Raw genomic sequence first — 72,089 nt, forward strand, 5'->3', positions numbered from 1 at the left:
GTTCCTTCAGAGTGCTTCAGGTCCAAGCTTTCCTTGTGCCTGCAGATGAGCCACAAAAAACGGAGCCTTTTAAGAGCTACACCAAAAACACGGAACTTCAGACTCCTACTGTAACCACTATGGTACTGCATATTTTCCCTATAAATCCAGATATGCTCAGATGCAGTCACCTCTTGATAGAGCTCGGCAGATGCTTAAGTGTCCCTATGCTCTTACTGTGATTTTCTACTTCTGTCTCTTGTGAAGGGCTTAATCAAGCCAGTAATGAGCAACTATGAGAGCAGACCTCCAGGATTAGGTTTAGCACAAAGCACTGATGTCACACTGATACTTTAGGCAGTTTCTCACCCAGTACTAGCTGTTTCATACCTCCCATGCACTCCTTCAACTGACCGAAAACAAGGCTGTAAATTCCTCTAGGCGTGAAGTTAAAAATGCTGCAGCGCCCATCCTCCATACAGCTAAGCCCTTTTGCTCAGCTATGTTAGTGGGTCCTCAGCAAGTGGGCACATCGGGTCCATAGTCCAAGGACACAGCAATTCCTGAATTATGTGAGAAAAGAGGAAAGAAACAACCAGAAAGTCCCTTCCCATGCTGGCACATAGGTAGGTCTAGTACTAGGCAGCAGCAACCATTACACTCCGTTACACTCCTCATACTTGCTCACTGCTGACCTTAGTTTGCTTCCATGCTGCACAAGGGAGTTGGAGCCAACGTCCTGCTCCTTCAAGAAGGCCACTCTGTCCTCTTTGAGAAGGTGACAGTTTTGTATCTTCCGTAGCACGTGGCCCTTGGCAGATGATAGATAACATGCCGAGTAGTAGTGTTACAAGTGTAGGGTAGGCAGGGGAAGCAACAGTTCCATGTGCTAACAGGTTGTGGCTGTTCTCTCTTCTGCAGGGTAGACATGGATCAGTAGCACAGATAAAATTATACTGTCTACATCAAGTCACAGATACAGATAAACTAACAGTTGTTCCTGTCGCCTTTCACCCTAGAAAAAACAGTGTTCTACAAATAGAAACTGAAAAAAGTCCACTTATTAATAAAATTTTCTTCTACCAAGGATCTTGAAAAAGGAAATTTACATTAAAAATTCAGTCTCATCTGTAATTTCAAACAGAATGGCAATTAATACATGCTGCACGTAAAGATTATAAAATGTGATTTTTAGACTATTTCAATGACACCTTTATGTTAATAGAGATTAAACCGAAATCAAAATCTGATATTTTACAACTTTCAATGGAATGAAAACATTGTTTAAAAGACAAGATGTTTTTTAAAAAGTAGTTATCTTTGAATCAGTCAGAATATTTTGTTCTGAATTTGACTTCATATCTTATGACAATGTATTTATTTTACAAAATAATACCATAAGAAAAACCTTACGCCAAAATTCCCAAAATGCTTTTATTTTCCAAAGGGAATAAAAAATTAGACTAAGATGCCCCAATGGAAATTCTTTTTTCAGGATTATCAAATTTATGGCTGAAAATTTTGCAAAATTAATCTCTACCGGTTTTTCCTCTCTACATTTTGAAACCTATTATGCTCACTGCATCTGTCAGAAAGATCACCTGGGTTTTCACAGAGGGCCATCAGACAAATTGTTGTTATAAGGTAGTGGCGGGGAAGCTCAAACTGGACTGCTAAAGCTACTGTCATAACTCTTTACTCTTCTGCCATATTAACAAAAATTCTGGGTTTATTTTGTAAAGAATGACACTCTACTTACTGGATAAGTATTAGGTTTTGTAAAGTCTGCTGTTTTATAGGATTTTGTAATATCTGATTATAAGAGATGTTAATTAATAATTAGAGGAAATGTAAATTGGTGAAATTTGAATTGCACAACTAGAATGGCATAGTTGGAAGAAACTCAACTCCAGGAGTAGCATAAAGTAAAACGCCTTGCATAATCTCAACACTTTGTACTGTCAGTCCAACACAAATATCGCACAGTTAAGCAGCAATAAAAACTATATAACTTATATCTTGGCTAATACAGCTTCTGAAAAGATGATTCTTATATTGTCTGACTTGACGTGATGACAGCTGTAGTACTGTATCCCATGGATTTACACATAGTTGTCTAGAACACTTTGTTTTAAGGAAAAAGAGTGGGTGGTGAAATTACCTTTGTTTAGTCATGTTGATTTTCACATGATCTTCAAGATACTCACACCTCATTAAGTAGACAGACAACAAGAAGTCTCATTATGTGGCGAAACCTTAATTTAGGCAGTTTAGGGTCTTTTCCTTCACATTTTCAACTCATAAGAATGTGATATGCTCTCTCCATTAAAAATCCCACAGGTGGACTCATGTTAGGAACAGATCATGAGACCACAGCCAGAACACACAAAATCAGCTTGAATAACCTTTCAAATTTAAGCCATGTACTAAATAGCTCTTTTGTTTAAAAGCAGGATATGTATGAAAAATTAAGATATTATCATGAGCCACATAGAGTTTAATGACACTTGCTTCAAATGTGTCTGTATCCCCTTAACCAACATTGTGGCTCTCTTTCCCATCCCTGCAGTTCCCCAAAATATTTGAATCTGGTGTTTTTTTTTTTAACTGACTGAATTCAGATTATAGTGGTCTGCAGCAATGCAAGGTGTCCAACATCCTTACCGGAGGAAGGAGAAGCCATGCCTTTTGCCCCTCTGGGGGACACATTTCAGCCTAATACTGGCTTCATTTTTACCCTTAGGTATTTTATTTACTTGCCCACAGTCAGAACAGCTATCATACAATAGAAGTTAGAGCTGGAAAAGACCCATGAGATCATTAAACTGTCTTCCAGCCAAGGCAGGACTGGTCTTAACAATATATCACTTTTTTCTTTTGTTCAGTACTGTCTTGTTCTTCATGTGACTGACTTATCTGGTACCTTCACTGCGTTTGGAAAAAATGGTGTGTATTGGAAATTCTCTGCTGCACTTTTCTTCTGTAAATTTTGGCTTCTAAGATCATTTTCTTTTAAAAAAAGTGATAAAATAAATCTTCTGTCCCTGACTGGCTATTAGAGGGCTGAATGTTTTTCAAAATGAAAAGTTGAAATAACAATCCTAATGATAGAGTGATACAGTATGTGGGAGAAAGTTTATTTTGGTATGTAAAAGTGGGCCATAGAATTACAAGTTACGGGGAATAAAAATTATTTTACCAAAAAAGGTTTATCTTTGCCAGCAGATAATCTAAGCTAGAGGTTTCTTTTAACTGTCACTTCAGTTAAATCTAATGGACATGTTTCTATCATCTTTATGTTTATTCTGCCTCCTACCTTTTATGCAATTACTCTTTCTCTCACTTTCTCTGATGTCTGCCTTTCTTGGCTTCAAGGCTATATGTCTGCTTCATTCTCATCCTGCTTTGTTGATCAAATCCTGCAGCTGTGTCCTTCTTACTCCTCCTTACTCTTATTGATCTACCAGATTTGTTTTTTATGCAAAGTCTATCAGAAATTTTGTCTATGTGCAAATGGTTCCCCAACTGTATTGTTTTATTTCTTCCTCAAGTTCTAATGCCTATATTCAGTCAGATTTTTATCTTTCCTTTGTCTTTAAAATCACCTTCTGGTTCAGGGGGTGAATGAGAGAAGCCGCAGAAAAAAATCAGTAGGATCTTACTTTCCTCTTTTTAGAATATGTAGACTTTATGTGCATGGTTCAGATGTATGCTAATCTTAAACTTCTGAAATATAAGGGGAAGCTACTTGCGGAAGGAAGTGACAGGTGGGGTTTTTTTAAACATATCTGAGCCTGCGCATGTGGAGTCTCAGAACTGATTAAAAAAATATGAACAATAAGATTCCCTCTAATAACTGGTTTCTCTTCTCAAAAAAATGTACATCTCAAAAAGACATTTCTATCTTGCTGAAGGAGCAGGAAACTCTTCAGGGGAAAAAAAAGGGATCTGAAGGTTATTTGGTATAGATTTGTCTATTTAATTTTCAGTGGACCGTGTCAAGAATGAGACTGGCCAGATGGTAGGATCTGTAATCTCTTTCCTCTTTATCTACGTAAGCTATTTATCCAGCTGTATTTAAGCAAGCTTTTTCTGACACTTTCTTTATGAATGTGCATCTTTGCTAAGTATTTCAGCTGCTAATACTGCCATTATGCCTTTGTAATCACAGTCAGCTTACCTCCTATTTCAAAGTGAAATGACTGCTACAGGCTTGATTTTGAAGTGGAACAGATTTACCATCCCATGACTATGTCTAGAAGGAAGAGAGAAAGGACAAGACAGAGAACTTAGTCTGGATCCCAACTCTTCTAGCACGACCCTGCCTCGCACAGTTCAGACAGACAGCAACTGTTTCTTTCTTCACTACCCCCTTAATAAAATTCTTTCCTCAGGGTTTAGACTCCCTGACTTTTTGTACAATATAGTTTTTAAAAACCTTTGATTCTGCCTAGTGATTAATTTTGGTGGCCAGCAGTTGGTTTTGTTGCTGGAGATAAACTGGCAAAGTTTTTTATCTTCTTCACAAAGTCAGGAAAAGCCAGATTGGTGGATGTCTTAGACGTGAATGCTTTTCATTTCTGTAGGAACATTTTAAGTCATTCCAAGTGGCAGCTTGTACAGAAAAATAAAAGACCCAAGTACCAGGAGCAAAAGAGTACTGGGATCTTGCTAGTGGATCTTAAACCTAAAGAAGCACAAGGCCTAAGTGTGTTGCCTTGTGAGTTCCCTAATCCACTACCTTTTCTATAGAAGAAGATGGAAGGAGAGCCAGGATGTCAGAGAATGTGGAAAAGCTACTTTGTGATTACACAGTAGAAGCACTGTAGTCTTGCTCTGGACCTCCTCAGATATCACAAGTGTTTTGTTAGTGAAGTTGTGGCCTTCTCCACCTGTGTTACTCCTAATCAGCTCTCACAGACCCTGGCCATGGTGGCATGGCATGACAGAAAAGAGAGAAACCTGCAGTGCTGCTCCCACAGCGCACACAGCTGGGCAGAGCTGAACCAGCTTCCGCTGGAATCACTGGCAAAGTTTGCTGTCTGGGCTAGGGCCAGATCAGATCAATGGAGTTGTGCCTAACTGAAAGCCTTTTAATTTAAGGGATGGGACAAGAAAAAACACCTCTGGTTATTAAAACATCTGCACAAACAGGAGAAATCTTAGCTGGTGTTATAAATCAAGTGGCAGATAATGAGACTTGTCTTTAGAAAGAAAGAAAAATCAGTGTTTTAACTGCAGGAAAACTAAATTCATCCTGTTGCAATAGTTGCTTTAACAACCACATTGATAGCACTTGCACTTAGATTTTCTGATGGCAGGTTCTTTTCACTCTAAACTCTCTTCATGGACCTACAGCTTTCACAAACCTAGGTGGCAAGAGTAGCAGTGGAACAAGCATCAGTGCTTTCATTGCACTGGTTATGGGTAGGTAGAGACAGACAGAAACATTTTCTTTGGTTTTATCAGACCATGCTTTCATTTGGCATCTTTTACAGAAACAGTTGTCAAAGTATAGCTTGCAGAGCACTCACTGGTGGTCCATGAAGAATTAGCTCATCACATAGTGCATATTTTGCTGCCTTTCTCCTCTTCTCTAAAAGGACAGCTAAAACTGCATTCAGTGCTTTCCTAGTGCTCTTCCTCAAGGCAAGCAAATGCTCTACTACTTGCAGGAATGTTATAGGTTTCTGAACACATTGGTTAAAAAAAGTCTATCAGTCCTTCCACTGGCATCTCCTGAAGGCTAACAGCTGTCCCTCCTTAACTATCTGGCAAGCACCTGGTGCACAGCAATAAGAAATTATACTACTTGTATTCTTTTTTTAAAACATGACAAAGAGGTAATACAAAAACAAATCACAGCAATGCATGATTATTCCAGCCTTGGTTTGTGCACAGTCAGCATGCTGAGATATTCCAAGCCAAGAGGATTTTTTCCTTGCTTTTAAAGAAAGATTTATTCATAAGGGTGAAGAGGGCAAATTCCCAACATTTTAGCCCTCAGCTGGCTTTTGTCAAGGGTTTCTAATGCACACACATGGTGAGGCTTGGCTAAGGCACAGGGGAAAAAAGTTATGAAGTAAATTCTATGGATTGATATATCCTTTTTGTAGTAATGTTAAGATTTGCCAAACTTCTCATGGATGAGGAATGCGAAAGCTTAGGAATATATGCAGATCTGCATATACTTTTACACGAACAGATAAATAGCACAGTCTTTGTTTTGCCACTACGACTTTACCATTGCATTATCTTATTTTGCCATTAATTCTATTAAATGCAGTCAGTAACCCTTTCAACTACACAGCTGGAATAAAAGTAACAAAATCTGGCCTTCAGTAACCCTAGCACTAGAAAGCTCACTTCCTTTCCACCCCCCCCCCCTCCTTATATGTAGGGTAAGACCCATGCTTATCTGATGAGGCATTCCTTCATTTTAAATTTACAAAACACCCAAGAGAGCATACTCATTATAATGTTTAACAAGCATTTGGGTTTATTTCTACTTCCTTTTTAAAATTTTTCTGTACGAGTTAATGAGGCAAACACACACTTCAGAGCTAGCTCCTACCTAGCTCTTCTAGGGGCTTGCCCAACCTAGGTAAGGGTTAGGGAGAAAGACACATACCATTTCATAGCAGGTGGTGGGTTCTACTCTGGGTTCCTAGGAATGTTGCATTTTACCTTCTACGCTTAAAAGTAAATGCATAATGTTATATATTTTGCATGCCAAAATCACTTTCTACAGCAGCCACAGTCCTGAGAGCAGAGACTGGGATTTGTAGCTCTTCTAGTTAGATGTCCAAACCACCACTTTCATTTTCCCTTGGGCCTCTTGCATGACTCTTGCATACTTGGCTGTACGGTAGTGGCTTCTTATTGCTTGCCTACCTGCCTTTTAAAAAAGCTTTTCTGTACACATAAACGGTTTTATTTGGGAGTCTAATCAAAGTGTGAGAGAGGGGTTGAATTCCCTCAGGATGTGGAAGAAACTAACTCTAAAGCTCCTGCTTCACGTATGGGTTATCTAACAGAAGGTATAGAAAAAACCTTAACATTTCTAGAATAAAAGCTGCCACAACTTTAGCCTTTTTTCTTCTTCCCAGCCAGCAGAAGGGGCAAACTCCATGCTCTGTAGCTCTTCTGAGCCCCCTGTCTCTTCCTGGAAAGAAAGCTCCAGCCCTTCATGCTTGGAATGTCAAAATTCAGTTTTGCTTTCACCATTGAAAAGAGGTGAACAGACTGCTTCTACACAGACATTGCATTTGCAGACATTGTCGGTAAGAAGAACACATTATTTATCACTTCCTTGCACTTAGGAACTTATATTCTGTCTGAGTAGCTTTTTAAATAAATAAGTGACTTTTGGGGATCTTGGTGTTTTTTACCCAGGAGCTCTACTATGTGGCACACGGACTATGATTTTAATACCTCTCACTCTTTGTGAGGAGGAATAAGATTTTCATTAATATAAAGGTGACAAATTTTGAAAATACATATCATATAAAAACATTTTGAACTACCAGTTAAAACTAATTTAATTCACATTTCTTTGAAAACACATAATTTATATGACAATAAATAGTAAAATGTGTGTTGCAGTTTTAAGAATGAGTATTCCTCTGATTGGTGAAGACTCCAAAAGACTCCAAAAGACTGTTTTAGCATTGACAAGGATACCATTAACAGGGGTATACCGTAACAGTAGTTGAAGTGGAAGAAAATATTTTGAAAGTGGTAAAAGTTAAAATGTGCTTGGAGAAAATATGTTGAACAAATATAATGTGATTGTAGGAATTTAGAGTAGAAACTCATTTCTGAGACCACCAGTCAGGAGCAAAATGTTTTCAGTACACAAACAGCATTGTTTATCTTTAGAGAATAAGGACCCTTAATTCAGTTAATTTTTTACACAAAGCAGATATTCTACTTACGTTGTTATTTTCAGTTTAAAGACTTTTATTGGCTCTGTATCGTTGGTAAATGCAGCTGTCAGAAATAAAAGTCTTTACATTTAAATTGAGCTCCACATTATGATGTCTTCCGTGCACAAAAACTTGAATAAACAGCACGTGCTAAAGTAGAAATTTTCAAAGGCTCAGAGTTAAAATTATATTTTCCACTTGCTTAGTTTCATTTAGCTGGCATTTTGCGCCTTCTAAAGTATTTCCTCCATTTTGTAACCCTTCTCTCTCTATGCTTACACACCTTTTGGAGAAGTGGATAGAGCTTGCAAGCATCCATCTCTCTTTAGCTGAAGTGATACTTTTTAAAAAGGTCTGGAAAAGCAGAGTCCCGAACTTAGTGGAGGAGAAATTTGAGCTCCAATGCAATGAACAAAACTTTCATTGTCTTCAAAGGGTTTCTGTTTGGTTCCATAGCTATATGTCTACATAGTAGTACATGCACCTGAATGGCAGTATTTAAGAGGAGAGTTTACTGGAAAGTACCACTACATGGGGCTCTGTGAAGCTGTTATTAGCATCCACAGACACTAGGATATGAACTCAGGAGAAGAAGAAAAAGAAAAAGAAAAAAAGAAAAAGAAATTGATCCCTTGCAAGAAACAAGGGCAAAGTTGTCAAATGCAGGGATGATCCAATGACAGCAGCAACCATAGTGCATGAGTGACAGGCTGCAATGATGACACAAAAAAGAGATGACATCTGAGGGCAAGTAGGTAACCTGGTTGGGAGAGAGGGGAATTATCTGCACCAAAAGCTGTGTTGACCACCATAAGCCTTTGGGAAACACCTGAAGAAAAGAGTAGCATAAAGGTAAAAAGAAATTAAAATATCTTATATGGAGGAATAAAAATCTATGTATATATCAAAGATTGCAGACTGTAGTTAAAATTTTTTTTGACATAGAAAGTTAATAAATGGATACAAATAGAAGGAAATATAGTCAAAAAAGTTAGCTTCAATGTTTTCTGAAACACTCCTCACAACTTTGTCAGAGAAGCTATGAGAAGATAAGTGGGTACAATTCAGGTTGAGCTTATTCCCACAGAAGAGTATATGAATTACATGCCCGGGTGAATAAATAATGGAAATTATAGAAACTTTAATTGAACCTGGGTAAAGAGTGTCTTTTTATTATTATTATTAACAGCATGTGACTCCATTGGTCTTATGAAGAAAGTTCATGCTTTAGAAAGAAAAGAAGCCAAAGAGGTGAGGAATTTGACACTGTTTTCAAGGAGTGGATGGTCTTCCACTTCTGTGCATCATCCAGCCAGCCAGGCTGTGCCACAATCTGGGTACCCATGACATGTACCTTCACCAGAAACTGAGTTTCCAAAGGTACTAGATAGGATCCCAGCAATGAAACACATAGCTCTTGAGTTGCAATACATTTTGAAAGGTATTACATTCGTACTTTTTGCTGTAGCTTGGTCATACAACCATCAAGGCTGCTTTGCTGTGAAGATTTCATGATATGCCTGCGGAAAACTGTGAAACAGACTCTGGAGATGTAAACATCACAATGTTATCATCAGCTGCATGTGGCCTTGTTCAGCAAGAAAATGAAACTATTCCGGGACTGCCAAAGATATATTCTATTTTTGAGCCACTCTTGGAGCATCCCTTGCCCCAGGCTCACTGAGCTATACTGTCCCCAGGCATTGCATTTTGGTATACAGCTCCAGGTGACTACACTGGGGTTAGAAGAATGGATAAAATAGATACGCTCACTAAAAACCAATGTGCTTATTTTTGCTTATGGACATACCCAAAATAATCAAACAGATATGTAGAAGAGGAATATTTTCCACTACCTGTGAGAGGAAAAATCCTTCAGGAGAAGGCTAATGCCAAATATTTTTCCATGTCTGATATATCAGCAGGATTCTGGCATTGCCCATAGGAAAAAAGACCACATGTCTGTACACATTCAACACACCCATAGGGAGACACTGGTTTTTTTGCAGACTGCCATCTCAGTTATGTTTGGCACATATATTTTGTACTGGAAAACAGAAAACGTTGGTGGCATACAGCATACTAAACAGAAATTACTGCTGGGGAGCAGTGAAGAAGAGGATGACTAGAATTCAGCTATGGGAAGAGCTGGAGATTTTGAGAAAAGTTTAAAAAGTAAAACCACCAATTCTGTGTGCTGAAAATAGCAAACATGGGGAGAAATTTATATGGCAGGTTCTGCAGGTAGATGGCAGTAAGTATGAACAATTTATAAACACATCTGATCCAGCAAACAAGGAGATAGAAAGACCCTTTGAAGAATGATGCAGAAAAAAAATGGTGCCAAAATTAAATCCAACTTAAAATAGCAAGGCAAGGGGCCTACAGTGCCTAAATGGACACAGGGTTATTAAAAGTTTAGAAAAGACAAAATGGTACTTAAATAATGCAAATACACTCACCTCCTATATGGATGTTAGTACATCCCTCTCTGTGCTGTTCTACACTCTAGTACAACTGTATGGTCAAGTGTAGACTCATCTGCCACAGCTGCTAATAAAAGTGAATTTCAATACATTCAGTTACAGAGGAGACTTTGGATGTGATCTGGGTGGAAAAATCTTCCATCATTATGCAAGGTCCTTTTTGGTTGAAACTACCATCACCTCACTGTTGCCAATGTCTACAAAAGACTGCAAAACAGCACTCTAAGGCAGTAGCTGCAGATGTATGGCTGCAAATTGAGCAAGACCTCAGAGAGTTTTGGACTTACAGACATACTTTCAATCTTTTTTGACAAAAAATGCAGTGGAACAAGTCAAATGCTAGATTTCACAGACAAAATCAAATAAACCTGTCTTGCTTCAGATGAAAGGGGGATTCAAAACGATGGAGCTAGAGCTCAGGATGAAATCATACAGAAAGTAAAAAAAGCTATAAGCACAGCCAAGTTGAGAAAATATATTCTCAATCATTATCTATTAAGGAGAAATCTTTATGTTATTTTCCATTACATATTTTCATGATGTTGCTGTAAAGGCCTGTCATGTGTAAGGAATGCAACTACTACAACGGTCCCCCAGTCAAACATAAGGGACTATGTTAAAGACACAGGAAAAATTTGCCTGGTTGGCCAAGTAATTTTCGGGTCCCTGTTTTACTAACATGAAAGAAAGCAAACAGTAAAAAAAAAGTCAAAGAATATCAAATTAATGTCTCTGATGTCAAAGTCACTGGGGACTTGGAGAATTAGAGGCTAAGAAACATCCAAAAGCTTGGTATCACTGGGCTTTCAGGCACTGTTATTTCATGAGAAGGGAGCTGTCTGCCTCTCTCCTAGGTTGTAAATGGCTAGGATTCCATACTGACTACCTGTGGATATCTTAGATTATCACTCTGTGGACATCTGAGATTATCACTCTGTGGACAGACACCCTGTTGGTGTGGCAGATATTTTCTTGGAAAGACAAAGAGAACTGAAGATGCTAGTTTACATGAGAGGTTCCCAGGCTGATTGTAAACACTGTGCAATAACATAAAGGCACTCCAAACCATGGTACTACTATAATGTGTAGACTTGCTGCCTCTTGACAACAGTTCAGTCAGTTTAGAGCACCTCATACTATGTCTGAACTGTAGACTGTGCCACTGATTCCAAATTCCCACACCTGAGATCACACCCCAACTACATTCACTGTCCATATCAGGGTGAGAGTTACATACACATCAGCTCTTCCATGTCCTGATTTTTGTAGGTGAAAAATCAAGGTGTGAAGGCCCGATGGAAACCATGACTGGAAAACTAGGAGACTGAGACAGGGCACCAGTGGTCTGTTTCAGTCTCAGATCCAGATAAAAGGACAACAGAAAGAAAATAAAATATAATATAGTGGAATGATGTGCCTTAGCATTGTCTTTCAAAAAACTGCAGACCAATTCATAGGTCAAGAGCAAGACGAGAGAAAAGTAAGACAGGAAGAGACAAAAAGAAACCAAATCAAGTCCATCCAGAACTAAGAAATTAGGCAAAACAACTGTTTCTTTTTGCCCAAACGGTACTGGGCTCAGATCAGAGAGACAAGCCACAACAGTATTGTTGGTCAGCTACTGACATTTGACATAACCTTATTACAATTTCCCAGAGAGTGCCAACATCTTGGGCTGTATCTATTCATAATTGCGTATAATTTTACTCCCAAATTTCAGTTAACTTTTACATCACAAACAGGTGTGATGCAAAGCATACAATGTCCTTAAACAAAAAAGAGCATACTAGAGAAAATGCATTGTGGCATTCCGGAAGAACCTCTTCTTCCTTCTCATTGGGAATTGGGAAATTCTTTCCCATTTTCTGTGAGATTATGTCCTCTCAGCTGAATTTTTAACTTAATGAATTATAAAATAAATTTTATTTTCTTCCTCCAGGCCCAGGAGGCTTCGTGCTTGCAGGCTTTTGTCCTACTAGGGTTTTTCAACCACCCTGACATCTGCTGCAAAAGTAGCACCATGAGCTGTAGGCAATCCGGGAGATTCCCAGAATGCATTGAGAACAACTTCTTGAGCCACGTAATAGACAGCCCTACCTGAGGGGATGCAATACTGGATCTGATGGCCACCAATGCAAATGAGTTTATCAGTGATATCAAGATTGGAGGCAGTCTGGGCTGCAGTGATCATGCATTGGTGGAGTTCTCAATCCTGAGGGATATAGGACAAACAAGGGGTATAGTCAGGATCCTAAACTGTAGAAAAGCAAACTTCCAGCTCCTCAAGGAGTTAGTCAGCAGGATCCCCTGGGAAACGGTCCTCAGGGGCAAGGGAACAGAAGAGAGCTGGCAATCTTAAGGGTAGCTACAAAGAAGATGGAGACTCCCTTTTTACAAGGAGTCACATGGAGAGGACAAGGGGGAATGGACACAAGTTGCTCTTGGGGAGATTCCGACTGGACACCAGAGGGAAATTTTTCACAGTGAGGACAGTCAATCATTGGAATAATCTCCCCAGGGAAGTGGTTGACTCGGCCACACTGGACACTTTGAATAGTCGGCTGGACAGGGTGCTAGGCCATCTTGTCTAACCTGTGCTCTTCCTAGAAAGGTTGAACTAGATGATCCCTGAGGTCCCTCCCAACCTGTGATTCTGTGATTCTGTGTGATTCTGTGATCTTTAAGGATGGTTTCCATAGAGCACAAAAGCTCTCAGTTCCCAGGTGTAAGAAATCAGGCAAGGAAGGGAAAAGACAAACATGGATGAGTCAAGACATGCTCATGCTGGTCAAACTAAAGAGCAGCAGGGAACTGCACAGGCAGTGGAAGCAGGGACAGGTATCCTGGGAAGAGCATAGGGACGCTGCCCGGTTGTGTAGGGATGGAGTCAGGAGGGCCAAGGTGCGGCTGGAGCTGAATTTGGCAAGGTATGCAAACAACAAGAAGGACTTCTAGAGGTATGTCAACCAAACAAGGAAAGTTAAAGAAAGCATACCCACCCTGATGAACAAGAATGGTGACCTACTATCAACAGGCGAGGAGAAGGCTGAGGTACTCAACAACATTTTTGCCTCAGTCTTCACTGGTAACCTTTCTCCTCACCCTTCCCGAGTCGACGGACTGCAGGATGGAGACCAGCGGAGTAAAGCCCCTCCCACTGTAAGGGAAGATCATGTTCATGACCACCTGAGGAACGTGGACATGCACAAGCCTATGAGACCTGATGAGATGTATCCCAGAGTCCCGAGGGAATTGGCTGATGTGGTTGCCAAGACACTCTCCATGATATTTGAAAAGTCATGTCAGTCAGGTGAAGTCCCTGGGGACTGGAAGAAGGCAAACATTGTGTCCATCTTTAAAAAGGGTAGAAAGGAGGGACCAGGAAACTGCTGACATGTCAGCCTCGCCTCTGTGCAGGGGAAGATCATGGAACAGATCCTTCTACAAGCTACGCTAAAGCAAATGGAGGACAGAGAGATGATTCAAAGCAGCCAGAAAGGCTTCACCAAGGGCAAGACCTGCCTGACCAACATAGTGGCCTTCTATGGTGGAGTGACTACATGAGTGGACAAGGGAAAAGCTATGGATGTCACCTATCTGGAATTCTGTAAGGCCTTTGACATGGTCACCCACAGCATCCTTCTCTCTAAATTTGAGAGATACAGATTTGATGGGTGGACTGTTCGGTGGATAAGGGATTGGTTGGATGGTCACATCCAGAGGTTTAGTGGTCAATGGCTCAGTGTCTAGATGGAGACCGGTGATGAGTGGTGCCCCTCAAGGGTCCATACTGGGACCAGTACTGTTTAATATCTTAATCAATGACACAGGCAGTGGAATCAAGTGCACCCGCAGCAAGTTTACAGACAACACTAAGCTGAGTGGTGCAGCTGACATGCCAGAAGGACTGGATGTCATCCAAAGAGACCTGGACAACTTGCAGAGGTGGGCCTGTGAGAACCTCATGAGGTTCAACAAGGCCAAGTGCAAGGTCCTGCACCTGGGTCAGGGCAACCCCCAGTATCAATACAGGCTGGGGGATGAAGAGGTTGAGAGCAGCCCTGCAAAGAAAGACTTGGGAGTAGCGGTGGATGAAAAGCTGGACATGAGCCAACAATGCGCACTTGCAGCCCAGAAAGCCAATTGTATCCTGGGCTGCACCCAAAGAAGCCTGGCCAGGAGATTGAGGGAGGTGATTCTGCCCCTCTGCTCTGCTCTGGTGAGACCCCACCTGCAGTACTGCATCCAGCAGTGGAGCCCTCAACACAAGACATGGAACTGTTGGATCGGGTCCAGAGTAGGGCCACAAAAATGATCCGAGGGCTGGAGCACCTCTCCTGTGAGGACAGGCTGAGGCAGTTGGGGTTGTTCAGCCTGGAGAAGAGAAGGCTGCAGGGAAGACCTTACTGAGGCCTTTCAGTACTTAAAGGGGGACTATAGCAAGGATGGGGGCAACCTCTCTAGCAAGGCCTGTTGTGACAGGACAAGGTGTAATGGATTTAAACTAAAGTAAGGTAGATTTAGACTGGATATAAGGAAGAAATTTTTTATGATGAGGTTGGTCAAACACTGGAAAAGGTTGCCCAGAGAAGTTGTGGAGGCCCCATGCCCGGAAACATTCAAGATCAGGTTGGACGGCATTCTGGAACATCCCCCCACCACCGGATTCGGAGATACATCAGAACCACGGACAACACCGACCAGCCGGCGGACCGTACAGAGGGATGGACCACACAGACGGAAGGACAGATGGACCAACTGAGCACACGGACAGACCGAGCGAGCACACAGACAGCTGCAGATCCGTGGTGGTAGCTATTGCAAAAGTCTCACACTTGCTCGCTCTCTTTTAACCTTTCTCACATTTTTTTCCTGTCTCTCTTTCTCTGCTTTTCTCTCACGGTTTTATTGTTGGTCAAATAAAGTGACTTGGCACTTGACTCCATTTTGAGTCTTAATTCTGTTCTCGAGAATGTAAAAGGAACCTAGTCATGACAAAACATTGGAGTCAATCAGAAGTTAAGCCCAGCCACCCTCAACCTCCCAGAATTATCTGAGGTCAGTTGGAAAGCAAGGGGGTTTAACCTCTGCCAAATTGTTCAACCCAACAGTGGATCATGACAGACCCAGGGTGTGAAAGTCAGCTACAGGGGAGACCACAGGTCTGGGCCAGCTACAGGAGAGGTATGGGTGGATGGATGTGGTGGTGTTCATCTAGAAGGGGGCAGTGGGTGCAGGTTTGAGTACCAGAACTTGTGGGACTCATTTGCCTGGTGTCAGCAAAGGGTCATAGTAAATGGGGTTATATTGGGCTGATGGCCAGTCACTTGTGGGGTTCCACAGGGATCCATCTTAAGGCCAGTACTCTTTAATGTCATCATAAATAACTTGGATGCAGGACTTGAAGAAATACTAATTATGTTTGCTGATGACACAAAATTGGGAGAAGCTGACTTTCCTGAGGGTAGAGAGGCCCTGAAGAGAGATCTAGACAAATTAGAAAGCTGGGCAATCACCAACCATATGAAGTTTAACAACTTGTTAAAACCATCCAGCAGCCCTGGATGTACATACAGACTGGGGAATGAGAGGCTGGAGAGCAGTCCTGCGGAGAGACATCTGGGGGTTCTGACTGACAGCAAGTCGAACATGAGCCAACTCTGTGCCCTGGCAGCCAAGAGGGCTAACCCTGTCCTGGGGTGCATCAAGCCCTGCATTGCAGCCAATCGAGGGGGGTGATTGTCTTGCTCTGCTCTGCGCTGGTGCAGCCTCACCTCAAGTGCTGTGTGCAGTTTGGGGCACTACAGTGTATTAAGAAAACAAAGCAACTAGAGAGTGTCCTGAGTAGGGCCACACTGTTGGTGAAGGTTTTGGAAGGGAAGCTGTATGAGGAGTGGCTAAAGTAATTTGGTTTGTTGAACCTGGAGAGGAGGACACTGAGGGCAAACCTTGCCTCAGTCTACAGCTTCCTCACAAGGGGAGGAGGAGGGGCAGGAACTGATCTCTTCTCTCTGGTGACCAATGACAGGACCTGAGGAAAATGTTCTTCACCCAGAGGGTGGTGGAGCACTGGAACAGGCTCCCCAGGGAGGCAGTCATGGCACCAAGTCTGAAAATATTCAAGAAGAACTTGGATGCTCCCTTGTCCTCATGATATAGCTTCCTTTTTCCTTTTAAATATATATTTCTGGCTTTTTGTTTTCATATATAGCTTTTACAGCTTTGGTACCACCTTGGGAGGAAAAAATAATTACTCGAGTTCTGAAGAATTACTCTTGTTCTGACTGCAGCATTGTTGCTTCCATGGAAGAGAGCTTGGCCAAATTGACAATGGTACCTCTCTGATTTTCTGTGGATTTCTCCTTTGGTCACAGTTCTGATTTTTCTTCTTTGCCAGAGGCACATAAGAGAACATCCCCTGACCACTAATCCTGATGAAGAGCTCAGGCTCTCAATACCAAAAGATAGGCTCCTATCCATATAGTGGATACATAATGACAGATTTCAAATATATAATGGATCTCAGGTGTAAAGCATACACACTTATATAAATATATTCAACCTGAATTTAAATTCATTTTAGATATGTCCTTAACTATCTCCCTGAAAACTTGTCTTCTTCAGGGAACAAATCAACGAAAGAAACAATAAAATATGCCTCAAAAGAAAATAAATTGTAAATATGACAATTTTACTTATTTATTTAAATGCATAGATGTTACAAAATAGATCAAAATGATGTACATTTCTGTATAGTTTCATAGCATTAGAAGTTGAAACAGGGATACAAATTTCTATCTCAAGTATAACATATATATAGGATCATAGACAATATGAAAGAAATGTTATATTGATAAGTTCACTGCAAGACGTGTTACACAACAAGCTTTCTTCTCTGAAAAACCAGGTACAACCCCACCCATACAATTATCAAAAAAATCTGAACAAGAAATTACGAAAATATATAATGAGAAGGGGGAAAGGGCATTATACTGTATAAACACTGAACATTTTTTTTGGCTTGGGTTCAGATAGAAAGCACAGAAATGTCATCATTTTCCAATCCTTAACATCTTCAGTCTTCAGAAAAAACTTTCCTTATCGCATATGGAAAAAAGCAACTGTAGATAGTTTGCTTCTTAAATGAACCCTGCCTTTAAGCACCGTTTTAATTATGTAAGAGCACCCTACATGAAACAAAGTCCTTTAACTCCTCAGAGCTATTAGATTCCAATATTACCATTCACTCTTCAGGAACAAGTTTATCACCTCAAATATTGTATCTAAGATACTTCCTGACTAGATGATGATGTATTGAAACCGTAGCAAGTTTGCAGCATGATGAATGGCCCAGTGATTTGAATAATGATTGCCGTTTGAGCTAAACATATAACCTGAGGGATATTCCCTCTCTTCTGCTGGCCAAAAAAAACCCCAAGCATAATTTATATGGATTGTCAGTATAAGGGATTTTTAAAGAATTTACAACCTGATTGCCAAATGATAAGGTGCCAAATGCTGGAGGAATCATAAAATCTTTTTCCATTCTGAATTTTGTTTTTTGGCAGAAGACAAGGAGATAATACTGAATTGCAACCATTTCAGTCTGGTTTTCTCACACTTCAGTCAGGGGAGCTCAGCAGAGCGGAGTTAACTATCAAAAGTTTGTATCTGTTTCATTAATTTGTGTGAATTTAAAAATGCATTGCCTTGCAATATGAGGAGCTTTTCTAACAGAAAATAACTATAACCTGAGGGAAATTCGGTAAATGAAGGTTAAGCAGCAGGAAAATCTTGAAATTATCATTAGTAATTCTTTTTTTTTTCCCCTTGAATTAACCAGATGGGCTGTTGCCCATCTGTTGAATTAACCAGATGGATGGTTGCTATCTTTTTTTCTTGATTTCCACTTTATTTTCTATTGAAAGAAAGCAGTTTAAGAAAACTGTGGTTATTTCAGGTTACTACTGACAGAAGTTTACTGTTCTCCTTATGAATCCAAAGGGGAAAGTTTATGCACTTTGAGACTATCAGACCAATTATGATCTGGCAACCAGAGCATACAAATTGTCTATTTTGCACGGTTTTAAAAAGCACTATAAAAATGCTGTGTGCTTGGATTCTATGAGATCATTTCATTCTAGATGAGGAAATCAACAGTTTTTTCTTGAAAACTTAGCAATAATGGGCAAATTTCAACAATTATTTGGGGCTTTAAAACTCTTATTTTATTAGGAATCATTAGAATTTAGTATCTGCGTATTGAGGCTACCCACCCCTGCTTTTTAATAACTATATCTGATTTAACACCTCTAAAAATTCTCCCAACATCTGAATAGCTCTGTTTTACCTCATACTCATAAAACTTTGTATGACAGGTAACCAACAGCCAATACAATTGTGATTGAGTTCTGTACTTACAAATTATATAAAACCAGGAAATGGTGGAGTTATGCAATGGACCTCATTGCTTGAACAAAACAGACAAAGTCATGTGTCTTTAAAATCAAAGCCAAAAATTTTAAAGGAAACAAACTAAATTTGCATGTGCTTGTTTTTAAAAATATCCTAAACCCTTTTGAATTCCTATGAAATCAAACCAATATATTAGCATTCACAACCACAAGAGGGCATCCATGCTTGCAACCTGATCCTTGAAGATTATATAGAAATAGATATATCTATCTACTTATCTATCCATCTATCTATAGACATAGATATGGATATGGATATAGATACAGATATATTTCTTTTGGTTAGGTCCAAGCTGTGGTATAGAAGACATTTGCTCTGGGAAGTTTCCTCTTTCAGAGTCCCATGGTATTTCCCAGTGTTGGTAGGGGAAAGCACATGAAGTTTAATTTTGCTGTTCGTAAAGCTCTCATTCTCAGTCCTGCAAAAGTTATGTTAAACCTCCCATGGTTTTCACTGAGGCCTGATCCAACTCATCTTGAATTAAAAGGGGAACAAACTGATCTCAGAGAAATGGAACACACAGCTTCCCAAGGATAAGTGTGCAAGGTCAAGTCTAGATTTTCTGAAGTCATTTATTACCCCAGAGAGAGGATTTGGGATCACTAAACCTGCTCAGCATCAGTTCAGTCTGAAGTCTTGACTGCCAGAGGTCTGACTCTCCCCATAACTTGTTCCACCGGCATTTCACTGTTGTGATGAGGGGAGGGTGCTGTTTGTTTTGGTTTTGAACAGGAATACATTTTCCTCTCTGATGCACATAAAACTCTCATTAGAGCCTGAAACAACCATAAAAAGGAACTTTGAAAGCAATTCTGGCCTAGTGGTAGTAAATTATATGCTTAGCTGAAAAAGATCTCACAAACACTGGAGTGTATATGGTAATATTGGAAGTAAAAATCAGTTCTACAAAAATAATGTATAACTTCAGCACCAGAACATATAGGTTAGCACCAAAAGGTATCAATTGCTACCCATCATCTTAGATGTTCAAATGAGTCAAAAAATCACAAGCAGATATTATAAAGGGCTGCACTCAATAATTAATGATCTAAATTACTTCATTTTTACTCTTGTGCCTCTCAGAGTATTTTGAACAAAAAAAAATTTAGCCTTATTTTAATGTGTGTATGCTTTCATAATTTTATATTTAGAACAGAAAAAAAGCTGAGCTAATTTCTCTATCTTTAAAGGCACACCCCTCTGCTTGGAAGGAATTAGCACAAATCTTCAAGGCTAGCAGAACAGCAGCTGGGGGTAGTCTGCCTTAGCATAACCTTGAACTCATCAAGAATTTTTGTCAGCATGTATCAAAGCAGATGTATTGCCAAAGACATCTGAAGTCTTCTGCACATTTCAGTACTTTTGTTCTAGCAGCACTTGGTGTCAGGTAATCAATCAGGCAGCACTGACACTGGCAATCAAAGCAGAGCTTTAATGACATTGTCATTACCCAACCCAAGAGAGGAAAGATGATAGAAATTGGGGCAATTCAAATAGGTAGTACAGAAAGACTTTCAGTAAACTACTTATTAAATAAAATGGAAAGGCAAATTTCATGTGGTAACCAAGTACCTCATGAGCTGTAATCCTCCCTGTTCAATCAGAAATATACAGCTAATGCTTGAGTGCTTGTGGCTGGTTTTATCAGGAGCTGCTCGTATGAAATAGCTTATACCCAGATCATTTTTTGCTGCTGTCAATATCAGTGTGATTACAATAGTTAATCCCTAGCACCATTATGGGATGTGAAAAAAACCTGCATACCTGTTTGTTAAAAGCAAAGTTTTCTATATGCACAGAAAACAAAATATTCCACAAAATCAAGGGATTTGTAGCAACTTAAAAAGTAACAGATACGATAACATATATACCCGTTATAATAATTTCAGCTGAATTACAGAATTATAAATTAATTTACAATGTCTAGTCCTGTTTGGATAGTGTACCATACAACATACAAGTTGCAAGTTCCAAAGTGCATAGTCATTTATTGTTAGACCTACTACTGTAGGCTCCACGGCTAAACCTGAACTTTTGCTTATGCTCTGCTTCCTATCTTATATTGAAAAAAAAAATACTGAAAATGGCTAGAAACACTGTTATAACTGTGCTGTCTTTACCTCTAGAAAAGATTTCTTATGCAGAACAAAAACATATTTGTTTCATGCATCTTTGTCAAAAACCTTGCTGGCTGAGGGCTAGTGACCCACCTAGTAGCTTTGTCTCACTGAATTTTTTCAATGTGTACTTGAAAAGTCTCACTCCCAAAACAGGACTGGATTTTACTCAGCCAAAGTGTTTGACTGATTGTGCACTGTCCAAGCCCACGCCCTTTTGAAACCAAAAGCAAAACTGTTCATATGGTAACTGTTAGAATAAAAGTTAGTAGAATATTACAAGTGTTGTTCTTTTAAAACGTACACATTTTAGGACAATATACTTGTCTTATTATTGTCCTGTCAGATACAGAAGTGTCGCTAACCAGAAATGCCTGAAGAGCCACAGATCAGCTGCTGACATTCTCTGAGGGATCATATTATGGATAGGTGGAGAGGGGTTGTTACGTTTCATACTCTGTAGAGCCCATTCCCCCTCCACAGCTATCTTGCTGGAGAAAAAGAATAACTAACATGAAGAATTCAAACTCTGATCTTGCTTTTTATATCACCAATGTGATACTTCATATTCTGGTGACAGACTGTCTCAAACACCCTCAAAAGGACTGAATTAGTGACTTAAAGACACATACATATGTAGCACTAGAGAAACTACTCTCTGTTGTTCTGCTTGCTCTACTCAGTATTGCTTTTCAAAGTTCATACATTTCAGAGGTCTAAATGTAGCAGTGCAAGCAGACTAAACACGTATGTTTAAAGTGGAGTACATTCTGCCCTGCAATATAAAGCCAAAAATCAAAGCTATTTCAATGACATAGTAGTTGTGGCAGACATTCGATTTCTTCCTTTCTGTAATCTGTTTTTCAAGAAAACTACTTGTATAATATTCTAGATTGAAGTGTATGTCCTCTTTATAAATGTTCTAGTAAGCACCCATAAGGTGTTCAGTTTTGGCAGGAAAGGTGTGAATAAACAGGCTTGGTTTTTATTAATTCAAACAGATATTTTCAGAAAATAGCTCAATATATTTCAAAGGACACTGCCAATTGCTTTAGAAATTTGAAATTTTTGTCATAAATCTTTATGAAGTTTTAAAGTTGCCTGATGTCTTTTATTTGGAAATCCTCTTACCTACTTTTACATCTGATCTCTCCTTGAAAGTTTCACCTGGCTGAGTTTCAATCAGGGATACCACATATACTGGCAAACTTATAGTGCAAAAGAGTCTGGATGTCTCGTATTGATATATGTTGCTTTGTAGCAATATATTTCTTTACCTTCCTGTACAAGAATAAATATACTGCTGCAAAGCACCATTATACCATTATGATTGTGTTCAGAAACACAGTAAGGTAGAGTCAGGCTGTGTTATTATACCAGTATATTTAAAGTGATGTAGCTCTCTATCTATCTAAGACTTCAGGCATGTGAGTTAACAGCCACTGCATCTTGGCGAGTGCGGTTCCTCATTCTCTAATTTTCCTGTCTGCACACAGGCATCATTGATGATAGCAGCAGCCGTGTGCTGAACTCTTGGAACGCCATAAAGGAATTGATGTTGTGCATGAGGTAGGTAATATCCTGAAGTTTCTCTTGCACATATTTTTCCTCTGCTCAGAGTCCCATTGACATTGCAGGTGAAAGAACAGGTGTAAATGGGAGGAACCATTGGGAGCATGAGGACAATTTGTTGCTTTCCTTATCACACTCCATTTTAAAGCACAGTATTAAATAATGACCCTTCTCTTTCTGGGGCAACTGTTTTTAAAAGGAAGTAATATTCTGTCTTTTAATGTGCTTTCAATAGAACCTAATCTTCAGGAAGCTACACTTGCTAAGATGAAAATTAGTTTGCTCTCCTTTAACAAAATGTTAATCTAAAAGGGTTAAGATGAATCTTAAATCCCAAAGTGTTGAAACCAAATTATACTATACTTTGAAAGCTAATTATACAAAAGCATACAAAAAGAAAACATCAGAGTATTAATACAATATCTCTCTATATATAATATGTGCAAAATTCAATATACAAGCTTCTTGTTACTCATCCATGTTGTTTTTTTTTTAAAATAATGTAAACCTTAACTTATTTAAACCAGTATAAGTAGTTTGATGTTACTCCTGGGAAACAAAGATTGTCAGTACAAGAACCTCCATAGCTTGGAGGACAAGCTGAACATGGGACTCCTACTTTATATGGTGCTTCTCCAATCCAATTCCCCCTGAAAATACAAAAGGAAAAAAACATGCTTAGTAATTTCAGAGAAGAAGAAAAAAATTTCATCAACCACACTTTTTTTTTGAGTGATTAATGTCTTCAGTGATCTCTTATAAATGCCTTGCTACTGAAAACATACATTAATATATTTTTGTAGGTTACTGACAAACATTGATATACCAATTCCCAAAAACCAGCAGGAGCATGACCATGTTACCCCAGGCCAGTCATCCATTCCACATCCTTTAGTCTGTGTGGTGAAGTCCCAGTCCTCTTGCTTTTGCTACAGCCAAGTGATTTTTGACTCTTCAAACCTGGGACAGAGCATTTTTTACCAGAGGGCTATATTTATGAGAAATTAGCAACATAAGCATTGATGCAAGGTTTTCTTTGAGCACTTTTTTGTCTGGCCGTTATATTAAAGCCTTGGTTTTGGAAGGTGGAAAAACAAACTGAGTGAAATCCTATTCTTAGGTTGCACTACCCTAGGTCCGCATTGTGAAGCTCAGGCTGAATTCATGGTTAGAGAAAAGGGATGAAAAGTATTTGCACCAGTAATGTATTAAAAAGAACTGTATTTGGGCATTTGTAGGGGTCTCATAGGTGTTAATGGGAGGAGGAGGAGGAGGCCTCCCATCTGGTGAATAAAGCTGTGTAACAGGGCCTGGGAGGAAAGGGGTAAAAGTCTGGAGAGTGATCAAGTGAAAAGAGGTAGCTCTGAAAGGTCGAGGAACATCTGAAAAATGCATCCAGACTTTTAGGTGCTTATATAAGCCTGAGGCTTTTAGAGATTCATGTAACACTCGTGATGTAGGCAGAAAGTAAGTTAAAATTAGTATTTGAATGTTATGTCTTGGTGAGCAGAGAACTTTCCTCTAGTTTGCATGTGACGTGGTATAGCAGTGAGTAATGCAATTATTTATGAAACATTTTCTCATCCCCCACCTCCCAGCCAATAACATTGGATCAAAAGCCCTGGTCTGGGTTGTGCCTTGGAAGAAAGTAGGAATCTCTCAAATAATTTGCTCATTCCTACTTCTCTTCCAAATGGGTACAGCAGACTGAGTGCTCCGGAAATATATTTAGTTTGATAACAGATATAGAAATCCAGAAAGACTTTGCTGAAAGCTGATTTCTGCTTCATTTTCTATGCAATGCGTGGCTGATTTGTGTGAGTCCGTTAGATAACCAGGTGCAGGGGCCTTTCTAAACTCTGTAATTATCCTCCTTAAATTCTTTCCTGATTTCAGCACTATATTTCAGCACTATGGCATGGCATCAGCAAAATTATTTGAGTTCTAAATCCTAAATCTTTGCCAAATTCCAGTTTTCATACCTCAAGTTGGGGCTGTAATGTTAACCCCCTTCTTATTCAGAGGAGTTTCTGATGTGCTTATTACTCAGAGGACACAGCTGTTATTGACTGGCAAAGAGACCTGCATATGTGCCCAGGGATTCTAAGCTGAATGTCCTTAACTCAATTAATTCTTAGGAATATAAACTTAAGCTAGGCAAGACCACTCAAAACCCTTTTTGTGACTGTGCAAGTAGTAGATGTGAAAATCCTGATTCTACCACCCATGAAGAAAAGGTCTGCTCAAAATCTCATGCAGAGAAAGAGCTTGTAACTCCAGGGTTTGGCTTGCTGTTTGAGAAACAGTGGGATTTTTAGACTGAGAAAATATAAAATTATATTAATTCATTGTTAAGTGATACAGAAACTACACATCAGTTTTCAGTAATGCCTAAAGTATAAAACCATTCTTTTCCTATATATGAACATGAGAGACATATTCTAGAAGTCTGTAATTTTAAATATTTATTTCAAAGGGATATATATAATAAATAATATTTGGTTTTCTCTTATAAACTTTGATTTCATCTTGTCCATGTTGTGGAGCTAAAAGTCAGGTACAATTTTTGCTGCCTGATTTTTACTCCTCACATGCACCTTTTACCACCCTTTTCTAGCAGATCTTGAAGACAAAAGGACAGAGAAATCTCATTGATTTCCAAGGCTGTTTTTTTCCTGAGTCAGTTTTCTTACTAAATCCTATCTTTTTTAAGTTGCAAAATCTCTAAAAATTCTTTGACTCATGTAACAACTAGAATAATGACATATTCTTGCATATTCTTTACCACAAATGGACCTGTGCCACTGAGAGTTTATGGAAAACATGCTCAGTTAATTATACTTAGATTCCTATAAAGAACTATGGCTTTGCCTAATATTATACAGTCAGAAAACCCAGCCATTTACACTGTCCATGCTGTTTTAGAAGCACTGGTCCAAACCAGAACTCAAATCAAAGCTCTTCCAGAGCCACACTTTATTGGTCCATTCTGCATCCAGATGTAAACCTGGGATGATGTCTAGGAAACACTAGGAGAAAATTCATTTCTTTATTTCAACCTAACACAGATCCCTGCACAGCTACCTGATCTAGGGCCACCTATGGGTGTCTATTACCTATACTTTGAAGGACCCTAATATGGAAGGCAAAAGGAGATTTGTAGACACTGAGTTTAGGTAGACGGACTTTGTAGGAGACCTATACTATGGATGCCCTTATGTAGCATGGTCATAAGCAATGATATCCTGTGGGCAAAAACACATGATCACAGTAAATCAAGGGCCTGATCTACAGTGGGATCGCTTACCTGAGGAAGTCTAGCTCAGCATGGGTATATACAACGGAGTGAATCAAAAGTAAAGTGGAGTCAGCACAAAGTAGGAAGACAAAAATAATTATAACAATAACAGAAAACACGTTTTTTGTGTTATTCCATACACATCAAGTTATTTACTTTTCTTCCTTGTATACCAAAGTCATGCATTTTCTGTATGTTCACATGTAAAGTTAGAATGAAGGAGCAGCCCGCAGGAAAAGCACAAATAGAGGTCAAGTTGCAGAAAAAGGAGTAAGCAGTCCTATGAGAGGACAAAAACATGCATGAAGTATAAAAATAAACAATATTAAAAGAAAGCAACTCACTTTGGGGCATAGTTGCATACCAAGTAAACAGCTCGTCGCCAAACAGATCCCCAGACGTTCATATTGTGGCATGTGTGGATTGCGCAGCCTATACGATTGGAAGTGGCCCAAACCATCTGAATAAATATTTATTATTGGCAAAGTCCAAATTGAAAAGAAATATATATATACATTTATTTGAGAGAGAGCTATAAATACATCACAGAAAAGTCCAGATTTGGACAGTAGATTTTGAATAGAAGAATGTAATTTATATAACCTGTGTGTAATGGGTGCACATGGGTCCATAACATCGCATGGGGCATCTGGGGTTGCAATCCTGAGGATAAGGGAAAGCATAATCCTTCACCTCATCGTACCACGGCTTTACCAGCTGGAGAATGGATCGGTACCTGGGTTTGTTTAAAAGACAGAAAGACATGGAATTTTAGATTTAGATGTTTTGGAACTTTCTGCTGCTCATCCCTCTGATGCAATTCACCTAAATACACATTTCTCTATGCATCGCTAGGGGCATAGTATTAAGTAATAATACTCTTAAGCCAAATGAACATAGCATCTGCATCAGTCTGAGATCTGTATCTCAAAGAAGACTGTCCAAAGGCTGACAAAATATATGTTTTGTAGGGTATCTTCCTACCTTCCAGTCCTTACAGACAGGTTCTGGCCCAAGAATCTCAGTAAGTAGGAAGGTCCATGGTCCCAAATGCATGTAGCAGCCCAAGCCTCTGCAGATTTGGCAAGAGTTTCATCCCAAACCTGACAAAATAAAATATCCTTAACAGTAGAACAGAAAAAGCAAAAAGCAATTGCAGTGCAAGAACACAAGAAGCAAGTAACTTAAGTCACAAATATACCATCATAACATATCAGATCTGTAATCTAGGCAGAGAGCTCTTGAATTCAGAAAACTGTGGGGCAGCATGTGCAGGATCTAGCAGGATTTTCCGTAACGCTGGACAGAATTCCCACCCACATCATCAGAGTAAGCCAAGTATTCAGATATCTCCCTTTTTTTCTGGAAAAGTCCTTCCCTGAACAGGCATTCTTCTACCATTTTCACTTCTATGTTGATGAGATCCATGTGTAGAGAGGAGTAAAACATTGGATGGGACTCAGATGGAGTTAAAGCGAGGTAGAGGCACACAGGGAAGAATAATTCAGCACAGGTATTACATACACCACAAAACCCCAACACATTGGAAATAGGATCTCAGGAGTATCTATAGCCAGAGAGAGTGTGTATGGCAACTTTTCATATTTGAGACCACAAGGTCAAGAAAAGGGATTCCACAAAGCAAAACTACAGATAGTTTTCAGGTGTGGTATGAGTTTCATCATTTTATTCTGCATGGGAGCTGACATTGCTCCCTGCCTGGAATAAAAAGATAACAGCTCTGTAAGAAGAGACATTTTGACTTAAGTTCTCCTCTAGTGGCAGGAACATGACAAGTGAACTTAAATAGTCTCCTTTATATGCTTTTCCTGCTCACTTACACGCTTGATTTGTAACGCCAGTCTTCTCCACACCAATGGGCTTGCCTCAGCGATAACAGAGATATCAGCAACAGAACCTACTGAACCACTGGAGCTCCAGATAAAGAATATCTCACTGTTATATTACAAGTCCACACAAATCCTAGCATATCTCATTGTTTGCGTGATACCCAAGTAGGTACTCTAGATCCAGGAATTAGATGTGCATTTGAATACTCTGTGTGCAGTGTTTTGGTGCAGGAGAGTTTTAGTGAATTTCAGGTAGAAAGGCAGGAACAAAATGTGGTAAAATTGCCTACCCAGCCCATCGCAGCTTTCTTAAACACAAACCCAAACTCATAAATCTTGAGTGCTACAAAATAATGGCTATGCTCTGTGAGGCACAAAACAAGAGGCAAAGTCAGAAATAAACTTATCAAAGGATAAGGTGGCCCACGTCACAAATATTTTCTGTTCTATGAGCTAATAATAATTTATAACACTGAATTCATAGTATTAATTTCATAAACCTGCAGAGTGAAAAGAATGACCACAGATCATAGACAAGGACAGTAATTCATGCCCTGACTCTGTCTGGTAGTTTGTGAAAATTCTTTAAGCGAAAATAACAAAATTTAGTAAGTTGTATGAAATTGCTATATCATTGAACCAAGCTTTTGCTAATATGGAGTGGGTGAGGTACCTCCTAGATTAAAGCTGAAGAAATGCAACAGAGATCAATATGAACCCTAAACACAAATGATCTTCCATTCAAGTGGAACCATCTTTGGGAAAGTAAGATGGATGGGGCTTAAAGCAGAGCAGATTTACTTTACACCTGTTCATAAAAGGTCCCAGAACAAAGGCAAAGCAAACTGCCAGTAAAAGGACAAAACAGAGAAGCGTTAGGAAGAAGCATGCTAAGAATGACTGGTCTTCAAGCCAGGGGATACTTTGACTTCAGCTTTAAAAAATGGAGTTTCTCAGAGGAGTTAGAGATAGGTCTATAACTTGGGAAGAGAAGGCTAAGCTGGAGCACTAGAGTACAAAAAAGGGGACCCAGGACTGCTACAGCACCATCCAAAACCCAGGAAATGCTCCAGGGCTCAAGAGAATAAAAACTCTGTACAGGCATTTGTTCTGCTTCGTATCTCTGACCTTAAGTCAATTAGATGCATGTGGACAGTATACAAATAACACTTAATAATCACTGTGGTGCATCAGTGGTCCCAGAAAGAGGGCTTAAAGAGGGGGAAACAGTAGATAGAAGCATAAAAGTGTGTCTGGGAAGTGCGCCTGAGAGGCTGAGGCCACAGTCAGCGTTTGGAGCCTGCCCAGGCCCAGGGGAACGGAGGAGCACATGGATCCAGCGCGTGGGTCCAAACACAGCTGCCTGGTGTGCATCCATAAGGGGCAGCTCCGCCAGGACTGTGACACCCCATAAACACCCTCCTTTGCTGGGATTAATCATGCTTCTGGCACGAGCGCTCCCTGCCAGGAGGCTGAACATGAGGTTTGCGTGCTTGCTCCCAAGTGACCTGGCTGCAGTCCCACAATAATCTAAATGTGTACTGTATTTGCACAAATAGCACCGAGCTCCTGATTTCCACCTAGCATATTTTTGTGTCCTAAATGGCCTTGCAAAATAGTATGTTAGGTGTTTGAAAGAAATGTGAAGACCAGATTAGGTTTTCACTATTAATGCCCTCTCTAAACTAGGAATGGCCCCTGCCTTGGACAGTGAGAGCACTGCCAGTCCACTTTCATTTCTCCTCAGCTTCATTTTCTGGTTCTCAGGAATCATCTGCAGCATTTGATTCGTAAAGTTTCAGGGGGTTGTTCCAAATTCAGTTTAGAAGTTGTGGGTTTGGCAGGTAAGCATTACTGTGATATATAGTGTGCTCTGCTTTCCATTATCTATTCATTCTTGACCACCCTCTGGACATGTGAAATTTTTCGCAAATGTAAAAAAAGAGAGAGAAAGAGAAAGAAAATAACCACTGAATAAGGAATAAGGGGTAGGGGAGCATACACAGCATCTTTTCATTTCCTCCATTCCTTCATTAGCAGGCTAGTGAAAAGCCTTTGTATAGAGTCTCCTCCTCTATGTAAATCATTTGTATTTCATGGCAGAAGATGTAGAGATTCACCTTCCTTGTTTTATTTATGGACTTATTATTTATTATTTATGGACTTATTTATTTATGGACTCAGTCCCTCTAGGTCTAGCTCTAGATCATCTCCATGAGTAAAGGCAAATAATTAATATAGGCTGAAGAAGAAAAATTTTTCTCTCATAATGACCTAAAATCCTCTGAACTGTAAGAGACTGTACTGTTAGTTCACCCCTTTCAAAAGAAGTCTGATCCTGAGTCCACACTAATATTAATTTGTATCTCAGTTCTGTCACTGTTCTGGGCATGTAAGAGAACAGGGCAAAGACGTATAGATTTTTGAACCCATGAGGCTTCATTATTGTACACAGATAAACAGCATCTGAAGAAATAGAAAAATATCTAAAAAGAGAAACTGAAGTAACTTGAAAGCCAGAGGGACAGCTTCTGTATGACAAGAAATTAAAAAATAACAGAGTTTTAAAAAGCAGTGTGATAAACAAAATTATAAACTCTGCAATGATGGCTGATCCAGTGTTTCTATTAAACATGTTAGAGAAAGCTGCCTGATGTGAACACAAAATTGCAAAAGGGAAAAAAGAGAAAGATTTGCATACTTAGTGGTTCAAGATCTGAGGATGCTCAAATGCTAATCATGCAAACTCACAGTGCCAAACCATGCTTGTTCTTTCCCTGGAGATAGTAAATCTTCATTTGCTAGGTTGTTAGTAGCTGGGGAAACAGTCACCTTCCTTCCACCCAGTATAAAGATTTAGTCCAGCATAGAAACCCTCCCCACTCCTCAACTGGTTCTAACTGAGCTGTGATAGAGTTAAAGTGTCTCACCACACTTCCACTGGCAACTTGAAGTGAACATCCTTTGGCCAATTTATTTTTCTTTCCTCAGCCAAAGATTATTTTCCTAGAAAGCTGTCCGACTGTGCTCTCTGCACTGCTCCCTGCAAAACTACACTTCAAAACTACACTTCACTTGAAAATTGTCAAGCAGACTGAATACAGGGAACAGGCCAGAGCTTCTACACAGGGAGTTTCAACAACAGAGACCACTTTATGAGGCAGCTCTGGGGTGTTCTCGGCACTCACACAGCACATGCTGGTTGAGAGTTAGGACTAAAATCTTAGCATTAATAAAGCCAGCGGGAATTTTGCCAGTGAGGCCAGAATTTCACCCTAGATGGGTTTTTGTTTGTTTCACTCTGTAAACAAATGGTAGAATCAATGCTTTTATTCCCATAATTTATAATAAGCAATGGAGTGTAAAACAAAATCTCTTTAATGTTGAATGAAATTTCTTGAAGCCCAAAAAGTGAGCTTCCTTCCCCAAGGGAAGCTTTTTAATGTTGTGGGTCACAGTTCCCTAGTACCCTCCTTTTCTATAGCTGTTTCTGTAGCTGTCTCACAGTCATTCTTAGATAATTTATATACAGAAGGGATGGAGTTGCCCTTTTGTTCTTTGTTGGAACAACTTTCTTAGAACAGGAGGTCCTGGTCACAACAATGCTCTTAGATATTAAAATGATGGTGAAGCTGAATAAACATTATGATGAAGAAAAAGAAGAGAAACAACCACAATATTACAAAGATCTGTCCACAGCATCTGTTAAAAAATAACTGGCTGTTCCCTTCCTACAATTGTAGCTATGCTTTATTTTAAGGAATGGTGTACATCACCATTTTTAACTATAATTTGAACTTAGAAGCACAGTTCTGCTCACTCTTACTACAGTCAAAATTGCACTCCTACTATCAATTGTTTAAATTAAGTAACTTTCTCTTGACACCCTGCTCAACACCCGTCTTAGGGGGCAAACCCTGTAGCAAAAGAGGAGGTAAAGCAATGAAGTACTTCAGACAGCAACCTCACTACTCTTTATGTAAGTAGAAAACATGGAACAAGTTTACCAAAACAAATCAAATTGAGCGCTCTTAATCCCAATCACTTGTTCTTACTGCAAACATACTGCTACTCTGGATACATTTACCCTGTGGTAATTTTACTTGAAAAGTAAAAACTTTCGTATTCCTGGTTTTAAATGCAGTACTACAACATCAATTAGCACAGCCTGAACATGCAAACTTTGTTGAGAACATCTGTGAATGATGGATATATGAAGTCATGTTTAAATTACACTGACTAAAACAGAGCAGGGATTCAAACCAGCGTTCGCAGGGTCTGGAGCCCGTCATTGGTGCTAAGGAAACATCAGGCCTCATGATTTTGATGGCATCAAGGAACTGTGTCATTTTGGATCGGTACTTTTACAGGTAGCAAGAATTTGTGAACTAAATACAAAGGGAGCAGCATACATAGTGATACACTCTATTAATGTTTTTCCCATTCTGTGTGGATATCTGTATGTAAACTGGATGTTTTTAGAAGCATTTAACTTTACAGCCCTTATTGTCACAACAAAAATATGACAAAAAATGTAAGTAGTAGGAGTGCTCCTTCCCTGAGATTGCCAGCAGATAGATTGCTAAATAGAAGATATGGACTACCTGGGGAATCCATAAAGATATGTTTTTAACCTGGTAGCCTAGGGAGTCTGCTAATGATAATTATAAAGCATTCAAACAATACAGAACCATGCTTCCATTCATCTTTCGCCATCATAATCCTTAATCATTCCTGGCTCGGTTTTATTGCCAGTAACAAGGAAGCTCCCCTCACTTGCACAAGAGTCAAGAGAACCTGAGCAGAGCATTGCTCTGAATATTAAACAGCAGCAGCAGCCCTCAGTACTTTACTGTTTGGTTTTTGGGGGTTTTTGTTTGTTTGTTTGTTTTTAACATGACATATCAGCTAGGATAATATTCTGCATATTTCTCAGTGGTAAACAAGTACTTTAAGCAAAATATACCCATCCTGGTTACTGATTACCCTCCTATGAATTCCCTGCGTGTCCATCGGGCAAGGGCTGCTGCCTGTAATGCCATGACAGCCATGCTGTGACTAGCCCCTCAGCCGGGGGCAAGCACCAGGTATAGGTCTGAGCACAAATCCAGAATGAAAAGGTGAAGTATGCTGTTCTAATCACTCTCCTCTTCAACAGCTTCTTTACATGACTGCAGTTACGTGATAAGATTGCAAATGAAATGTTGGGATATGCAGCTTGAATACAGTTGCATAGCAATACTGTCACATTTTGCAGTACCAGAAAGTGGCAATTTGTTTGCCAATTTTGGCATCTTATTTGTCATTAGTATATGTTTACTGTGGACTCAGCGTCTTCAGATTGTTATTTGGCACACACAAATCCACGCATTTGTGATTACACACCTTGGAAAGGTGGCCAGAATACCTTCTTTTAGTAGTAATCAGTCAAAAAATTAACCTTTCTACGTCAGACTTCTCATTTTATTCTCTGTTAGCCCTGTGCTTCTGCTTGTTTGCCCAGCTGAAGATCAAAAGCTCTTACTTGCAGAATGGCAGCAAGTGGGAAAGAAGAAAACCTCAATTCAAGCTATTTCTTCCTGTGAGAAAAACGTTGGGAAGCTGAGGGATGAAATCTGACATCTCCAGCCCATCTGTGCAGCTGCACTCCACAGCTGCTAGTGCAATTCCCAGAGCAGATTAGCAGATGTAGGCTGCTACCCTCCAACATGCAGGTCTTGTCCTCATGGGGTCATTCAGCCGTGCAGCCTTGCACCGGCCGTACCGCTTGCACGTGCGGCAGCCATTTCTCAGAAATCCCACAGCAGCATGCAGGGCACACAGGAGTCCCTTGCCCAACTTCTTCCCTTCTCTTTTGTATAGTTAGACCTGTAGCATTTTCAGGTTCAGAGACCTTCTGTAGGACCCCCCACCACATCCACTACCCCAAATCTGGCACAAAGCTTAACAGAACAACCCATCACCCCTTCTGCATGCATGGTTTTTCAGCAGAGTGACTGAAAGAGCCTCATCTCTTTGCCTTCACTTTTTTCAGTACATACTGTGTGATGAAAACATATGAGCTCATTGGAATTTATAGACAGATTTGGCAAACTTTATATATTTATTTGGGCTCTGAGATCATTTGGACTCTAGGCTGTCTCTCTTTCTCTCTAAGAATATGAATAATTTTTGCTCTCAGCTGCCACCTGTAAGAAATTTTACTGTCCATACTGTAATTGGTGCCTACCACATGTGCAAGTCCTTTCCCAAATGCATTAGGTACTAATTATAAAGTTTACACAGAAAATTGGCAAAAGTCTATCCTCTAGAGAAAAATATCTTGATGGGAACCACAGTTCTGTTCTTCATTCTTTTGTAAATAAATAGAGGGTTAATACATCAAGCTGCTTGTCCAATACTCCACTGCAACTCAAAGTAAAATTGAGCAATGTTTTATATTCAATTTACTTTCATATAACCAAACCTCCAAATATCTGATTCACACTTCTGAAGGGCTCAGTATTAGAAGGTCTGTCTTATAGTAATCAGGGCATCGCCAGACAGACGTCCAAGAAACCTTATTGCCAGAAATTCTTTTCTTATGAAAATTCAAGTCTATGTTTTATACAGAAGTTTATATTCCTGGGTATCTATTTGGTCTAAATTCAAAGCACTATCATTTTGAAGTTTGACCACTGCTAATAGTCAATTTGTTTCTTCTAAAGGTTGTCCACATTTCTTTTCATGTTTGGCACCAGGTTTTTAAACAATAAGAAACAAAGAAAATTGGTAGGCTGTCAGATTTAATAACAATAAGCTTCCCTGATATGCTATTATTTGTTTAGCTTTTGGAGAAGTTAAATATCAGAGCCACGTATCTTAAAATATTCAGTGCTTTCCTAACCTACTGCAAGGCATATTTTAGTTGGCAAAAGCTTATCTCAGAAGTGGTAACAAAAAGGACCAAACTTTGTCTAGCTCCATGTCACCCTGATGATTGGTCAAAAGTCTGAAAAGGAAGGTGTCTGACCTCTATAATTTTAAATATGATCAGAGCAAATTGATTTTCTCAAAACCATAAAATGCTAATGAAAATTTTTTTTGTGGTGTTTTGTTTCTCTTCTATATGAAAAAACATCCACAATTTTTGGTAACTAACCACTGAAGTTTTTCATTAAAACAAAAAATGGTCTTAATTTCTTTACAAGTTTTCAAAGAAAATACTTATTATTTCCTAAGTAGCTCTAACTGAAAGATATGGCAGCATGACACAAAAGAAAGCACATAGCAGCTTCTTCTTTCTGCAGGATAAAGAATAAGAACAATAGTTCTTTATTCTCAGAAGAAGAAAGCTCAATTTAAGATTCTTTCTCTTGATACAGGTTAACACATATCACTATACAGGTAGAGATGCAAAACTGGTTCATTCTCAGTTGAGTTCAAATAGACCTCAGACTCCACCTCAGGGCATCTGCAGATGCATTCATACATGGAGGTACCTGTGCTGAAGGCAGTATTCTATGTACAAAAAGCAAACAAGTGGTTATCCTGCGGTTTCCATCTTTTGCTGTCTTTAGGAGACACACTTCCACAGACTGGACAGACTATTCTTCTTCTCAGATTTTGTTTTCAGGTATGGAAAGACACAATAAAATGTTGAGAGGTTTAAGGTTACTATCATCTCCATTCATGTATAAAACAAAGTACTGTGTACTTTGGATCAAGATTCTTGTGAAAAATGCCCTGTCTCTGTTTTTAGCCAAGAAGTTCAAGAGGTGCTACATTTAATAATAAAGGAATGTCTAATTCTGAGGGCTCTGGGCAGGCTGCTTTTCTATCTGGGACTTTACTAGGTTGTTTTTTATTTGCTTAAACTCCTAGAAGGCTTTCTGCTAATACTAAATTTAAATAATGTAAATATTCTCTTCTAAAACACCATCAAGATGGATGTTTTAAAATTCTTATGCATAAAACATTGGAAGGGGACTTTAATACCAAAGCAAGTTTAACACAGTCATTCTTTATCACAATATTTATCAACAATAACATTTTTGGGGAAGTTCTTCAGATTTTTCAAGGAGTGATTTCCAGGAACGGTCCTTTCTGTTCAACTCTTAAACAGGTCTTCTGTCATTCACTGAACATAACTGATGGCTTTTGTACTTCTTATAGCTAGCATCCACTTGGATTCGACCCTAGATGAACACCAGTTTGGTTACCGAGACTGAATGAGGGTTCCTAACTTTTTGTATATGAAACTGCTAGAAAAATGGGCAGCATCCAACGAGTAGTACAGTGCTACATTATTGACAATGGTGCAGTAAGAAGCAAGTAAGCGCATAAACTCACCTGTGAGGCAAAAGAGAGCTGGGTAACTCTATTGTGCCAAAATTAGCAGAAAGTAAGCTCCATCTAATCTTACCCTCTTTCAGCTTAATGTCTGTTGCCATGTCTTGCCTCTGCTGTAGAAAAAGGCTGAGTATGCTGTATAATAACTGCTTCCTTTCAAAGTTGTAATGCAGACAGACGTCCCTAACTGTAATCATGTAAACCACATCAGTATTTTCTGTTTTCTTCTAATTTTCTGAGAGAAATGATATTCCAGAATTCATTAGCCCATGATCTTCAGACACTCCTGGTGCTGGGTTATGGCACCAGGCAGAAGGCACATACTCAGTTGTGCTAAACAGAAACACACGTGGTAGGAAGGGAAAACTGAAACCAGTGAACACATTTCACCATTGCACCCCTTCTCATTTGTTCTCACCTCACCTGTGAATTCCCAGTGTAGAGCAAGCTAAAAGCCATGGTAAGTTAGGATAGGTGGGCTACACTGGGGAAGCTCCAGGCTCCTTGATATCTCTCCTCCCAGAAGACTGGAGTGGACTGTACTTAGATTTAGTTTGTGCTCTGGCGTGATGAAAAGAAGATTAAGATATTTGTACCCTGACTCATCATCTGATTACTTATTTCAACCTTCACTGTGTATATAGGATTTAAGAGAAGAGGGCTATTCAATGGAAAAAGTAGGCTTCTAGTAACTTGTAGAGTAAATTCTCCATTGAATTATGGCAGTTGTGTCTTTAAACATGCATAGTTAAAATGACGGGCCTAATTTGCTTTGACGTTTAAGGGTGCTGTTCACTGATTTAACAAAGGAGCTGTAAATGGAGTGCAACTGTAGTTTGTTCCAATATGCAGAACTATTGTAAGACATGCACATGGAAATTAAGGAAATATTATATGCATGCATGCATCCTAATTAATGCCAGGAAAACTGTCAGTAAGTATGAAAAGGTAGTGTCTGAAATTAAAAAGGAGAGAAATCCTATTGGGCAGTGAAAAAGTGCATATAAAGATTAATTATCTGAGTTTTTGAGGGAAATATTTAGGTTAGACATTTGGAAATCATTTCGATTCCTAAGGTAAAATATTTGCCAAGAGATGTGACTGAGACAGCATCACTATATGTATTCAGGAGTAGACAAGATGAAAACCATATGTATTTAATGAAGAAGGAAGTCCTGCAACAGGACAGGGATAAACTATATGAATTAAGAGATCCTATCCAACCCATTAGACATAAATCTTGAAGAAACTAGTCCTACAGTCCTTACTTACAGACATAGATGATTTCAGTGGGACCATGTAGATGAGCCAGGGCAAACAACTCAAGAACAAAATGTCCTCTAAGATTTAGAATGGTTTGTAAGAAACCACACTAACAACAGCAAAAAAAAAAAAGCTAAACAAGTTGAGAAGCTTATTTATTAGAAATGCTTTTGAATTGGAGAGAAAACTAAATTAACTCACTTTTTCCATGTCCATATGAAAGGCTTTAGGTATTAAACAGGACTTTGGAAAACCTGAAGTGGGCTTTTTGTTTTTTTTTTTTTCATTTTGTCTTACCCATCACCTGTTACATATTCACAGAGCATTTTTAAGATCACCTTGACAGCAAGAAAATTTTGCCAAGACTTTCAAATTTAGGAGTGAAATGATAATGCAGTTATTTACAATTGTGATGACTAAGTGGGCTATTTCCTTGTTACTCTTGACCTGACTTTGTAAGTCATCTGCAGATCTTTGTGGACAGGAATCAAAGTCTCCAAAATCATCACCTCAGCAAAGAGAGTCACTCCTAGGCCATACAGAGTGCACGGATTTCCCCCATGACTCACATGGACTCCCTCACATAACTGAAGGAATTTATTTTGGAATACAATTACTTTAATTTCAGAACGATACTTATTTTCCTTTGTCCATTTTATCATGATCTTTCATGTGGATTTACTAGAAGATTAACAGGCTCAGATTCTACATTCCCTTCCAGCTCCTCTGCCACCAGCTCCTAAGAAACTATCTTTATGCTATGTTGCCATGAAATAACTCCTGGATATCCAAACTAACTCATTTCAGGCTAGTCTGGGAATCTTCTAGTATTTTGAGTCCTACAAAGTGACATGTTCCCCAAGGGCAGATTTTCCCAAATATAAAAGTGCATTCATGCAATCGCTGAACAAAAAGGAATTGAAACTGTATCAGAAGATCTTCTGTACATAAGCAAGCTCAAGTTTATCTAAAGCATTTTTCTGCTCTTAAAAGAAGTCTTCAGGCAGCAGTCCAAAAACATTCAGCTTCACAGTTTTGAGTGTGCAGTCCTGCTCCATCTGTCATACTTCAGACATGCTACTGCCAGTCTGCTAATGGCTATGTTGGTCAGTACTGGGCTCAGGACTCATCCTTGCAGAACCCCATTCTGCAAGCCAGCTTCCTTGCACTCTCACACCTTGTCTTTCAGTATGGCTCTTTAAAAAGTTATTCAGATCACCTTAGGCTATTCTTAACTAGAACAGATTTTCCCATTTTGTCTATGGGAATGCCATGGAGAACAGTGTTCAATGCCCATTAAGGCACAGCTATATCAGATTTACTACTTCTGCTTTGTGCACGTGAAACTTTAAAGAGCATGCCTGTACATAAGCACCAGGTTTTACATGCACACGGTGACATGGGTTACAAGACCATATGGACTTTTGAAAAACTAGCCTCAAATAGGGATGATTGTAGAGAAGGTAGAAATACCATTTGATTCTCATAGGAGCAGATATTTCATTAATTAATGTTTCAGGAGCATAAAGATAGTACCAATGCATACTAAATTACATGTTTTATGAGACTCAAATTTCAGCTGACATCATGTTGCAAATCTTTACTGGCCTACCAAGTAGCTGAGATGTTCCAGGAAGTCAACGCAGGCTTCTGCAGTATAGAATCAGCATTCAGAGAACAGGATTTGCTTGTTCACTGAATTCCCCCTCTATTTGCAGATTTACATACCTTTCACACTAGAGAGCTGCTAGCAATTCTACACCTCACTTCTTCAGAATCATGAATTTTATGGACCCTTTCTGCTTTCTCCAGAAAAAGTATGCAAAGCCAAGTGGATGACTTTCACCCTTTGCCAGGTCAAAAGGATGATGTCATCTTTCTTTCTGCAGGTATGGCATCAGCTTTTAGAGCACCAGCAAAGACTGGAGAATGACAGTCTTAGGATGAAGAAGAATGAAGGATATCATAAGAAGACCCACATTAAAAGAAGAGGTCATTACTTCTACATTATAGGCCTGAAAGTTCTTGTTTCTTTTAACTTTCCTTCACACATGCACCAGCTCTAGATTTGTACTTGCAGAAGAACTTCCAACTGAAGGCATCAGCAATACCAGAACCAGAACCAAAAGGAGGTCTACTTTAAAATCTGACTCATAGAGTGCTAATATGCCAAGAGAAAGATTTCCCAAAGTCTCATTGGCTTAAGACATGCCTGTTTCTTTTGCTAGGTATCAGTAATAGAACAATGCCTCCCATCTTGCTTTTGACTCCTCAGCTGTCCACATATATTGGGGACTGCATACAACAACAGGCTGGAACAGCACTCAGACCCACCTCTCTCAAAGAGAATTAAAACACTCCCTCAGCTCTGTTACTGCAGTGTTCATCTGAACCTCCCTTGCCTAGTGCGTATGCGTTCTTCGAGACCTCTCATCCAAAGTCCTACAGCGCACAAACTTTCAAGACAGTAGGGGCAGAGAGAATAATGCCCAAAGAGTTCAAAGTATCTATAAATGCACTGATCATGCGAGAAACAGACTGCATCAGGGGAAGGAGCAGAATGTATCAAGGGGAAAAGCACAAAAAAAGGTTGGGCGTGGAAAACTAGAATCACAAGAACCAACCCATACTACTAAACCCTAAGCTCTTATCAGTGAAGAGAAAAAGCAAATGGAAGTGTACAGAAGTAAGAATGTGATACAGCCATTCCTGAGAAGAACAGAGTTCCTAACAGAAATTGGAAAACAGAAAAAAACCCACAATTTAATATGACTGTGGACAGAGAAAAGATGAGAAAACATCTTTTTCTTGTGCTTCCAAACTGCTTAGTCCTTCTTTACTTCAACACATTTAGAAGAGGTTTCTGCAGCCTTCTGCATCTGTAAGTAATTCCAGCTCTGTGACATGTGACATCCTTTTTAGTCACTGTTAGGGAAAATAGGAAAGGCCATTTTCATCACTACCACTGCACTTTTCCATAGTGTTCAGGACACTCTGTAACAGTGTACGTCGTCTGCTGGTAACAACGTGTTTACTGTCTTATTTATGAAAATGAGTGTTGAGTGACACAACATCTTTTATATATAACAGCGGCAATCTTATGTTCCCATAAGACACAACAGATGTTCTGCCATACAATGAAATTATACAGAGACCAAAGAATGGACTAAGCAAGTTCAAACGGGCATTACTGATACAGGGGTCCCCAGACTTGGTATGGTTTACATCACCATGTCATCTTCAAGACCTTCCTACCAAAGCCTTTCTGTAGCCAAAGAGATAAAAAGTTGATGATGATAAATTTGTTGAAGTTGATAAATAGATGATGCTGTGGCTACAAACCAGACAGGAGAGCAAGCTATATGTGATGTTGCTTACTGGGCTTCTTTTGCTCTGTAAAGTTACATGGGACACACACAGACCGACTAAATTCTGCAAAAGAATTGGAGACAAAAGGGGTTGGCCACCACTTGGGGATCCAAGTTCAAGTTGCACTCTGGATCATTACCTATGTAGCTTGAGGTGCTGCTCTGAATTCTGCAGTATGAAGTCACAAAGTGCTTTCAGACCGGGAAACCAAATGTAAAAGAAAGCTTTAGACCTTGCCCTTGAGACTACTGAGGGGTTGATGCTGATGGAAACATGGGTACATTCTATAGCTGGTTGGTACTGGTAAATCAATAACATGAAGGGCAAGGAAAAGAATAGCATGTAAGCTGTAAAGAGCATGGCGTCAGTCTTGATTTTCTATCATACCTTGCACAGTACCATTGCAGAGAAAAGCTGCAGCAGAATACCCAACCAATATAGGTAAAACCTTGGCAGTTTGTGCATGAGTGCATTAAAACAGATTTAATCAAGAAAGATTCCTTTCTCTTCTGAAGTTTGTTTGTTTGTTTGGGGTTTTTTAACTGAACAGGCTAAGAACACTGCACTTACAAAACTCTTGGGAATATGACAGGGTGCTGGCTTCACTTAAGCAAACTGCAGGAGCATGTTTCTACAGCACACAAGCCAAGGAAGGGCATGGTAGGCTGCCATTCCCTCAGACATTACAACAAAGTTTATTTATACAGAATCAAAGGAAACGTCAGGAGAGAGCACAGCAATGAAAATGATGACTGAGCATGACTTTTGCCCTCTCTGTTTTTATTGTCTCTAACCTTTCCACTTAACCAAACTTCAATCTCAGCCTATGGTATGGCAACAGGCCTTCAACCTGCAACATTTTGAGTGTACTCAGCATTTTGAGGTGCTGCTGGGATGCGCTGAGAGGATTATATGATCAAATCTAGATTTAGGTAACATCTGTGACAGAAAGATGTCCAAACTGCTAGTCATTAGCTGCTAAAAAGGAGGAGTTCTTTTTCCTGTTATATCCTTTTTATGTCAAGCTGATGGTGTCCTGTTTCTCACACCTGTTAATGATCTGTTGTCGTATGAGAAAGTCTGTTAATTTAAGCAGACATGAAGTGCTTTCAAAACACTGCTATCTGTGCTTTCAAAACAGTGTGAATACCTTACTTAGAAGGTAAAAAAATTTCTGCTTGGCCAACCTATGTTTAACATTAGAGGTCCACAGTATGCATGCATTCAAAGTTGGAACACAAAATAGCAAACACGCTGCTTTATCTAGGAGTGCCAAGTATGAAATCACAGTGAATAACTTCTATCACACCTGCAGGAATAGATAATTCACATAATGAGTATTTGCCAATAAAAGGAAAAGGTGCCTGCCACAAACATAACATTTTGAGCACAATGAAATCCTACTTATTAAAGAAACATCTAAAAGCAACATTGTATTTGATGGAAATATAAAAGTGTTAGGTGCGCACAAGCTGTATGCAGTAAGAAAAACACATGAGCATTAGACAAGCAGTGCATCAGATTAATTACTTTGTAAACACAGTTTTACCATATTGCCTCTGAAAGTACCATGCATGAAAGAAATTAGAGATGTTCATTGGCTACCTTCTTGCATACCTCAGGACAATGACTTCCAGTGTACTACACAAAAGCAATTGAGCTACTAATGATTAGTACTTTAAACACATGCAGTCACGTCGCGATCACATTTTTCAGGCCAACAAGCAGTTAACTCACAACTTCATTTGCTTGTGTACCAGGAGCTTTATTGGGACAACTCATGGAAATGAAGATTCAACAGGACAAGTAAGAGGTTCAGAGTTCAGTATTTAGCTTTTGCATGCTTAAGTTAATGAAACTTAAAAAATGAATGGAAAGACCATTTTAGTACAAAATAATAGTTAAAAATAATTTGTCTACTTAACTAAACATTCACAATTTATTTAAGAAAATGAAATCACTGACTTACAGTTTGTTTTACTCTGAAATAAACCAAGTTCACTTACCATATATTCCATGTTAGAAGCAGGTGGGAAGACTTTGCCTCTGACTTGATTGTGATAATCAAGAATGGCAATCATGTCATTCTGCGAAATGTAGCGCTTCCGCCTGGCTTTGGGAATTTTTGCAGAGTCCAGATGAGCTGCCAAAGCCGTCTCAATGTCAGTGAAATTATTGTTTGACAGGAGTAGGTCAGTGGAGTTGGGTAACACTAATGCACTTGTTTCACAGAGAATGGAAAATAAGAAAGCACAACCAATTGCAGCGATTACTGTCATTTTGGGGCCAAAGGAGAAAGATAGGCCACAGAGGTACTCTGCTTTTAAGTCAGGGCAGTAGACAACAGATCTGTAGAAGAGAAGATGTCAAAAATGTGATTCTGTACATCTGGGTAAAAAGACAAAGTGAATTGGCAGGCTGCGATCAGAAAAATAATTCTGTCTGTCAGTCATAAAAACAACCCAGTCAGAACACGTGTTACTAAGCAGTTTTCAATAACCATATTATCATTAAGACATAACATGTTCTTACTACAAACACACCAAATGAAGTACCATTACAGCATGAATTACATGATTAGAGCTAGCAGTATTCCTGAAATAGTGACAGTGCCATCATACCACATCAGTCCATAAACCACGCTATAAATCTTAAACGGGGAGACTGCAAGAAACCTCACAGAATGTTTTCCACTGAAAATGAAAAACACATCCTAGGCTATGCCTATCCCATATGCATGGATTGTTTTGACACAATGTGGCACAGATAAACTAGTAGGCAAAAGACAACATAGAAAGCATGAAAGCAGGACATCTTAGAAATAGCATTCAAATCTTAACTTCGGCAAAGTGTGATGAGCATTGATACAACTGCATGCAAAGCAAACTTTCTGAGCTGAGTGGCTTACCTCTGGATAATACCAAAAAAGAACAGAGCCTATTGTTCTCCCAGTATATATACCGCTCTCCTATGTGATGGCAAGAACCTTTGTGAAGGAGTGTCTCTTATTACAAACCCCCAAAGAGCAAAACTCTGCTGGTTTTGAAGCTTCTGGCCACAGGAGCTGCTAACAGCTTTTATATGTTACAGTCTGCATGAGCCAGAACAGGCAGTTTCTCTAAAGGTCCCCGCTTAGCCAGAACGAGAGGGGAGGAGCTGTGCAAAGCAAACAGACAGCGATTGGGTGGCACCCCCGGAGCGTAGGTGGTTTGGACGTTCAGTCACACCCCCAGCTTCTGTAGTACAAAGAGGCAAGGCGCTCTTTTTAGGTACTTCCTACCTTTTTTTCTCCGTGTTTGTTTTTTTCCCCTCATTTCACGACCATCATGCTGGCTTGGCAAACGTTCCTTTAAGCAGCTCTTCAAGCCCCCAAGGAGCAGCATGAAGCGCAGAGAGTTTGCAAACCGCTGTTGCCCCAGCCACAGGAAACGGAACCTATGCAACGCCGCGCCGTCCCGCGCCGTCCCGCGCCGTCCCGCGCCGTCCCGCGCCGTCCCGCGCCGCCCCGCGGGGCAGCCGGCCCCGGCGAGGCGCGGGGTGGCCCCCGGGCGGCGGCGGCGCGGGCGAGCAGCCTCCCCTCACTCGTCGCCGAGCGCGGCGGATGCCCGGGGTGCTGCTCCCCCCGCCTCACCGGTCTGCAGCCGGCTCCGCTCCCCCTCCGCCCGCCTCCGTGCCTGCTCGCCCCCGGAGGCACAGAGACACAGGACTTAACGCAAGGCGGGTTGTGGCTGGCAACTGTGGCTAGCGGTTACCTGGACGTCTGCCTGTGAGAAACTACGGGAGCAGCAGGACCGAAAGCTCTCGACAGTGCCTGGGAGACATCTGTTTCACATTAACTAGCCTATAGCTGGAATTATTTAAGCACGGAATGGTCCAGCCACTCACACAGCAGAGCTAAGGGCACAACGCTGAGGCCATGACGAAAGCTAGCAGAGGGAAGCAGCAGCAGCCAGCAATTGTGTGCTGGGGACAGGGGATGGGAGCGACACAATGTCAGGCTGATCCCCCACGTGGGCTAGGCGACCTGGGGCAATCCGTAAAATGAGACCCTTAAAAATGTAATTACAATATTTTGCAACCTCGTAAAGAAGCTAGGAGAGAGAAACACAACCGGTTTGATATTACACCAAAACTTATCGAGTGCTAAAAAGTTTCAGTAGCTCCATTAGAGAAGCAATATGGGAATTACGTATTAAGGAAGCGAAGTCCAGTAGTTCGAGCACGGGGCTGGAAGCCAACACTCACGCTCTCCCTTTGGCTCTGCTGCTCACTCGCTGTGTGGCCTAACCCAAGCCATTTAATCTCTGTGTGCAATCTCTACAATGGTATAATAGTCTTCAACAGACATGTTGTAAGGCTCAAATAACTAGTGTTTGGTAATGTACTTTGTGATGAAAGGTGCTAAGTAAGTATAAAGTATCGTCACTAGTTATATTACTTATGTATACCCAGCCTGTCCAAAACTTCTGCTTACAATGCAGCTGTAGGTATTCCTTTACATGATTATACAAGAAGCTTTAACACATCATTCGCCTTTGCAGGACTAGATGTTGGATGATTCGTTTCATCCAATTTTATTTCTCCTGAAATTCAGCACGTATTTGTTTATGTTGATGTCAAGAACTGTCCTCCTGTTGTCTGAATACAACAGGAGGAATTCTCAGCTCCTTTGAATCGCCGCAGGTCCTTTGACTTCATCTAAGCTGCAGTAAGTTATCAAAAGGAAGACAGTATCTTAACATCTCAGGAAGTTCAGAGGGTAGATTTTAGTCACATTTTAGATGGCTGTAACTGTTTCCTCATAGTCACCCTGTGGCAGCACTTGGAGGCTGTTATCACATAGGGCTCTACACAGAACAGCTAGGGTATACAAGCAAATGTTGTAAAACAGCCACAACGTTCACAGATGTAGAATCGAGCTGTACTTCCCTAAGAACAGGCCAGCTTATGAGATTTCTTTTATTTCTGTTGCTTGTGGTTATTGCATAAGTATTTGTTTCCATGTCTAACAGGCAGTCAGTGTAACTACTCATCTAACTGTAGAAAAACAATGTTATGAGCAATACTAAGCACAGTAGCAAAAAGTATATTGTGAACATGAAAAGCCTTAGGGTGTGAGAGTGCCTTGACCCAAGCCTGTTGTACTGGTAAGTTCTCAAGAAACAATGGCAAATAGTGAAAGAGCAATAGTAACTCTCAATCTTGACAACTAAGATACCTTAGACAATCACGTGCATGTGTGCATTCAGTTTTCTTCTGAAATAAATGAATCAATGACTTGACATGCAGTGAAAATTAGCAAGCAAGACCAATGAAGCCACACTAAAGTCCTCACAAAGGTCCACAGCAAGGAGAAGAATGGATGAAATGAGGAAGAATGAAGAAAAGAAGCATAAAAGATGTCTGCAAGCTCCTGAGGAGAAAAATGAGAAGTGGATGGAACCATCTGCAACATACAGAAAGAGAACCATTTCCCGACTCTTCAGCCCGCTCGGAAAAGACAAAGAGAGAACAATCAGACCAGTGACAAAAGGCAATTACAGGCCAGAAGGAGACATTAGTGTGACTGTGGAATGAGTCAAAATATCTGTAAACCTAATTAAGAACAGAATGTACCAACACCACAACACGGTTACTGAGCTGCCTGGAAAAAAAAAAAAAAAGGCAGTAATTCTTGTATTTAATTTCGGCAAATGTTACCAATGAACAAAGTTATACAATCAAGAATAAGGAAGAATGTAGAAGAAATTAAGAAAGCAAAATAACTCAGTTTATCTTCTGAAAGACTCTCTATTCTAGGAAAAGGACTTGATTTTAAGGTTTGACTAGAAAATATACACTTTTTCACAGAAACAGTGTTCACACATAGGAAAAAAGCAGAAATGACAATACAATGCATTAGCATAAGATTTAGATTTTATCTGGGAGATAGGCTGTACAGAGGCATGGGTCGAAGAGAACAGGATATAAGTTTATGGGATACACCGTCTTTACCTTCATTGCACAATAAAAATGCTGAATCACAGTACTCATGGTTCTTCTGCAGTGTGTTCCTTGGATTAAGAATATATATTCTGATCTTTTAATCATCCATTACTCAACAAAGGAGCATGAACTTTATTATTTTGACTGACATTTATTTTAGTAAATGAATTATGACTGTATAGAAGTTGAATTGTCATAATTTAAGAATACCAAATTAATTTTATGCTGGTTGCTAACATTAGACAGTTAAGCTTGAAACATTTAGTATAATTTATTTTACCTCTAACTACCTTAGAAATACCTGCCTGAGATTCCAGATACTTTTGATATCATAACTTGAATGCCAGACAATTCACTCATAAAATTAAAACCCAAAGTGCATATTTTACCCCTGTTCTGTATCTCCAGGCATAGCAAAGATCAAAAAGTCTCACACATTCAAATTTCTCCCTTGTATTTTTGTTACTTCATCATAATGATAGCCATTATACAGAGACAATGAAGCGTTGAGAAGCTAAGTAGCGTACCTATAGTTACTCAAGAGTCATGCAGAGAGTAGTATCCTGACCTGAGCTCTTCCAGTCCTAGACTGCAGATCTACTTCTACCTCTGGATCATCCTGGGAAAGAAGATAAGTTTCCTACTGTGTCTCAAGGACAACAACAACAACAACAACAAAAGAATAAAGAAAAAAAAAAAAAGAAAGAAAAAAGGATGGCCTTCGTAGCACAGAGTGAAGTGAGAATAAGAAACAAATCATTCAAGAATGTTTTGGCAACATCTACTTCTTTCTGGCAGTATGGTGACAGTGATGTCATCAACTACAGCAGTGTCACAGATGGAACTCTGAAATCACAACCAATCAGGCCTATAGTGGTAATTTTCAGCTTAAGATAATAGCAACTGTTAGTGTCCAAAGAGCTATCTAGCACCTGATAAAATAATGGCAGCTGAGGAACAGTAGAGCCTAGAAACTATTTCACCTTACCAAGGTAGATTTTATGTTGCCTAGAGGTAGACTTCTAGTCTCATTTAAGATGCCCAGACATTTGAGATGTCTGCTTCACAGATATGACATGGGACTTAAGAAGATCTGTGCCTTTTTGAAGTACAGGAGGTGACCAGATGAGGACACTTCAAGTTGCATCAGACACCCACCCTGGCATGTTGCCTGAATAACTTGTTCATTATCACTGAGTGTTTCAACCATATCTTTGTTGACTACACTGGGGCTTAAGTACTCAGCTTATATATAGGCACCATTTTTGCTGTCTTCATCTTGAACTGAACCCTGTCCAGTATATCAGCATGTACTAGATCCAAATTCTACCCAGAAATCAAAGCTTTAAACAAAGAAGGTAGAACAAGTACAATATGGACAATCGTATTTTCGGTATTAAATATTTTTCCTGACTTTCCAAACAAGTTTAAAATGTAACTTCCATCAAGGACAAACTTTAATATTCTTAATATACTGTGGAGCCAATGGCACAGGTTGGGTGGCAAGAATAACAGAATTGGCGTATGGAAGGCTCATGAAACAGTTTGCTCAGGTTTGTCTATTGTTACTGGAAATATATCAACAGCCTAGAAATGAATTAGTAGAAAATGAGGAACAATTATTTATAATGGGAGGAAATGCTAATTACATGTAGCAAGAACTCTGCTTTGCCAAGAAATTACTGCTGAGTAGAGTGGATGCTAAAGAGCTGTGCCAGGCATAATATAACATTTCTTAAAAATGAGGTAATTAGCACACTTTGAGCACTGATAAAATCAGTATTCTTCTCACAAATACATGAGCAGAAACCACTGGCCGCAGAGAAGAGAAGCAGAATGGTTAAGAATTTACTAGGCTAAGTGTACTTGTCATATTAAGCATACATTTTCCAGACTTTCTTTTGGTTATTGTGTCACATTTCACTACTCTGGGCATTGCTATGGTGTTCTTTTAGGAATCTTATCATAAGCAGCATAATGAAAACAGATGAATGCATCAATGCTTAACTTCTTTGGCTAGATAAATTACAAAACAGAATCTTCCTAACCATCAGTGTAGTGTCTGCAGTGCTTGTCTTGTAGGCTCATCGTGACCAAACCTAAGCATTTTTTTTGTGTTCTCTCATAACTCCCTGATAAGGTAGTCTCTTTATATGGAGCTTTACGCATTTTTATAATTAAAAATGCACTTGAAAAATCCAGTGTATACCTATACTAAAAAAGGCAACATTCCTCATTCCAAGTGCAGAAGTTCACATTTCATTTCTGCTGGATTGAAGCGTCCTTTTTAGAACTTTGAAGAGTACTGAAGTGAAAAAGAAAAATATTTGGGTGGGTGCTCAACATCTGTCAACTGCAAATCAGGTTCTGATTCTAGCATTGTGTAATTTTCAACACTTTTAATACCCCTTTTTTTAATGGAAAGATACATAGCAACTTGGCACCAGCTTTGAAGAATGAGTGTGTATATTCTGCAGTGTCTTTCCTGACCTTTAGAGGATTCATCTGCCATCATATGCAACTTCTGTGACCAAAAGAACCTTATAAGTGATGTTTGACCTGAATATGCCCAAATGAACTTTGCTTAAGGAAATTAAATTTAAACCTGAAAAAGTTTCTAAATATTTACTTTGAAGACAATATGATTTAGTGACCAGGTCACTGTAGTGGAAGCAGAAAACATAACATCAATTTCTGGATCAGTTGCTGACCTTCTTTGTGACTCTGGGCAATGTAGTTTACTGCTAAACCACTTCAGCAAGAGCCTAAATCTGTGTTTCTAAATGGCCTTCTGCCTTTTTTCTCTCTCATCTCTTTGCACTAAACAGATATTCTTTTGAGGCCTGGGGTAGAATATAGTATCATGCAAGTATTGCAGTTTTTAATAATTTTTTCTTGTGATAGATGTCTGCTTAGGTGTCTCTGTTTCTCACCTTCACAACATTTTTATTTTTATGTTGCTAACTTGCTGAACATTGTATTTTCAGACATTCTGACACAAGTTTCCCACGGACCACCATGTAAGGAAACAGAGGAAAAACAGTTTCTCAAAACATGAAAGATGAAGTGGTGAGTTATTAAATGCCTAATAGCTAATACACTAAACATTTCAATGCAGTAAAAATTCCTCAGAAATGCAGCAGAAAAGTTAGGCATGGATTTAATCTCTTCATAAGGATGAATAATTCAACTTAAAAATGAAAAAAAGGTAAGCAGAAAGTATTGATACTTTTTTTTTTATTTATACATATATATATACATACACACACTGTTGGGCCAGAGTTATGAGGAATATTTATTATTCCAGAAAAATTAAATGGCATAAGGCAGTTATCAGATGGTACAACAGATATTTTAGGAAAACAGAACTCCTAGAGAGAAAGAGCCTTTTGAAAGATATCAGTTTTCTATGAAAACTCAAGAGGAGGATGAAACTTTTCAAACATTTACAACAGATTTGAGACTGTTGAGTTAAACATGTAATTTTGAGGTTTTATGGAATCCCTAATTCAAGACTAAATTGTAATAAGAATCAGATACCCAAAACAGAGAATGAGATTGGTAGGAGAATGTGACTTTAACATAAATGATAACAACTAAAATGCGCTAAACTGAAGCTAACAGACACAATAGTTTGCAGAGTCATTTCCAGGCTCTTCTAGATCTTCAGAGACCTTCTTCTAATATCTTCATGGACTTCTAGGAATTCCTCTAGGAATGTTGGAGTGACTGCTTTTGCTGGGAAAGGGTAGCTACTCCATGCTTTTTTCTCTATCAAATCTAGCATCTTCTAAATGCTTCTGTCTTTATGGCCAAAAGGTGCATATATCTTTTACCTTCTGCTGCCTCCTGGTTTGGGAGTGTTCAGCAGCCATTCAGCTAGTGCTAGGAAGAGACCCATGTAACAGTCAGTCCCTGACTGCAGCTCCTAGAACAGCAATTTTTGCAGCTGGGTGAGTGGGAGGAGGCTGGTAACTGAAGACAATGTGGCACTGGTAACCACAGGGCACCATCCCCAGCCCTATCTGAAGCAGCTACCTCTGGCATAGCAGAGGCCTTGACCCAGGCAGAGCTCTGGAGGGAAGATGTGGCCATCCACATGCTAGCCTACAAGCTGACATGGTGGGAGACTGTGTCCTGACTTGCAGGAGCCATGCACTGGTTGAGGAGTCAGGTCACCACATTACGGAGATGTGGGACAAAGAACAGACTACACAGAATCTGGGAAGACGACAGAGACCCAGCAGAGATGAGAGGCTGAACCCCAACTGCACAGAAGCAGGGGAAGCCCTACTATGTTTGACTGATTGGAAGTGGAGAAGGTGAAAAAGGTTGGAAAAATTCTAGACAGGCTGGAGGAATGGGCCAACAGGAACTCAGCAAGGACAAATGCCAAGTCCTTCAGCTGGGCCTACTGGGATACTGGCAGGGATCAGCTCTGTGGAAAACAACTTGGGGCTTTGGTAGACAAAAAGAATATAAGACAGCAGTGTGTCTTCACATCAAAGGCTGACAGCTTCCTGGGATGTATTAACAGAAGGAATTATTCACTTTTACTTGGCAGGTTTTAGACAGCATCTAGAATATTGTAGCACATCCAGTTTCCCCAGACACACTCCACCCGTTACAAGAAAGACACCAATAAGATGGAGTGACTTCAGCAGACAGCCACCAAGATGATCAGGGGCTGGAGTATTTGCCCTGAGAAGAGACTAAGAGTCTCTTGTTCAGTCTGGAGAAGGCCTTTGGGGAAGGCCCGATAGCAGTCTGGCAGAAGCTATGAGGAGGTAACTGAGCATATGGAGCCAGTATCTTTACAGTAGTGCAGAGCAGAAGAACAAGAGAAAATGGATATAAATTGAAACAAGACGTTCAGTCAAAATATATTAAGAAGCCTTTCCCTCATGTGGATAGTCCAGTAACAGAACAGGTTGCCTAAGGAGTTTGTACAATCTCCATTCTTGGCAGACTTTTAAGACCCAACTGGGAAAATCCCTAAGCAACCTCATCTGCGCTCAGAGCTGACCCTGCTTTGAGACTCCTTCCAGCCTGAGTTATTCTGTGATTGCAGAACAAAGCCAAATCAATTTCTTTGAAGAAAAGCAAGACAATACTACTGTAGGCTGGACTTGTAAAGCATAACCCCACAGGAATATCCAGCATCAAGTAAAAAATGACAGCATCAAAGAGACTGTAAGACAAAAGCAAGTGAAGCAGAAAACATATAGTATGGAAGCAAGTATAGCCCTAAACTGTGTCCTGCTTCTGGACAGAGGTTTTGTTTTGGGGAAGTCTAGACTGCAGCTGTAAAGAAATAAGATTAGAAATGCTCTAAACATGAAGACAGCATTTGCAATACTGGACAACACTGAATGCAGCAGCAACCAATGTAATTTCTTCTGCAGCTGTCAAGAATTATTGCAGACGTAGGTGCCTCCTGAGATTGGAACAACCCTTTGATGAAGCCTTTATATATATATATATATATATAAAAATAAAAAAGTGAGATGCACAGGCACAGATCACTGCTATATATGAAATGAAAAAAAAAACCTCCACAGTCCTGGAACACAGTTACAATATAGTCATTTGTGAGGAAGATGATTCCCACTTACTAAATGTGAAGGTAAATAAAAATCTTAGAAAGGCAAGGCTTAGAATTTTTTCAGAAGATCTACCTGAAATGTTTATAATAAAAAGTCAAGAAGATAGGGAGCAAAAAATGTGATTAAAGGCAAGTAAAGCTGATTAAAGGTAGCAAGTGAAAAGCCAAAAGGACAGATGCCATAGAGAAATTCTACAAAAATGCCGATGTTAAACTTTTGTACATACTCAGAAAAAACTTTCACAGTGAAGAAATATTTGTTTAAGCACATGATAAAGAAAAGGTAGACTGGGAATCAGTGTGGAGTGATAGCTTCTTGGAAGATTCTCCTCCTTCATAAGACAAGAACTTGGCTTTTGTGTTCAGTAACTATAAGACTGATTAGATCCAATTTCTTCCTCCTTTATCTTCCATGTACATGGAGCTGCTCTCACCACACTAATACGCTGACATTCTTCAGTTTCTCAGCTAACTTAAAGTGCAGTCTTCCAGCAGTGGAACAAGCTCACCCTCAGAAAGGAAGGGAGAGCAGAGTCCCTGACTCTATTCTATCCTTTAAGAAAAACATTCATTGCTATTGAGCTGTTACTGACACTCACCATTAGTGTTTGTTTTGCTAAGAGAAGGTCAAAGATACTGACTTTGTCTGACTTTGAACTTCATCTCAACCCTATGATATATGACACTAGAACGCAGGGGAAAGAACCCTCTATCTACAGAAGGCTTCTTCCCATTTTAGGAAGAACTTGTTAACTCTCTTTGTACTAAGGTCAAGTTACTATGATTTCTAACATAATTTCATGTTTTGGTTCCCAAAACTTTTGAAGAGCCTGCTATGCTATGCTATGCTTTCAGTGCTGTGCTTTAGACTCAGTAAAATTATTTGTTCACAATGTGGTATAGTTTAGTCCATAAGCAAAGTAGTCAAATGACATTAAAAACCATTCATTTGAACCACTCTAAATTTAAAACACCGCTCCTATTTACTAGTTCTCAGTGAGAAAATATAGACTACTTATCCAGCTACAATTATATTCCGTGAAGTTGCCATCTAAAAGACTTTTTTACAGAGGAAAAAGCAACTCTGCAGGTTTTGTTTGACTCCTGTGACTATAGTTTGGCCTGGTGTGCATGCAGCAAAGATGGTGAGAAATGTGAACACTTATATTTTACAGAATACCCTGTGATAAAGAGCAGATTAACGTAAATCAGGTAATTTTTCTTCACTCTGAAGAAATTGGGTGATTTTTCTTCACTCTTCATCTTTCCAAGGATTAGTAATCAAAAAGTTTTCGATTTTTTGTCCACTTCTGAGGTGATATTGCCCCTACTTCAGTCATTCTTGTGTAAGGATAAGATAAACAATCACATGCCTTTTGGATGAGGAATCCCTCTTTGTAGATCTGTGAAGGATAGCTGTCTGCAGCTTGTGCTCCTTATACTCTCCCCCTTTCTTTTCATCTGCTTCCCTCTAGTTCAGCAGTCATTATGAAGTGAAAAATATAACAATATTCAGCAAGGTATTAGATTTATATAAGAAGAAACATGAGTCTCATATTCTTCTTTTCCTGTTTATGCCTATATGTTGCCTTCTGTTAAGAGAGAGAAAGCCATAAGCATCAGACATATGTTGATACTGGTTACCTCTGGAATTTTTGCCCTACATGAATTTGTTCCTGAGTGTTAACATTTTTGGTACAGATACCCCAATCACTTTGAATCCTTGGTAAATAAATTTTTTTCATTTGTTTCATATTTTCTATATAAACTGAAACATGCAGCCCGTGGCCCAAAGGTGGTTCACAAAATGTTTTCTTAAACAATATATAAAAACCCTTACTTTCAACAAAGAGGTGGAAAGTACACCGTGTAGAAAGCAAACAGTATGTAGTGCTGCACTTGAACCAAGAGTCTTTCATATTAAAGAACTTTCACATCTGTTTCTATGTTTCTTATTAAGATTGATAGAAGAAATGAACCTCAGTCCTGTGATCTGCTTAGAAAACTGCAAAGAACTAGCTCCATTTTAGGCAAGGCATGTGGGACTCACTGGCTCTTAGGAAGTTTGCAGCATCTTGATGTGAACATTCATTAGGGAAGAAGGATAAATGGCACTTTTTAGCTGTCGGTAAACCACTGACTGGAAGGATTCTGGGGAAACTGTACCATATGAGGCAGACAGAATGGATAAAAGGCATTTCCTACTGCCGAACAGAAATGGTGGCAATGGCTTTATTAAGCTTGATACTGAATTAAAATCTTGGACTTAGGCAAAGGTGTATTTTTTACTGTTGATTTGTTTCAACTAGTTTTGTAGCAGTTGTTACTGGGCGATAAAAGATTTGAAGAGAGACGCGTTCAAATTATTTATATCACCTGAATTTAAAATATTGTCACTGGAAGAATAACTCTTTTACTACTTCATTTTGAGATCACTCCTGTCATCAGTAGTTTTCCCCTAAACACATCTGCATTCAATTTGGAAAAAGATGGCAAAGACTAAAGGAGACACCTTCAACTCATGTCAATCTTCTATGTCCTGTTAGATTATTTATACTTTTATGAATACAGGCAATACAATGGCCTCTTTGACCTCAAGCAAAGATCTCTGACAAAGATCTCTGGTAATACAACTAGACAAAATATTTTAAAAAAGGGGAATGGTGGTGTTGAGTTTGTTTTTACAGCGGGTTTGCCAAGTGATGCAAATGCAAATTGGAATTCCACATTCTGTATTAACAAGAGACAGAGCACAATATTATTCTTTGATGCCCCACTGAATGTTTTTTTCCAGCTGTATACAACAATGCTGATCTTTTGGTAATAAAATGACATTCCTTTCTTGATCAAAGTTCAAGTTCATAAAAAATAATAAATTCTGATGTTAAAATCCTTTAATTTAGTAAAACAAAGCTATTGTTTTATCAGACATTTTGGTATAGTGCGAACAGAGTGATTTCACAAAATTATTTTAAGCACTCACTTAAATGACTAAGTTCAAGGAAAGTGGAGGTAGAAACAGCTCATATGAAATCAATTAAGTTCCACTGATTACACTGGGGTTTCATCTGGCCTCTATGTTTGTATGGATAGTGTGTGTGTTCTTTTTATTAATTTGCTAATAACTCTTTTATACTGCATAATGATCTTAATCTAGGAAGATTATAAAGTTTTTTACAAGCTATATACAGGAGTAGTTTCATTCAGCATTTAGAAGCCACAACTCTTATTTCAGTCCTCCTCTTGTTGGCATTTTTGGCCCCTTAAGTCAGGCACTTCTGATTGCGAAACCCTAGGCTTTTAATAGCCAACACTGCATACGTTAAAGAACACAGTGATGTAAAGAAACATGGAAGGGCACATCTGGGCTCCCTAAGGCTGAAAGTTGTGTTGGCATATTAAATAACTGAAGTAGTTTAATCCATGTATAACAACAGCTTCCATTTGTATGTGGGTCTACACTGTGAATTTCCTTGATTACAACAGTCGTAACCTTTTAATGAGCTACTCTTATACACTTGTTATGTCTTAGAGAACATCTTTTCTCTTCTGGAGGAAAAATTAGAGCGAGTATTTCCTGAATGCTAGAAAAAATAACCGAGAATTGATGATCCAGAAGTTAAAGAATCAGTGGTGCTGTGATCTGCTGAGAGACACCACCTGTTTGTCTTCTACTCATAGAGAAAGCTAAAGCCATAGGCACCATTCATAATCTCAAAATGTTCTAACACAGCCCCAAGTCTAGCTGAAATTGTAACTTAGTTTGTACCTATATAAAACAAATGAGATGTTTAAGACTGGGAAGGAACACTGCAGTTAGGATATGATCTATCCCAACACATGTTAAGAACTATAATCTGTATTTCAACAGAAGTGTTCAGAAAGGAGAGCCGCAGATGAGAAAATTGCACCTTAAAAATGTTTCACAACTTGACTTTACCAGTTATTCAAAATGTACAAAAGTGATGGATCACTTGAATAGACAGTGTCAATTCACTAAAGAGAAGACAGAGGTCTTTTTTAAGCAAATTTCATACTTTACATCAACTGAGAGGGACTTTCAGTAATACACAACATATCGCAAACTGAACTATGTTGCCTTACCCTAATAGTACAAAACAGTTCTGGCCAGCATGAATGAAGGAAAGTTTTCAGAGGAACAGGGATAATGCATCTTGTTCACTCTTAAAGAGTCATCTCAATGGGTGTGTTCCAAATATTTTAACCCTTCAGACAAATTATTCCACCTACGATTTTCTTGAGGTTTCAGTTAACTGACCATCAAAGGTGTCTACATCACCTGAGTCACACTGAAGTTAGTGAGACTAAAACTCCTAGATCAGATAGAAGTATAAATCATAGCAGCTAGATCTGCCAGCAAGCCAGCTATTCATCAACAGTTACTTGCAGGTGCAAACTGCAGATACAAATAGGAAGATGAGCATCTTATTTTCATTAGACTGTTAAACTCAAATACAAACCTAACAATCCAACACTATTATCCTGAACTGATTTTTCATCTCTTTGTGCCAAAGCCAGCTGTGCCCTTGTCAACACAAAACACTTTCAGCAGAACACAGCAAGAAAAAAAAGCCAAAACCAAAAAAAAAACCCCAATAGATTAAAAACATTGACATTTCCTGTCAATCAGCAGGGGAAATATAAGAAGGCTGAATGCAAGTATCCAAGATAGAATACAGCTAACACATCCAGGAAAATACCTCCACTCTTCTGCAGAGCTCAGTGTGATCTTTAATGACTATACTTAGTCAGGTTCTCAGTTTCAAATTTTATAGGAAAATCTGATCCTCCGAAATTATGCTGGGTCAGTGATTCATTATGGACTTACAAGGACAAATGAAACTAGGCAAATCACCATTTCATGTTCTACTTAATCTTACTTTGAACCTTTTCTCATGCCTGCGCACTTTCTTTAGCAGAGAAAAAGCATTACACCAGGAGTTATATGGTGACCATGAAGGTTCTTTTAGTTATTTTAAATTCTAGGGTTACAAGTTGCTGAGCAGCCCGTTTTAGAGTCAAGGGCCTTATTTCTCAGCAAATAGGCACAACACTGGTAGATTGTGCTGCGTCAGCTTAAAGATGGTACATTTAAGGACGACTGAGGATTAGTGAAATCACTGCTGATGGGAACGATTAAGCTCTGACTGCTGTGTTTATAATCACTGTACTGTGCCATCAGTGAATTGTGGTACCATAAATATAGTGACATAGAAAATGAGATTTTATCAGCATTTTTCCTACAACCTTTTCCATTCCAAAGCATCATTTGAAATTATGTTCATGTTAAAAAAAAAAAAAATTCTAGATTTTCAGGATGATTCGGTAAGGCTATAAAAATAAAAATGCTGCAGCATAGGTGCAGAACAGGATGGGCTGGCAACAGTGCAACAACTTATGTAGTAAAAATGCAAAAATAAGTTTTTGCATTTTCTTTCTTTACAGTTTTAGTGTTCTCCATTAAGAAAATAATCTGTACAAGCAAACACAGACTACTCCAATATATGCTGTAATATCTTAGCTTCCAAGACATGAAAAAAAAGTCCAAATTTCACAGATTAGTCTTCAATCAACTCAAAATTTAAAAAGAGGGAGTGAACAGTACTCCAACCCGCATACAAATAGTGTCTTCCCAATACAGGCCTCAGTCAGTCAGGATCTGATCTTGCATTTACCTCCACCCTGTGGAGCAGATCATCAACCAGGGTAAATTAGCAGTTCCAAAAGATTTTCCACAAAAAGTACTACTGCTGTCTCCCAGCCATACTCACAAGACCTTATCACAAAATTGGTTGCTATCTCAGTGTAACCAGTGGTAGCAGAATTTTGCTCTAAGAACAGAGATCGTCGTCTTCTGGGATACATTGAAGTCAAAGGATGTCTGTAGTTAAATGTGACCATAGTTTAATCTCAGATATCTAGAGTAAGTCTAGATATGGTACAGGGCAAAGAAAATTGAGGCCATTCATTACCTTGTTCATTCTCAAATTAGCTTAATTTCTCCCTCTCAAAATTTTCAAAGAAGCTTACCAGCCCTGACAAAACAGAAGCCACAGTCACTGCAAGTCTTATATCCCTGCAACAAAAGGTTTGTTAGTTTAATCTCTCAGAAAATCACTCTATATTTGCAAGACTGTTTAATGCAATGCAGTGAGTGCTGGTACACAGAATGGTGTACTTGATCATAAAGTAAATGCACACAACTGTCCAGAAACCCTTGCCAGATTTATATATTGCCAAAAGAGATGCGCTTCAACAGATCATCATTTATATTAGCAGCTGGACAAATGAAAGCAGTATGACGCATGAACTGGCTTAAGAAGAAGCACCAACATTTTACTAAGATTAGCTGGAAATACCCCTTGTCATTTCATTAGAAAATGTTTCTGAATAGGTAATTTAAGATAATAAAAGGGTATTAACAAGCTGAAAAACAGATAAGTATCATTTGTGCCACACAAAATTTTGCACTGAAAATTATTTCTTCTGTTCTTTCATGTTTTTATCTCTCTCTGAACCGGATGAAACCTGAGTCTTTCACCAAGCTCATCTGTTTACCTTGTTGAAGTTCAGTGCTGTTGCTCTCACACCTGGGTTAGCATCAGTAAGAAACAAGTCTTTCTGCTCTTGTTTTAGCACTTAATTACAACTTTGCTGCTTCAAAAGCTGAAAAATACTTGACAAGATAGTTCAGACACACTCTGTAATGAGCGTAGCACATGTATTTACTAAAATCTGAAAAAATAATTATCCCAAACTTAAACCAGCAGTCAGGATCATATTCACATGTAAATTACATCAACATTAAGTAGAGTAAACTACTTGAAAATGATTGTACTACACTAACATTACCAAGTGACAACTGGAAAGAGGTTTGATATGTTCAAACTCCATCCACAAGGAGAAACACTGAGTAGCAAAACTAGTTTGAAGTGAAGATTTCCAAAGCTGGGAATTCCTGTGGCACAAATTACATTTAAGTTTCCATTGAATGATATTTTAAATGACTGCTAAAGTTTCTTATTTGAAATTACCTACTAAAACCCAGAGAATTATTATGGAAGAAACATTTCCCATCAACATCTGGGTATTTTAAACTGGTCTATGTTTTTGCTTGTTCATTCACTATAGTGAGCTCATCACAAAATTGTCACATCCTACCAAAGTAATGTTATCTCTGTGTAAAAGAAACTACTGGATGCCAGTGCCACTGTCAAAGTCCGCATCTCAGGTGAATTTTGTTGCCACTCTGCAACTTAGAGCTTGCAGGTAGCAGACAATAATAACCAGAGCTGTGAAAAAACACCATTGCACGATCATTAACCAGTGGGAAATGCATCCTCAAACTGAGATTGTATTTGTCAAACAGTTCATGAATCTTCTGAGTGAACCTGAGACCTAATTCTAAGTACTCTCTCTGCAATTCATGCTTTAATTTCAAGTATGCTTTCCTCAAACGTTTACTCTTTACCGTGTTTTTCAGTTAAGATGTTCTGACATTATTGCATTCTGAGATTGCAAGGAGAATGCAGACTTTGACAAGCTTTTTCAACAATAAGTAAGAGACAGTTCACGAATCCCTAGGATTTATGCTCCTAATGTTCATTTCTTAATATTTCTCTTCAGAGGAAAATTTATTTACATGGAACCTAAAGGTTTAAGCCCTTTAAACTTAAGAAAAAATCATACAGGAACAGAAAAGTGAACATATTTGTAATGAATTACGTCTGTATAGCAGAAATGTTGAGTTTATACAGCCTAAAAGGAAATACTATAGTAAAACTGGTACTGTCCCCAAATTTTAAGGTATAACTTTGTTGCAAAAGACAGTATGAGACTCCATGCTTATTAAATATCAATGCTTCTGAAGCAAGCATACTACTTTCCTAAGCAGAAATGCTGTCTCTAACTGGCAGTCTAGATACTCCTTAGATTCTAGATGGACTTTTCAATTTATACTGGTTTTCTTCCAGCATCATCACTGGTAATTAAGCTTTTTATGTGAAATTAAGTGATCAGCGGCACTTTTGTACCACTTCAGTTTTGTTGCAAGGGGTAAATCTTAAATTCTCTTTAAAAAGTGCCCAAACCGCTACTTACTATAATGACACAAAATAGGATCCTCACATTCTCAAATTTGGGAAGGAAAAGAGAGAACCAAATATGCAGCTCTATCTTTCATATTTTTCTGGCTCTGGAGAAAATAAAATGTAGCAAAATGTTATTTTTGTCAATAAACCAAGTAAAAATAATTCAAAATGCAAACACAGGAATCAGACCTATGACTAAGGCACCATTTTTAAACTCAAAGAAAGATAGTATTCTAACTGGAATTGTATTACTTTATTGCTATTTGTCATCCGCACCGGATGCAACGTTTTCCTGGGGACTGGTCCAAAAACATGGGAGTGAAACCCCCCTGAGAACTAAACTTATCATCACTGTCTTTTACACACCTCACTAAATTCAGCCAGGAGAACAAGGCACATCTCTTTGACCTTGAAAACATAGGGCTCTAAATATTATTTTACCATGAGGGAAGGATGAATCATAGAATGTCCTGAGCTGGAAGGGACCCACAAGGATCATCAAGTCCAACTCCTGTCCCCACACGGGACAACCCCGAATTTACATCATATCTCTGAGGGCATTGTCCAAGTTCTTGAATAGCGTCAGGCTTGGTGCCATGACTACCTCCCTGAGGAGCCTGTTCCAGTGCTCCACCACCCTCTGGCTGAAGAACATTTTCCTAATATCCAACCTAAGCCTCCCCTGGCACATCTCCCTGCCTTTCCCTCGGGTCCTATCATTGGCCACCAGAGAGAAGAGATCAGTGCCTGCCCCTCCTCCTCCCCTTGTGAGGAAGCTGCAGACCATGATGAGGTCTCCCCTCAGTCTCCTCTTCTCCACGCTGAACAAACCAAGTGACTTTAGCTGCTTCTCATACGGCTTTCCCTCTAAACCCTTCACCAACTTTGTGGCCCTCCTCTGGACACTCTCTAGTAGCTTTATGTCCTTGATGTACTGTGGCACCCCAAACTGCCCACAGCACTCAAGGTGAGGCCACACCAGTGCAGAGCAGAGCAGGACAATCACTTCCCTCAACTGGCTAGTGATACAGTGCTTGAAGGAGAAAGAATATCATATAACATCATATCAACATATCAACATGGGGTAGTTATATCATTCAATGTCATTGTTTACTTTATATATCTATACTAGGAGCTTAGAATGAGATTCACATAAGGAACATTATCTGGTGAGGCTCTTTGCCTTGGCTTCCCTTGCTAGTCAATGGAGAGACAGTAGCTTTTCAGAAGAGGAGCCTAGTTTATCACCAGTGATTTGAGAGGGAACCTTTGTAAAATCCCCCATTTCCTCAGTCTCCTGAGTCTCCCAGTATATTCAGTAAAGAAACACAGAGTTTTCAAGCTGCTCCTAATGAGCCTTTCACTAGCAGTCATGTTCTCTCCTTCTGCTGATCCCAGGTGAGGGTGAGACTCAGAAGCCCACCAGCCCTCCCTAACCCTATCCTTTGCTTCTCTGTTTCCACAAGACCAAATGAAGACACGGTGAGAATATTAGTACAACTGAATCCTGCTAAGAAGTCTTTGCATTGACAAATTCCTTGCTAGTCTTCTACTTTGCTCTTCTACTTTTTTTTTTTAATATAGGTTAATCCAAAAGAGCCTTTTTGAAGAACAGTCCTTACTGCACTCTCACTGGTGTGTTTATTTTAGCCAGTAATAAAAGATTAGGTATTTGCATACACAAATAAAATTTAGCTTCCAACACTTTTTCTTTTGTAGTTCATAACTGTACCTAAAGGACCTTACACTTTTTTGTATGAGAACATAGGCATAAGTATTATGGTATATAACATTAAAGTATTGTTGTTATTTAATATCTCTTTGGAACCTAACATGTTAAATAACATAAAATTAATTGACCTGAGAAGATATACACTTGGATTACCAAGTTAGGCCAGAGAAAGAATTGTGAATGAGTATAAGAATTTGGTAGCCTTTTTTGTCCTCTGGAAAATGTTGTGGAAAGATTATGTCCATGTGAAAGACATACAGTTCTTTATTAACATTTTTGCCCTCACTGTTCATAGATGGGATCATTATTTAAATCCTGAGTGCTAGAAGTATGAAAAACCTCCTGCACCATACCTTAGGTTATGAGAAAGCCTACGACACAGAGCTCAAATGGCAAATTCTACCTTCTCTCTCTTTCTTGAGAGCACTTTGAAGAACTGTGTCCAGAGAGCACTTGGATGTTTTGGCCATCTGGTGGCAATCTTATGGAATTATAGGCTAAGTAGGGGAAAGCAGGAAACAAAATCAGTCCAAATGTTTTGCCATTTAAATCACCAACATTCCTGAAAAATCCCTGCTTTAAAGAGAAAAACAAAACAAAACAAAAAATCAGTTCTGTTGCAAACTGCAGACTAGAGCAGGCTGGAAAGATAATTTCATCCAAGATTATCCTCTCTTGCCAAACAAGAAAGGCAACTGAAAATATTGGAATATATTTCTGGGTCTTCAAAGGTAGAGTCTGGGGTCTGATCTGTATTTATATGAACTAGACTTGTGGATAAAGAAGATAAAGGAATCAGATCTCTAGTCCAAGATTGTCTCAAGGGCTGACTGATTTCCAGACGTCTAGCTAAGGAATCATGCAACATTTTCTCTTCACTTACAATTTTCCCCTCTCTCTTCTTAAAAGTCCATTCAATTTTTTAAAGAAGTAAGGAAAAAGGAAGTTGTAATATTTTGAGTTTTATTTGGAAGTTTGGTAATAAGATCAACTCTGGGGTATCCCAGGCTTATGTGTGTTTGGTTTGGCTCCATACTGGCAGGGGCACAGGCATTTTCGTCATGCACTGCACTAGCCACTCCAGAAACATTATTAAACTATTTCCTTAGAGAGCAGGGTAGTCGTCACTGTATGATGTGACCCACCAAGGGATTTGGCAGCAGCTAGAGAATTAACCTAGGGCCTGCCACCAGACCTGTTCTCTAAGTCAACCTCTACAAAAGCTCTTTGAAGAGCACTAAGAAATGTCTGACTTCATAAAATAAAGCTAAGAAATTTTCTCATTTTCTTCAATGCAGGCCATTTCTTTCTTTTTTAATTCTAGGCCCTTATACTTCAAACTTTGAGCTCATACACAGACAGACCGTATATACCATATGGCAGGGTCTTCCAAAATGAAATAAAAGCTGTAGATATTTGCATGGTTACACCTCCATTTATTTATTAATGCTTTAATGACCAACTGTAGGGTGGGATTTTATAGTTTTTATGCCCCTTACTGAAACTCTATTTTTGGTGGAATTTAACTCCTCTCTACTACTCCTTCGTGCTGTGGGCCATTCTGAATAATTCTGCCAAATCATGTATCACGTTTAGACCATAGCCTATCCCAAATCTGAGCATCACACTTGCTGCCTGGAATAAGGTTTTCTGCATGCTGACTGGCAGCGTTACAGACTGGAGCCAGTAGGGAAATGGTGTGGCCCTCCATTTAGCATGGCTGGGGCTGGGGCACATTTTCTTCCTCCAGTTTAACAGAAGACCCATAGAAACAACTATCTTACCTTCCTTCTAAAATTCCACACATGTCCTGTGCTCACCTGCACTTCTGTCCTCTGTGAGACAGACTTTTCTCACTCTCACGACATCCCCCATCACTGATTCAGCACTCCACAGGATGTTCCCCAACACTGATTTTCCATCTGGTACATTCTCTTTCTTCTCTTTGCGCACTCAAAGAGTGCTTTTAGCTGAGGAGGTGATGTCTCTTCGGAGTGCAACTTCAGGAGTTAGCACAGTATGGGAGAGATTTAGAAGCTGACATAAAGTTTGATCCAGCAACATGCTCTGTGCTCTTACATCCCAGGGGTCCTGTTGGATCAGGTTCTTTGAATGGTAGCTTAGGAGTCAAACTCAAAAGGAATTTAATATTTAGCTCTCTTAGACACTTTTGAAACTCCTAGTCTTAAAGCCAGACTAGTTACTAAAAATATATATTATTTTTAAAAAGTTTGAGAGTAGTGTTTGTATAAGCTGTAGTCAACAAGCCCAGTACAACTCATTGAACTGCATTTTAAAGCTACCACTGTAAGCTGTCTTTCACCCTTCATGCTTTTCTCTCTACAAATCTTCTGTGCTGCTTCAAAATGAGAACACACATTGGATATTTTCTCTGTAACATTTGGCTGTCCGTCAGAGTGAGAGCAACATTAGGTGTAAATCACAAGAGCACTTGTTCCAATTTAAATATTATTTTTGTACTGCGTCTTAGACTATTCCCTCATATATCAGCTGTTCCCATGCAGACCAGCACAAGAACATCTGTTTAAAAACAATCTGTTTATTTTATTACATCTCCCAAGAGTTGTGCTTGTGAAAGTATACAATACTGGGAAAGGGAGAAGCCTTCTTATTTCTTTGGGTTCACATATATGACTTCTTAGTTTGATGAAACGAAGCCTGCCTAATCGGCTCACACTGCCATTTTGTTCACATGTCGTTTCAAAGCAAATCAAATGAAAGAGAATCTAAGGACAAGAGCATGCCATTTCTCAATATTGCCAGGCCCAGGAAAAATGTGCAGCTAATTAAACACTATTTAATGAACTACTTTTATACTTTGCAATTATTTCTATATGATGAAGCAGGCTGGCTGTATTTCCCTTTTGGTTCTTTTTTTTTAAGTAGCAACATTTAAATTTTATTTGAATAACCAAATAAAATTCTGCTTAGGAAGTATGTTAAAAATATTAGCTTCAGTGTTCTATTTATTGCTGATACATTCACAGTTAAATAACTGATAAGCTGTAGGAGTAGTCAGCGCTGAAATGTTACCAATATAATTCTGTAACTAATTTTTGCTCCTCTGCAAAAAAAATATTTAATATATGCATGAATCTTCTTCTGTGACAATTTCAAAATGCTTTATTTGTTATGTTGTACAGTAGTCCTGAGAATTAATCAAGTAAATCTCTTTCCACCTTGCAGGAAGGGAAACTAAACTATAGGCAAGTTGGTACCTACGTACCAGACATGTAGTGCCCTCAACATGTGGAACTGTCCATGTCTCAGTTACACAGAAAACAAACGGACCTGTTGTTCAGCAACTGAGACCCGAACAGTAAGAGCTTACGTTGTTTTCTGTGGCCACAATTTAGATCTCCGATCTCTTGGTAAAAAGAAATATCACATCAAATCAAGTATCACCCATTGCATGAGTCTATAAAGTGTTTCCAAAAGGCTCAGGCTCAGTCAATAGAGCAGGGAATGTTAGACAGTTTTGCTGTTTCTCCAGTGTCTACAGTGATAAAAATAGATTACAGAAATATGCCGGCTGTAACAGAGCCTAATTTTATTTTCAGGAAATGCTTTGGAAGAAAATAAATTCTCTTACAATATAAGAGCAAACGTCTTGTTTTCTGTATATATTTATTTGCTATCCCAACCACATTCTTACTTCTTCACATTGCGATTGCTGTTACTCTGTCCAGAGCAGTTAACGTAGCTAAGCTTCCAGACCAGAGTTTCTCAAGCTATGGTACACTTGCCACAAAGGAAGCCCACATTTAAAGCCCTAGGCATGTGCTGCTGCAGCAGCATCTTTACTTCTGTGTAAGGTCTCAAACGTGCTACATTGCTTATACTTGCTGCTGTATGTGCTTGTGACTCTTCCTGCTCTCCAGGGTCTGCAGGAAGATGGCCATTACCAGACTTAACACTTTTGGCTTAGGACTGGAGAAGATGACCAGCTGGGGGTAAGTAAGGGAACAAGAGACACAGAGTTAGTGTATAGGCCATCACATAGGCTCAGGGTTTACTGGTTTGGAGAAGAGAAAGAAATAGGAGTTTTGAGTGGGAATAAGGGCAGGGAGCTGATTTTTTTTCTCACATTCAGGTCACTTAAATGTCTTTTTTAATGGTCTTGTCTTATGTTCTCTGCAATGGAAAAAAATAACAACGAATGCTCAAGGACTCAGAAATACTAGATCACTTTGTTAATATGCTAAAAGCCATGAATGCTGTATCAGTCCAAAATAAACTATTTTTATTGAAAATGTATTTTCAGAACACATCTTTTGGTTAAAGTTTATAAAAATACACATCACCCCCCTTTGTGGAAGAAATATTTTTCAAGAAGGAATCCTCCCTAAACAAACAAGGATTATTTCAGACAGTTCCTGCAATTCAGGGTATATATTACATGCCAGTTTTGGGGATGGGGAGTTAAATGGGTTCTTTTGGAAGACACATGCGAAGTCAGCCCAAAGGCACAAAACATGACTTGAGAGTTTTTACTGGTACTGTACAGACTTCTGGTGAGGCCACGAGGTGCTGCAGTATTTAATCCTTGTTTAGTTAAAGCTGGACAGTGTCTATAAATGTCATATAAGCATATATGTACACTCTACCTACCTCGTTACTTTTTCTTTTATTTTTGGTAAAACCTTGTAGTGAGGTAGCATAGTGATCGAGTAATTTCTGGACCATCAGAATACATCTTCTGATGGATCATGATTACTCAAGAGGTTTGAATGTTTTGACTTCATCAAAAGAAGCATCTTGTGAGACCTGACTTGGAGTACTGCATACAGCTCTGGGGCTCCCAGCATAAGAAAGACATGGACCTGCTTGAGCAGTTCCAGAAGAGGGCCAAAAGGATGATCAGGGAGCTAGAGCATCTACCCTATAAGGACAGGCTTATAGAAAGTTGGGATTGTTTAGGCTAGAGAAGGGAAGGCTCCAGAAGGAACTTATAGGGGCCTACAGGAAAAACGGAGAAAGACCCTTTTTCAGGGAGGGTAGTAATAGGATGAGAGGCAACAGCTTTAAACTGAAAGAAGGTAGATTTAGATTAGCTATTAGGAAGAAATTTTTTTTAGGGTGTTGAGGCACTGGAACAGGTTGCCCAGAGAAGTTGTGGATGCCCCATCCCTGGAAGTGTTCAAGGCCAGGTTGGTTGGGGCTTTGAGCAACCTGACCTAGTGAAAGATGCCCCTGCCCATGATGGGGGGGTGGAACTAGATGATCTTTAAGGTCCCTTCCAACCCAAACTGTCATATGATTCTATGACTGTTCAGTCATCACCTTGGAAAGACAAAGTCATTAGGAAAAAGCTGCTTGTCCTGCCTTTTAGCCCTGGAAAGCCAGATGAGTAGCTGTATGGGCTATATTTGGCCTATAGATTTTATGTTACATCTCCTGCTTTAACACGTTGGAGAAAGTCTGAAGCCCAGATTTGTGCTACTAATGCCAGGACCTACAAAAAGGACATTGGCATGAGAAAAGTCAGAAATACTGCCAAAAGACATAAGCTGCCACACTTAGGCCAAAGAAGCAGAGTTTTATTCAAAGAGACAGTAAAGAGAATTCAGGAGTTTTAGGTGGGTGAACTTGGATCTGGTCTACAGCAAAACATAATCATTCCCATATGTTTGCAAAAGGGAGTGAAGGATTTGGAGAAATGGACTGCAGGGTAAGAAATATGGGTCAGAAAACAAGTAAGCAGGGACACAAAAGAGAGGAAAGATGGTTAGCTGAAGGGAACAAAGGAAAGAGAAATGAAAGCTGGAGGAAGGAAAAGGAAATTTCCTCAAATATACCCTCGTTATATGGATAGAGCCTCTTTTGAATGGAAGCTGTGGCAAATGAAAGATCTGTGCAATAAGAGGAGGTGTATTGAGAAATTTATGAAACCCATACATTTTTGTTAAAGAGAGAGAACAAAATCAATTTTAAATGATATGGCAAAGGAGAAAGGAATTTCACTGGTTCTAGGATAGGCAGCCCAAAGAAAGATAATATCAACATGAACAGTAGTTGAAATTATCTGATTTATAAAGAAATGACTGTGTGTTGTCTGTGTAGAAAACTTGATCTGATCGATAGTATGGAGAAACGGAAAGAAAGAAACATTTTACATATATAGATGATCCCTGAGGTCCCTTCCAACCTGTGATTCTGTGATTCTGTGATATAAATTCAAACAATCTGGGAAACAAAATAAAGGGAGCAGAATTATGGAATGGGATTGGAAAGGGACTAACAGAAACACAGCAGTCATACATGAAGAATAGCTAAGTCATCCAGAAAAGATAAGAATAAAGACAAAACAGGTGAAGCATTACTGGGGTTTACTGATTGAAAAAAAAAAAAAAAGGAAAAAAGAAAAGGAAAAGGAATTTTACTAGTCTCAAGCTCATAGAAATTTAGAAGCCAACACTGAATGTGGCTATGGAGAGAGATCATTACAGTGTTATTACAGCACAATAGCTCTATAGGCTGTAATAATGTGGGAGACTTTGCTTTCCTAATATAAATTGGAAAAAATGCTATTATTAATGGTGAGACCTTAAAAAGGTGATAGCTTGCACATAATTACTGAGACAACTAAGAATCATGTTACAGACCTAGCCTGAAGACATTGTAGAATAGACGAATAAGAAAATAATGTGGCAAGGGGTGTTCATTGAAAGATTCCATTCAAAATAAATTAAAAAAACCCCAAACACTACCTCTATTCCAATGGCACAAATCTGATTTTAAAAGGGAAATTCTAGATAATTAAGTCATCTGAACTGAACTCAAGACTTGTATATAAAGGAGGGCTTTAGGCAAAGGTTCATAAACCATCTAGAACATGTTTCCATTTGAACAAAGACAGTACAAGGCTCCAGACCTAGCTAGATGAATAAACAGAAAGGATATTAAGAGTAAGAAAAGGGCTGCAAGGAATGGAAAAAAGGACTGATCAGCCAAGAAATCATCTTTTAGGGGTCAAGAAGTCTAGGGATAAAATGAGAATAGCCAAAAGTCAAGCTGAGTTAGAAATTTAAAGGATATTAAAATAAATAGGAAAAAAAGACACTTGGGAATTATAAAAAAAAAAAAACAACAAAACAAAACAGAATACACACACAAAAAAAAGGTCAAGGTTGAGATTAAAGATAATCTAGATATGGCCCCAATACTAAATGAATAGTTTGCCTTAGTTTTCAGTAAGAGTAATTATTTTAATATAAAATGGAAGTGGTAAACTGAATAGCAGAAATTAAGATACAAAAAATACCAGAATGGATCTTGACTTAGAACTTAGACATCTTAATGCAGTCAATATTGCATAATTGGATAACCAGCCATTCAAAAATTTTGAGATAATTAACAGGTAGGGTAGGAATTTCAAAAGAAAGAGGTTATGGATGAAAGCATAAGATTGGAGAATAGAAAATATTGCACCTCTATGAAAAGTAGGAAAAAAGATGGTATCTAGGCAACTACATGTAAGTTGAACCTTCGTATCTTGTAAGGAATTAGACAATTAATTTAGAGGAAAGCAAAAGTACAATAAAATAGTAGACTCATGTCAAAAAGTAAAATTGAGTTTATGAAAGTTATGTTTTGATAAATCATCCTGTTACCTTTCTTTGCTGGCATAAATTGTGTTCTTAATGAAAAAAATAAATATGCTTGCATAAAGTATATAATGTCATGTGGGAAATTATTAGCTGAAATGAGGTTGCTGAACAATTGGAAAAGGTAAGGATTTTGGCTAAAGGGAAGACCAAGGATAGAAAATATTTACTGAAAATGGTGAAAATATCTAAAAGTACTGAAACTGCCTATATATTAGACAATGCATAATGTGTGTAGACTTTCCCAAAGATTGCTGTTGGGACAAGATTGATTCATTAATGCTCTTGACAGAAAAAACCCAAGTGTGTGCTAATGTAGTGTTGTTGCTGATGAAAAGTTGGATGACTTTGATGATACGACAAAATTAAAAGAAAAAAAAATCAATAGTCCAAAGCAAGAGCATTTGGGATTAGTAACAGAACATCCAGTAATAAGTTACTGAAAACAATACCAAGGAGGAACTGCTTTCAGACATGGCCATAAGTAGGAAGTAAAGTAGTCAACAGACAGAAAGGAAATAATGTTACATACAGTCATTTTTTATGCAATGCCACAAAAAAAAAAAAGGCTAGTTGTCTATATTCACAAAAGAAAAATCAGAAGAAATGCAAAAAGCTGATGGGTCGAAAACCTGTACTGAGAAAAGATAATAAAGTCATTTGACCTGATTGTATTTAGCAAAATCAGTGGCAGAAACTTCACATAGAAAAAATCAGAGTTATGGAAGGATACAATAATTTGAAGTGTATTCCAGGCTGTCATCTGGTTCTCATGGAAGTTTATAAGTGAAAATACCTGAGTTTTTCTTTCATGAGTCCCACTCTCGTGTTTGAACACATTGAAGAAGGGCTTTTTCTTAACTATCATCACTTTTTGTTTTACAGTATGATATTTTAAATGATAAGTAACTTTGAGCCATCAGGCTTTGCTCTTAAATCATGAAGATGCTTCTGGAAATCTGATCATTGCTATTATAATGTCTAATTTCACTATTATGGTTGACTAGTCACTCCTGGTTTTGAGGGCGGCTGTTGTCATGGAAAGTCAAAATCTTAGGCAGAAGTGAATTCTTTGCATTGCCTGTGGAATGCTTTTACTATCAAGTTTCAGCATCAAACTTTGAACATAGTGGTGTGTTTAGTAGCAATGGAAACCCAGTGCAGAGAAGACGGAGTCTTTCCAAAACTACATATGACTAATATGGACTAACTGGAAATCATATCACAGAGGGGATGTTTTTTTAGTCCAGATGAGAAGCTGTGCATTTTAAAGAGTTTTCTATACAAAGTAAAAGAAAAATAATTATGAATCACAGTCATTATTTTTGTAAGAATTTTTCTTAATCAAAAAATTTATGTTAATTTTACATTAAGGCTTTAATTGGTCTTTATCATGTTTATAGTAACACAAATTCTAACTACTTGCTGAATCCCTACTAGATCCATTCAGCATGCAGGCTAATTTTGTGGCTTTCCCTCTTTACTCACAGAAGCTCTGGATTAGCCATTTGCTGCAAACACAGTCTGCAGGCTCCAAAATTCCATAGCCCATGTTTCTTTGTTGTTTTGTGTTTTTTTTATTAAATAAGGAAGTGTTAAAAACTATTGTGAAGGCACCGTACACAAAATCTGCAAAATTCTGACCCCAAAGTGTTGAGCTGTTGAGTGAGAATGACTTACACTAAACTAAAATTAGCTGCTCTTCTAGCCAAATAAAGTGGGGAAAAACTTTTCAGTGGAGTCTGTAGCCTTTCTGAAGATGTACAACAAAAATTTTATAGCAATTTACACTTATGTCAGTAATTTTTACCATGTGTGTAAAAAAACCCCTTGTAAGTTAAAATGAAGTAATAGACTCTGTAAATGATTGATAATCATCTGGTAGCAAAAGAAACTTTATATAAATAAGCATGGTATGAAAGATGTCTACAACCTGTCCTCTGAGTAGCAAGAAGTACACGATCCATATAATCATAAGCCAGAAATAATGGAGAAAGTGCAGATGAGCGGATGAATATTCCCATAGCTGCTCCCTTCCAATCTGTCTCTTCTGACACAAGCTATCCAGACTTTTGTTGATTTTTCTGATAATTATTCCAGTGAGAAGGCAGAAAAAATATGTAAAGCCATCAGGCCAACTCTAAATATTCCTATAATACTTTCAGCCGCCCCTCAAAGGATCAAACTATAAATCTATATTTCAGTGGGTTTTAAACTTAAAAGCCAAATTCTGCTACTTCTAAATGACTTCTTTATACAAAGGTCTGAAAAAGCGCAGTGATGCAAGATGAGAATTCTCATGTATTATCTTGCCCTAAGCTCATGCTAACAACCACTGAAACTGTTACATAGCTAAATGG

The 72,089-nt window shown here is 38.9% G+C and overlaps 1 protein-coding gene across 2 annotated transcripts; it reads right to left on the reverse strand.

Moving 5' to 3' along the window:
- Nucleotides 1–17,074: 17,074 nt before the first annotated feature.
- PI15 (peptidase inhibitor 15) lies at nt 17,075–44,114 on the reverse strand. 2 transcript variants are annotated; one of them, XM_064442521.1, is made up of 6 exons: nt 43,949–44,114; nt 42,675–43,017; nt 26,840–26,958; nt 26,459–26,591; nt 26,200–26,315; nt 17,075–23,207 (listed from the first exon to the last, which is right to left on the reverse strand). In XM_064442521.1, the coding sequence occupies exons 2-6, from the start codon at nt 42,945–42,947 to the stop codon at nt 23,072–23,074; spliced, it is 777 nt and encodes a 258-aa protein (XP_064298591.1). In that variant the 5' UTR covers nt 42,948–43,017; nt 43,949–44,114; the 3' UTR covers nt 17,075–23,071. The 2 variants fall into 2 exon arrangements, with proteins under 2 accessions (XP_064298591.1, XP_009506735.1); XM_009508440.2 differs by lacking the exon at nt 43,949–44,114 and adding an exon at nt 43,577–43,784.
- Between the last annotated feature and the right edge of the window lie 27,975 nt (nt 44,115–72,089).

Source organism: Phalacrocorax carbo, chromosome 2, assembly GCF_963921805.1.
Source record: "Phalacrocorax carbo chromosome 2, bPhaCar2.1, whole genome shotgun sequence".
Lineage (NCBI taxonomy): Eukaryota > Metazoa > Chordata > Aves > Suliformes > Phalacrocoracidae > Phalacrocorax > Phalacrocorax carbo.

Excerpts from the sequence above, each read along its gene's own strand:
- PI15 (XM_064442521.1), bottom strand. The coding sequence starts at position 42,947 with ATGACAGTAATCGCTGCAATTGGTTGTGCTTTCTTATTTTCCATTCTC. Across the intron at positions 26,959-42,674 it reads CTTCTAACATGGAATATATG|GTTTGGGATGAAACTCTTGC; the intron begins GTAAGTGAACTT and ends TTATTTTGTCAG. Across the intron at positions 23,208-26,199 it reads GTATGCAACTATGCCCCAAA|GGGGAATTGGATTGGAGAAG; the intron begins GTGAGTTGCTTT and ends TTGTATTTTCAG.